Below are 72089 nucleotides of genomic sequence, written 5' to 3' on the forward strand. Positions count from 1 at the left end.
TATTGACTAGCCTGCTCAATGAACCCATAAATCCTCCCATCCTACCTTTGCAAACCATTCCTACATCAGCTCCCCCTCCACTGTTCCATAACTATACTGCATGTACGAATTATAACCCTCCTGTCGGATGGCAGGATCAGAGCTGGGGTTGTTGACAAACTGTGTACGATTCGTACAGTTGTATTGGAAGATGTACCAACGAATCTATAGGGAGTTGTGATGATTACGATGATATTGCGGGTACAAACACAATTGCTGAGAAAACTGGAAATGGGAGTTTCATTGTGGCAGGAGGTGACGGGATGGTGAATATAAATGCCAGTGCTGGGGAATTAACCATACCAACAGCAAACGCCTTTTGTTGTGTGAATGTTGCCAATACTGTTGAAAACCTAATGGCCCCCCAACCAAGTTCCAAAACTAGCAATTCTGGTGGGATCGTGCGCAGTTCTGTATGTTCTTATCCTGGAATGTTGCTGGGTTGGGCAGTAAGTTAGCCTCACCATCCTGGGTAGAATTCATCAATGGGTTCGACGTATGTTGTTTTCAAGAAACCTGGGCTTGTGAACCCGTTTTTCTTTGTGGCTATTTAAACTTTTCTATACCAGCCACCAAAGGCGGAAGAGGTCAACCAATGGGAGGTCTTACTGTCTGGATAAGGCAGAACCTGTGCATCTCTATTAAAACGCAGGATTTGGGAATTGGCGACCTGCAACTCCTAAGAATCTCATCAGAAAAGGGGGTTTCAATGGACTTGTATAATGTTTATGCAAGAGGGAGTAATTCAACCAACTCCTCCACTTTAGAGGCGTTGTCTGCTGTCTTAGAAATCAAGTTGCAAGATAACAGGGTAATAGTAGCCGGGGATCTTAATAGGACCTTTGAACCCCTTGACTGTACAAATGACCCCCTAGGGAAGGAAGAGGATAATCTTTGGGGAGTATCGCCTTTAACTCTAAATTCTATCACAAGGTGGACAAAGGATATCCTGTTAATAAATGCTATTTGTATGGAGCATGGTTTAAGGGCCCTGAACGGGAGAACCCCAGGGGACAAAGAGGGTGGCTGTACTTTTGATAATGGCAACAGTAGGAGCAGGATCGATTACGTAATATGTAGTCTCCAACTGTGGCAGGGGGTTATTGATATGGCAATTAATCCTAGAATTGAAAGTGATCACAATCCCCTCTGTGTGACCCATAGGTGATGGAATGCTGGACCTGAAAACTTGCATTCAAGGAATGTCCAGACCCCAGTTATGACTAATGATGGACGTAGGCTAAAATGGCCAAGGGTACTGGCAAACAATGAAATAATGACCTATATTAACCTAGCGGTGGATAATGCAATTTCTGCCATGGAGGAGGTAGATCCAATAACTCCAGGGGCTAGGGACATCACAGACATCCACAATAAGCTATTTTCCCTCCTAAAACCATGTTTTCTGACCAAGACCAATAAAGGGAGGAAAAATTTGGATGTTGGTAGATGGTATAATTGCCAGTGTAGATCCGCACGATTGCATTTAGGCCAAGCCATTAGAAATAGGGATAATGTTGCAATTAGAGCGGCAAGGAAAGCGTACAAATTAGCCATTTCTCGGGCAAAGAGGAAATGGGACAAAGATCATTGGGCTGAGTTAAAAGGGGCTTCTAATAGCAAGGATTCCAGGCTTTTCTGGAAAATTATCAAGTGGGGTAGAGGAGGTAGCCCCGCAAGACCCGATAACAACGTAGCCGAAGAAGCATGGGTTGAGTACTTCAGACCACAATATTCTGAAGTTATGCAACCCGGGGTAGGGGAGGGCATACTGCCAGTCTTTGCAACTGACAATTTGTTCACCCACAAAGAAGTTGAGAATGCTATTAGTTCGGTAAAATGTGGAAGAGCACCAGGGTTAGACGGGATTCCCCCGGATATTTTTAAACATGACACGAAGAGGTGGGTGAAATATATTTTTTTGTTAGGAAATGCCCTAGCTAAGCCTGAGTTATGGAAAGGAGCAATTATTATTCCTATTCATAAAAAGGGAGACCGTTCACTCCCCGCCAACTACAGGCCCATAAGTTTGATAGCAACCGTGCAAAAAGTAATGGGGAGAATGGTTACGAATCAACTTATGAACTGGGTGGAAGACAACAATGCTCGCTCACCATTTCAGGCAGGATTCAGGCGAGCGACCAGCACTATAGACCAGGTCTTCCGCTTTACTATATTGTGGTGGAAGACGGTCTTGCTTGGTAGGGGCTGCCTGTACGTCGCATTTGTCGACCTACGGGCTGCGTTTGACTTGGTCCCCAGGTTTAAGTTATGGCTGGTCTTGCAAAAATTGGGGATTCCTCCTGAACTTCTTACCCTGATCATGCGCTTGCATGAATCTAACTTTGCAAGAGTACAGTGGGGTGGGAATGGTGAGTCAACTATGGACTTCCCGGTGGAAAGGGGGGTCCGACAAGGCTGTGCCATGGCACCCTTACTGTTCTCATTATTTATTAATGGGATTGTTGAGCAAATGTTGAAAGCAAGCGTAGATTCCCCATCGTTAGCGGACGCCAGGGTCCCCATCCTGATGTTCGCTGATGACACCCTGATCATGTCAAAAAACCCCGCGGGGTTACAACGTGCATTAAATATATTTGATGCTTTCTGCAAAGAGCATGGCCTGGAAGTAAACATGGGGAAAACGAAACTAATGGCCTTTTCCCCTCGCCGTAAAATCTATCCTAAGGTATCCCTGAATAATAGCAAGCTAGAGATTGTTAAAGAGTTTGTATATTTAGGGGTACAGATAGCAGAGGGCTCTGGTTGGTCACGTCACTTGGAAAAAGCGGCCCTAAAACATCAACAATTATCAGGAGCATTGCCGGGGGAACATCGCAAATCCAAGACGAAACCGATCAAACCTGCTCTTATGGTATTTGACGCAAAGGTTTTAGGCGCGACCTTATACGGTACAGAGTTATGTGCTTGGGATAATCTCTCGACTTTACAGATATCTGAGAACAAGTTTCTCAGAGGGATTACAGGACTCCCACAGAGCACCCCCTTATTGCCACTGTTTCTCGAGTTGGGTAGACGTCCCATTGGTGATAGAGCGCGGTTGCGCCCTGTCCTCTACTGGAGATGTCTATGGACAACTCCAGAGATTAAACAATATGCTGAGGGTTTCCTTTCAATAATCAGGGAAGATAACTTCCACAAGATAAAGTGGTTAAAAAACTTAAGGTCTATGCTATTTAATCTTGGGTTCTCCAACCTGTGGACCAATCCTCTTCGGGAGGTCTTCCCTAGCAAGGAAGCTCTCAAATTACAATATTGGGACTGGGTGGATAGTAATTTGCTGAGAGGTGTTAGGTCTGACTCTATGGCGGGTCGCTTCCTGGAGACTTAAATCTATCCTATTCTGGAAAATTATTGGGATACTATTACGGTCCCATTGGATAGGAAGTTGGTCTTTCAGGTTAGATCTGGTTCTATTCCCCTAAAAAAACTAACCGCAGGGTGGCAAAGGTCGACCAACACGCTATGCCCGGCATGCGAAACAGCTGAGGAAAGTCTAGGCCATTTTCTATTTGCCTGTAAAGCCTATTCTTCACCTAGGAGGGTATGGCTTACACCTGTATGTAAGAACCTCGGGACACGCGATAGTGCTGTGGCACTGAGAATTTTGTGCACTTCAACTCATGAGTCGATAGTTATTGGGGTGGCCAAATATCTGGGGTGGGCCTGGGCAATCAGGCGGCAATTTCTGGGAGGGTCCAGTTAAACACGTTTTTAGATTGTTTTATAATATTCAAATTTATTGTGATATATATGTAAATCTTTTATAAAGGTATTGTATGAGCTTGCACAAATGTTTATATGAACTTGTATTTGTCAATTGATATGTTTTTATTGTCATGTTCAATTTTACTCTGTGCTTTTATGAGAATTTATCACGAATAAAGCTTGTACAACAGCGTCGGCGTCCAGACGTGCCGTCCACCGTGCGCCATCCCTCCAACCAGTCTCTTGCTGTCTCCGGAGAGTCAAAAAACCAAACCTTCTTGTCGGCCACCACTCGTAGCCGGGCCGGGAACAGCATGAAGTACGGCAATTCCTGTTCGCGGAGCGTCTTCTTCACCTCCAGGAAAGTTCTCCTCCTACGCGTGACCTCCGCTGTATAATCCGGGAAAAAGGAGATGCGTGAGTTTTGAATCTGAATAGGTGGTGCCACCCTGGCTGCTTGGAGAATCGTGTCCCGATCTCTGAAGTTAAAAAGTCTCGCCAGGATGGGACGCGGGGCAGCCCCCGGTTTAGGTGTCCCACCGGGTACCCTATGGGCTCGCTCTACAGTAAAAAAGTTGGAGAGCCCCTTAGGGGCCAGCTGGTTCTTGATGAGATCCTCCACGTACAGGTCCATGGCCCCTTTCGTCTCGGATTCCGGGACCCCCAAAATGCGGACGTTGTTTCGCCTGGAGCGCCCCTCATGATCATCCAGCTTGTCTTTCAGGAGTTTATTGTCAGCCTGCAACTTTTCCATTGCCACCTGTAGATCCGAGACGTCTTCCACGAGTGATTTGGCTACCACCTCCACTTGCTTCACTCTCTCGCCCATCTTTTGGAGGTCGGCTCGTATGAGGGTCACCTCGGTAGCAGTCGAGCCCACCGTCGCCTGAACCTGCTCTAGGGCGCGTAGGACATCATCCAAAGTAGCCTTTTTAGCCCCGTCACTGTCCGCACCTTTGCCCAGGGACTTGCGCTGCTCAGGCTGGGAAAGTACCTGGTTATCGTAGGCGAATTTGCCGAGTTTCGCCTGAGCGGCGGTTTGTCGGGGTCCTTTCCCCGCCATTTTAGCTCGACGGCGGGGCACTCTCGGTGATAGGGGAAGCAGGCCGTCCACGGCCAGCGCCGCCGAGGTGTCTGGACGGAGAGCTCAGCTAGGCACAGTTCGGTGACTGCTGCTTGCATTTTAGTCCCTTCGGCGGCGGGTCTGCCTCAGCTCTGGCAGGCCAGTGCAAGATGGCGGCTATCACGCAGTGATTTCAAACTTCAGTCGCGGCCGATTGCCGCTGCAAGGCACTGCCCTGCCTTGTCGCCAGAAAGTTAGAGTTGGAAGTTGAGTGTTCAAAAGGGACCCGCCGGTCCGGAGGTTCGTTGGTTTCGAACTATGTCTTCGGCGGGTACTTACTGTCGGCCGCGCCGAAGAGGGTCCACTTCCGCCCGGATGGAGCTCGGCTAGACCACAGCGGCTGCACTCGTGCCACCAGGCCGCACTTCGGTGGAGGACAAAGTAGGTCTTTCCTCCTCTTCCCGGGGCTTGAAAGCTCCCAAATTTCTCCTGCGACCGTCGTTCGGTCACCGCACCCAGGACACCCCTTCTGGGACGAGTATTGAGCGGATAGGCATGCGGATTGTTGGGGGAAGCCGCCTTGCTACGGGAGTCTCACTAGGTTGCTGCCGCCATCATCGGCTGCTAGCCACGCCCCCGTCTAAACCCAGATCTTTTGACTGGGTGTGAGTGTTTGATTGATTTAGATGCTCCGTCCATCAAACCCCCTTTTGTACCGCTTTTGGCCGCCATAAGTGTGGCAGGGTCTGCTCAGACGTGAGTCCCTTGCTCACTTTGCCACTGGATTCAAGCAAGCCGGGCTGAAGACGGCTGGAATGCCAGAAACCCCAGAGGGGTGGTTGCACCTGATTGGATGATTCCCTCATGTTTTCTGTTTCTGAATTGTCGATTTGGTAAATACCCATTTTGTTATTTACCGAATCGGTATTTACTGATTCGGTAACATCCGATTCGGAATATACAGATTTGGATGTTACCGATTCGGTATTTACCGATTGGTGTTGGGGATTTGTTATTTATTTATCGAATTATTACGATTTGGTTCATATTATCACATTTTTACCCTAATTAGTGCTTCAAGTTCCACCTAATTTTTCACACTTTCTTGATCAAGGCCAGTAACCTCACTGCAGTGTGGCTTCCACTTACCACCCACTATTCAATTTCCCCGGGACTTATGGAGAACATCAAACAATACAAATGGGTTTTGGTTAATACATAAATCAATATATATACAAAAACACGACTAACTACCTATCTTAACAAAACCTAACCATCATTCTGCTACCAAGAAATACTGATGGTGCGCAAGTTACCAGCTTGGATTATTTCTAAACACTATAATCACCTGGGCCCATAACACATTCTTACAATAGGCTGATAACTCCTCTGCTGAAATTTTAGATCTTGTCTACTTTGTAATATATTTTACCTGTACACCTTCCTTACCAATCCTTTTAATACCTTAGTGCTTAATTTCCCCTTGCCAATAGACCAGGTTGTTAGCATAATAGGCATAAATGACATTTACCTTTATTTCTTTGAATGACCACCGACTCTCGGGGTTTCTAAAAACATTATGTATGCAATATTTTGTGAATCAAATACCAATACATGTCAATCACCAACTTCTCAAGGAGAAAATAAATGATCAAAGCAAAAATCTTTAAAGACTTAGTAAAATCTCTAGACATTAGTACCTGGGATGGGTTGAAAAAGGGAAACAGTACAAGGGCATAACACACACATATTTACCTAGAATGGTGTGAGGACCAACCCTTGGCCAAGGGCTGGAAAAGAAAGGGCTCCCGACTAATCAGGAGTCAGTAGTTCAGGACAGGTGCAGGACCGGACAAGTAACCTCTTCTAAGTCCAACGCCAGCATTACATCCCTCTCTGGTGCTACTCTTTTCCCCTTTAAATGGATTGATTCTTCTTCATCAACAAAAGGATCCAGATGTAGGGTTTTTAGTCAGGTACAGAAAGGGCGCAAAGCTAATAGTTAGCACTCGGTATGGATCCGTTCAAGTGAGATGTACCAAAGGTCTTTTACAGGGTGGCTACTCCTTTCTGACGGCTGCTGACGACTGCTGCCCTGACTGTCGCCCTGCCTTGGACCCTTTGATGACATTTGGTAAAGCGAGACGATAGACGGATCTTCGCTGGTCTGGGACGATTCTTAGTTAAGTATTTGGTGGGTCACTCCCACAAACTTTATTTTGCTCTGTTTTTGGTTTTTATTCAGTTATTGCAATACCTGAAGCCAATGGGTGAGTACGTTTGTGCTGTTTTATTAATTCATACCCCTTGTTGTTTGTGAATAGTCTAGAGAAGTAACGATGCCTGGACTAAGTAAGTTTAAAAGAATTTGTTGTTTAGATTGTACTAGGGATTCCCAGTTAGAGGATTCATGTCCGATTCCTCCAGTTGGAACTCCCACTTATGAGCTCTATTCGAAATATGGTATTGGTCCCATTATCGTTAATAAGACATGGGTCCGTTACACGGAAAATAGTGGAGTTTTAAAATGGCCCCTAAATGGTAGTTTCTGCCCCGCCATATTAGATAATTTGGAAGTAAATCTGTTTAGATGGAAAGCCCGACCGGCAATGTTTGACTCTTTTCGCCTTTGGCGTAAAGAAGCCAAACAGAAAGAAATTAAGCAAGCAAAAAAGATAAAAAAGCACAAGACATGTCAATTATACAGGCTGCGCAGCAGTTTAAAAATAATGAAGTAGATGGTGCGATTGAGATATTGGAAAGACAACATCGCATGGCGATAGATAGATGCTATCTGATGTTGCCTACTTCTCCTTCAGATAAAAGTAAGGAATTGGAAGAAGATTCCTTAATGTCTTGTTTATTGAATTCACCTCCGCCCTATGCCCAAACTCCTAATATACCTCCATTACCCCCTCCTGTTGTTCAACAAGTGGTTGCTCCATTTCCGGTTGTTCAGCAACTGGCTCAACCTACTAATGCTCCTTTGTCTGCCTCTGCTCCGCCTTCACATTCAGTAATTCAGCCCCCACCTTCTCTACAATCCCCTGCTCCTCCCGTTCTTCAGTCGGCTACGTTTCAGTCTCTGTTGCCTTCTACATCTGTAATGCCTCCTATTCTCTTAAGGGATTCTCCTACCTCACAGAGGAGAATAGCAGATGCTGTCTCGAACTTTTTTTCTCCTCTTCTTGGATCTTTGAATCTGTCTCCAGCTTTCTCTAGACGACAATCTCGTTGTCAACTTCCTCTTATGGACGAGAAAGTAGTTTTGGGATCTCTTGCTCGTAAATGGATTGAGAAAGGATTAGAATATAGTACAGAGGACATTATGAGTTCTTTTTATTAGTGGGTGGAGCCCACTCAAAGATATGTTTTTAACGTTATGTGTCAAACTCTCATTAAAGGATGGGAAGATATGGAGCTAGATTCAGTTCCTTCGGAGCTACTGAAGTTACAAGCTGATTTTGATAAGGGTTTTATTGTAGGACCGCAAGTTGTAGACGCGGTGAATAAACTCGTTGCGTTTCAGACCATGGTTCTGTCCCTGACTTTCTCTGAGACTGATTCTGTTAATAGAAAGGGTATTAAGAATTATCTGATGAGTGAAGTTCCTCTCCTCATGGAGAGAAGAGGTAGTTGGTCCACCACAGATACCTGCCCATTTCCAGCGCATATGGGTCCACGAACGTTGGAAAAGGTCTGAAGTATTGGCGCTTAAACAGACTCTTCGGGACCCCCGTAAAAATCCTGCTGGGTATTATAAAGAATTGTCTCAAACAGTTGAGGCTTGTATTATGAATTTGGCTGATATTGATATGTTATTTGGGAATGTTGTTCCGCAAGCATTATGGGCACGAATTCGTAGAGAAAATCATGATGCTGAATTAGGTGGTGATTGGGCTGCTATTAGAGCCGCTGATGCAGGTCAAGTGGGTGGTGCGAAGCCCGATGATCTGATTACTGCCTTACCTGGCAGAATAATTGAGTTGATGAAGACAATGATGCCTGCGGTGCGAGTAAATTGGGATAAGCCGGCCGCTTGCAAGCAGAAGAAAGACAAAAGTGTTTCGGATTTCTTCACTCGCTTTGAAGAGACGTTTATTGACCATAGTGGTCAGGAATTGAGTGTAGAGGGTGGTCAGCGATTGTTTGCGGATAAGTTTGTATATAACTTACTCCCTGAATTATCGAATAAATTGAAGAGTTCTGAAAGTGCATGGGCTGTTTCTTCCCCTGCCAAAATATTGGCTACTGCACAGTATTATGAGAATGGAGATAATAGGAGAAAGATAAACAAGAGAAGAATAATAAAGATCTGAAAATGAAGGTTTTTTTGCAGCAGGCTTATCCTCCACGTCCTGCACAGCCTCAGTTTTCTCAAACTCCACAGTTTCAGAAGGTGTTCCAGAAGTCTGAGTCTTTTGTACTGCGATCTTTGGTAGGTCCTAATCAATGTGCGTATTGTAAGGAAGAAGGACATTATAAGAATAGTTGTCCGGTTTTATTGCAGCATAATAATGGGATGTCTGCTCCATGAGGTCGTGGTAATTTTCAGTCAGGATCTAGAGGTAGAGGACGAGGTGTGTCCCGTCAGGACCAGCGTTCTTTCCCTCCATCTGCTACGAATTTCTTTGACCAGCAAAAAGTCCAGTCCGCTCAGTATTATCATGATGACTATTGTGTTGAAGATAGGATTGAAGATTTCTATACTGAATAGGACAGCCAAGGAAGAAGTAAGGGAGTTGTGTTTGTTCCAGTAGATCAAAGAGGACCGTATGTTTCTGTCAATGCTATGGGTGTTTCAGAGCCGTTTCTTTTGGATACTGGTGCAATGAGAAGTTCTATTATTCATTCTAAACTCCGTGGGGCACCTTTGTCTGGCTTAATAAATACTTCTATAGGATTTTCTGGCGTCCCAGTTCGTAATCCAGTTTCTTGTCCCTTACCTGTTTCGATTGGTCCCTATGAATCGGATGCTTCCCTTATTCTGACAACAGGTTGTGGTGAGAATTTGTTGGGTCTAGATTTGTTGAAAAGGCTACATGCAACATTGTATTGTTCTCCTTCTGGTGTGCATCTTACGTTAGGGAAGAAATTGACATCTCGTATGTATTTATCCCGAGATCAGTTTCCACCTGAGTTGCTCTCTCTTCCTGAAAGTCTTTGGGCTACGGATCCCAATGATGTGGGTCGTCTTGCGATCCCACCGTATGTTTTCACAGTTAAAGAAAACGTTCGAATGCCACGCATTCCCCAGTACCGTATTTCTAGCGATGTTGAGAGAGTGCTTCTGGCTATTGTTGATGACTTTATTCAGAAGGGCGTGGTCGAAGAAACGATAGGCAATGTTTGTAATAGTCCTGTTCTCCCAATTCTTAAGATAAATGGTTCTTCACAGCCCCTTGTTTATCGATTTGTTATTGACCTTAGAGAAGTCAAAAAAATTGTTGTACCACAGTTTCCTGTTGTTCCAGACATTACAGCCCTATTGACGATGATTCCTGCTTCGGCAGCTTGGTTTTCAGTGATAGACCTCAAAAATGCTTTCTTTAGTATTCCTATTGCTGAAGAAAGTAGGGATATTTTTGGTTTCTCACTAGGTGGCCGAAGTTTCCGAATCAAAAGAGCACGTCAAGGTTATTGTGAAGGTCCCTCCATCTATAGCAAGGCTCTTAAGTCACAACTTGATGCTTTTTCCTTGCCTCCAGGTGCTACGCTCATTCAGTATGTGGGTGATTTGTTGGTGGCTGCTTATACGGTAGACGTGTGTAAGAGTGTGACTGTTGCATTAATCATTTGTCTGCTTTAAATCATAAGGTGTCGCCCTCTAAGTTGCAATATGCCCGCCAAGAGGTTACCTATTTAGGTCATCTCTTGTCGAAGGAGGGACGGCGATTGACGCCAGAACGTATTCAGACTATTTCTCAGATGTCTGTACCTACTACGCAGATAGAAGTGCGTGCCTTTTCGAGTATCACTTCCTACTGTAGACAATGGATTCCTAACTTTTCACTTTTGGCCAAACCATTGTTGGCTCTTACATTGAAAAATACACCCCATCCGCTCCCTTCGACGGATGAATGTCAGAAAAGTTTTGTTGACCTACGTACTGCTCTGTGTTCTGCTCCGGTGCTGGGTACCCCAGATTATAGTAAGTCCTTTACACTGTACGTTTACGAGAGAGAGGGTTGTGCATTTTCAGTCTTGACACAGCAATTTGGAGATAAGCAGAGGCCATGCGCCTATTTATCCGCTACATTAGACCCAGTAGCTAAAAGTTTGCCCAGTTGTCTCAGAGCTACAGCAGCTGCGGCGATTTCTATTAGACAATATGCTGGATTAGTGTTAGATAACACACTCATTGCTATGGTTCCACATGCAGTGGATACCCTGTTGAATTGAACAAAAACACAGCATCTCACGAGTGCTCGTTTGTCTGGATACGAGCTGACACTTTTAGCGAGTCATGTGCATATCAAAAGATGTAATACATTAAATCCAGCCACACTGTTGCCACTCCCAGATGAGAAGGACGTTCAGGAAAAACATGATTGTTTTCTTCGTACGGAAGAAGAAACGAAGGGCAGGATTGATTTGAAGGATACTCCGCTCAAAGACCCGGATGGAATCCTATCTATCTTGTTTCAAGCTTCCAAATGGGGAAACTACTTCTGCTTATGCTGTCACTACATTATGCACAATCGTTGAAACGGCACGTGTCGGACATAATTCAGCCCAAGCAGCTGAATTAATAGCCTTGACTAGAGCGTGTGTGTTGTCAAAGGGAAAGAGAGTGAATGTGTACACAGATAGCCAATATGCTTTTGGCGTTGCACATAGTTTTGGTAGATTATGGAGGGAGGGAGTATTCTTTACCTCTCCTGGGACAAAGATTCAACATGGCCAATTGGTGACTGATCTTCTTGAGTCACTTACTTTACCTACACAGATAGCGATCATAAAGTGCAGTGTACAAAAGAAAGTTATAGATGATGTTGGTCGTGGAAATGCGTTTGCAGATGAGGTAGCAAAAACTACAGCTAGAGAGGCTACTAGCCGAATGTATGTGGCAGGTCCCGCAAATTGGGTTAGGGAAATTGGAATGTGTGAAGACACGATTGAGAGTGTGAAAACAATTCAGGGAGAGGCTACTGAGAAGGAATTGAGTCCGTGGAAAGAAAGTACGGGAATGTTAGATTCGATGGGTTGTTGGACGGAGTTGTCGGAACATCAGCGATGGTTATTACCGGACGCTTACGTGTTGCCGGTTGTGACTATGGCTCATGGTCCAGCTCACATTAGTGGGAAAGGCATATGTAAGCTTTTGGCTCCTGTGTGGCAGAATGAAGGAATTCCGAAATGTGCTGAGAATGTGGTTAAGCATTGCATTGTTTGTTTAATGCATAACCCAGGAAAGGCTACCCCAACTCCGGCAGGTCATTTTGCTCCCCCGTCATATCCTTTTGAGGTATTTCAGATCGATTACATTCACATAGATCAATGCAACAACCTCAAGTATGTTCTGGTGGTGGTATGTGCCTTTTCCCATTGGATAGAGGCCTACCCCTTGAAAGATAACACTGCTTTGTCTACTGCTAAGGTACTACTTAAAGAGTTCTTTCCTAGATTTGGTTTGCCACGAATTGTCTGGAGTGACAATGGAAGTGAATTTGTGGGTCAAATTATGCAGAAAGTGTGTTCTGGTCTTGGTATCAGACAAAAGTTCCATGCGACAAACCATCCACAGTCAGCGGGTTTGGTTGAGTGCTACAATGTTACACTCAAGCTTAAACTAGCTAAGATTCAAGCTAGCACAGGTCTTGCCTGGCCTGATGCCTTGCCCCTAGCTCTTTTGTCGACCAGAACTACTGTACACTCTCGTATGGGACTTAGCCCATATGAAGTGGTATTCGGACGCCCAGCTAATGCTTGGGGTGTCCCTCGTTCCAGGAAGTACTCGGACATACCATATCCTTTGTTAATTGAATACTTACATGACTAACTGCTAAACTGAGTGTTATTCCCCAACAGGTACAGAGTGCTTTACCAGAGGCTTCCACAGACCCAGGTCACACCATCTTGCCCAGCGACTGGGTCTGCGTCAAGAATTTTCAGCGGACTAAGAACTTGGAGCCTCGCTGGTAAAACGCCTAGACAAGTTCTGCTTGTCACTAGCACAGCTGTGAAAGTGGTCGGCAAGAAAAATTGGGTTCATGGCATGCACTGTAAGAAAGTGCCTCTGCCATTACCCTTTGATCAGTGGATCCACAGTGGCATAAGAGAATCTAAATCTGCAGCGATTCCTTGTTTTGTTCCTTTCAGTGACGCTCAAATTTATGGAACCCAGTCTGAGAAAGCTGACGATGACATTCTTCAAGCTGCTGTGCCTGCGCATCTTCGAAAAGACACTACAAATCCAGCAAACATGTTTAAGGACCAGACTGTGCCGAGCAAAACATGCTACAATCTGAGGTCGAAAGTTGGCCAGAAGAATTGAACACTTTTTGATATTTTCTTTTTTCCCTTTTTCCAAAGACATTTCTTTTTGCTGATGTTATATTTATTATTAGATGTGCCATCCGTCTCCGTCGCAGGGTCACTGTAGGAGACTCAGACTGTAACCTAGTTTTTGTTCTTTTAGTAAGTGGCTAGTGCCTCAGGATATACAGAAGTGAGTAGCTGAGTGATTGAGGAAGATTGCCGTGAGCAAATTTTTTTTTAGACAAAGATGGATGGTACAATAATTGTAGGTAGGGAAAATAGGAAGCACGAAATGAGATCGAAGTATTGTAAATTATTGCGTAGTCGTTTTGCCGTAACCTTGTGTGTTTTTATGTTTTTGTGTATTTTATTAGCTTGCACAGATTGGATCGTACATGTTCTGCAGCAGAAATATTTTGTTAATTCTACGACTTCTTTGCCTACTCATCTTTCGGTCCTTTCACATAAAATGCATACCCTACCTCCACATGAGCAGATAAGGAGAGCCGAATATATGAATAATACGTTTGTCCAGCTGTTACACCAGCATCAGTTGGCTTTTAATATGACTGATTGTTGGGTGTGCGGACTCATGCCATATAATACACATAAGGGAATGCCATATCTAGTTCTTCCTTTTTCAAATGAGGGTTCAGCTTGGGCCTACCTGGCTATGTTTTCAGCCGCATACCACAACAGACTTAGAAGTTCCGTTAGAACTTTTGGGAATGGATTGGATTTTAGCCACAGCTCTTTGATTAAGGGTATAGTGGTGATGGCTAAGATCGTAGAGAAGAACAAGATTCCATTAGATGAGAAGAGAGCTTATGAGGGATGGAATGTTACCCATTATGTTTCTAGACTTGGCGACTAAACTAGACAGGGTGGGTCTTCTCCAGTATGGACCGTACCCCATCAAGGTAATTTCTGTCTCCAAGTTAATGGCAAAAAGACTGACAGCAAACAGAGTTGTCTCTATACTTACATTTTCTCGTCTCCTGACTTTCCTCCGTTGGTTCCGTCTCAAGGAACATATTTCGTCTGTAATGATAGAGCTTATACGTAGCTCTCTTCTAACTTTTCTGGAACTTGTTATATAGCTTTTCTCCTTCCCCCTACATATACAGCTCAGTCAGACCATCATAGAATTAGATACAGCCGAGGTATATTTGATGCCAAAGACATGGCAGAACAAGAGGGAGGAGACTTTCTTAAAGGATTCTTTCCCTTTTGGGGTCCAATGGCCAACAGCAGACACATCAGGCAATTGGTTCGCGTGGTTGAGACCACCGTCAATGTTACTGCAGGTGCGCTAAGTAATATTACGGCAGAGCTTCAGGCTGACCGTCTGATGACGTTACAGAATCGAATTGCACTAGGCGTGATCTTAGCAGACCGAAGAGGTGCCTGTAGATTGATCGGATCTAGTTGCTGCATTTATATTCCAGATGATGCTCCGACAATATACCAGGTCATTTCCAGATTGCATACCGTCTCCGAGTCGATTCATCAGGACGAAGGAGATTGGTCTCTTATGGGATGGTTTTGTGGAATATTGTCAACTTGGGGATGGAAGATCCTAACGTTCCTTGGAGCAATTTTGGCCATCATATTCTTTTGTTGTTTGTGTATTCAATGTGGTCCTGCAGTTTGTGGCCTACTGGCTACTCTATGTGTTCCACAGTCCGTAACTCCAAAGACAGAGAATATTAGGATGATGGTGCAGCAACAGCTTGAGGATTTTATGAACATTGACGTTGATTCCGACTCAGATTATCATGAGTTGGTTTGTCTTTGCCTGAGTAATGGCAAAAAGAGGGTCTTAGGTTCTGTAAATTGTGAATTTGTTCGTGTTCAGCCTCCATTTTGTAGACGCCGCCATTTTGTGTTGCCCTCACTCAGGCAGCACAGAGAGCGTGATGTTTTTTGTCGTTTCTGCATTTACGTGTTAGGGGGCTTCTTCGCTCTCGTTTACTAACGAGTGTCAGGGTCTGGCCGAGTACACTAATTCCTGTCTGAGCTGAATAATCCCCGTCCAGACCATTTGTTGGTTCACACAATTATTTCCTGTAGGTTATCTTATCTGCTGTCCTTCGCTACACGTCTCATGCTTTCTCCTGTTTCACGACTGTCCTTCTAGAGCATACAACTGTGTTTTCTATTCTCGTAAACTGGATTGTGTGGATTCTTTTTTTCAACAAATGATCCAGCACACACATCAATGTATTAGGAATCTGTACAATAATAGTCATTGAACAAAAGTCAAAAAAGCTAAAAGAGTTCAGTAGCAGAGTCTTCAGATGTTTTTTGAAGTTTAATCTTTATTTATTTCTTCAATCCTGTAGCCAACGCGTTTCGTCCTCCACGGACTTCTTCAGGGCTACAAACAATATATATACATATACACACAATTAAAATATGTACAATGAATACAATACAAAACATTATTTTCCACATTTCAATTACTAACAGCATGTTAAAAGGAACTACAACCTAATTCTAATGGTGGTTACTAAAAAAATTGTGCTAAACCCTGTTGAGTTCCAATTTCTTACATCTCTTCTATTTACACAATCTTTATACATATTTACAGATTTACAAAGGACATACATAAAAAGCATTGTTGTGCACTCAAACTCTGCTACTTGCTTAATTGTATAACCTAGATAGTCAAGACAGAGGTGGGCCTATCAACCTCATAATTCGTGAGACTTAAGGTGGGTGGATGTTATATTTTATACATGCTAAAAGGTTGGCAACTATACGGTTGTTAAAGAATACACGTGGAAACAATTTTTGATTGTAAAGCCTAATGGGTTAGCTTACCAATTGGGGTGAACTCTTCTTAATATTGATTAAATAACTGTAATTCCATCCGGAAAAAACTGCAGTGTATATTTAGATTTGTTCTAAAATAAGAGATTTAGAGCCATATTAGTCTTTCACATATTGTGTGACTAGTGATGTCATTGTCATCACCTCAAATTTTCACGCATGAGCTTTCCTCTAGCATAAATGTCATGTTATGAACCCACTTGTTTATGGGCACCTAAGAGTGTTTATTTATGGAAATAGCGGACACCAAATTGTGATCCCGCATTTTTTCTAAGTGAAATAACATTCTGGTATATTGCTGGGAAAGAGAATGCCCAATGGCCAGAATCTACGGTTTTACTCTATTACCAAAATTATGGTGCCTCCTTCGAGAGCTAAGATTATCGCCCATTAGAATAACCAGCCCTGCAAGTTGAGAACATCTGTGTTCTTAATGAACTGATGATACAATCGATGTGTGGGGAACAGGGGCGGCCATATTGTAAGATTGCAGTCCCCATTATCATGAGTTGGTTTGTCTTTGCCTGAGTAATGGCAAAAGGAGGGTCTTAGGTTCTGTAAATTGTGAATTTGTTCGTGTTCAGCCTCCATTTTGTAGCCACCGCCATTTTGTGTTGCCCTCACTCAGGCAGCACGGCGAGCGTGATGTTTTTTGTCGTTTCTGCATTTACGTGTCAGGGGGCTTCTTCGCTCTCGTTTACTAACGAGTGTCAGGGTCTAGCCGAGTACACTTTGCTATAGGTTATCTTATCTGTTGTCCTTCGCTACACGTCTCATGCTTTCGCCTGTTTCACGACTGTCCTTCTAGAGCATACGACTGTGTTTTCTATTCTCGTAAACTGGATTGTGTGGATTCGTTTGTAATTTATTTAAGGGGTCGAGTGACCAACATAACCACAGGAACTTGGGTTACCTAAGACTTAAAGCATTGTCTATAACATTTGCCTATGCCTCATGCTCTTGTGTGTTTGTATTTTGCATTGTATTGTACCGTATATAAGCCTCTGCGCCACGGAGTTAAGTTGAACCTAGTTATATCAACGACTTCTAAGACCACTGTACTAGCTGCAGCTAATAAATACGATCTTCTACGCCAGACGAAGAGTCTGTGTCTCTGTATTTGACAAGGCAGGTGAATTCCGGGGATTTCAGGTGTACCCTGCGCCGCCGAGCCTTAAGGCTAAGGTTCTCCACTACAAGACAAATCACCTATGCACACTCTCGTATATACAATCATTTTGTCAAAGTGGACATAGAAAGCAAAGGACACAAAGCCTATCTAACAAATAATTTCAAATAACACAAAATGATAACAAATCTTGTTCTTGGAGTAGGTTGATTCAACAGTAGTGTCTTTAATGTTCGGAAGAAACCAGCCAACACGTGTTTCGTCGCACAGGGGACCGTTTCCCGCGACTCCTCAGGGATAGAAATACAAAGAGTGTTGTTGCAGATGTCGCTCTGTCGGTGATAATTCCGACCCAACAGGGCCCAGGACTTGAAGGTGGGCAATGGTGGTCGTTCTCAATCTTCCAGGATCCAAAGATGCTGGAGAAAGGGTATCGGACGGGTATAAAGGACACTCCAGATGGAGGGATAGATAGTCCAGGATGTATAGCAAGAGTTCGCTGTTGTTCAAACAGCTGATTTAGAAAGATAACGATGAGGATAAGGAACAAATTTCTAGTTTAAGAAAATCTGAAAATAGCAGAAGGGGGCATCTGGCTACCTGATCACGGTACGAGGAACCATGTCCAGATGCACCTGAACACTGCAATGTCATCCAGGTAGGCGGCACTGAACTCATCCAGTCCAATCAACACCTGGTTTACCAACCTCTGAAAGGTGGCAGGAGCATTCTTCATCCCAAAGAGCATAACACAGAACTGGAAATGCCCATCTGGTGTGGAGAATGCTGACCTCTCCTTTGCCCCATCAGTCATGGCGATCTGCCAGTACCCAGACGTCAAGTCAAACGTGCTGAGGTACCATGCAGCCCCTAACCGATCAATGAGCTCATCAGCTCTGGGTGTGCGTCGGTCTTCGTGACCGAATTGAGCCCTCGGTGGTCCACACAGAACCAGAGTTCTGGTGTGGCACCCGGCGCTGTAGCCTTCGGGACCAAGACCACTGGGCTGGCCCAAGGACTGCTGGAGGACTCAATCACCCCAAGTGCAAGCCCCTCTTTGATGCAAGCCCCTACCCTGTCAGTTACCCTGTAAGACTTGTGCTTCACAGGTAAGCTGTCTCCTGTATCCACATCATGGATGCACCAATCTGTGATACTAGGAACCAGGGAGAACAGATCAGAAAACTGTCCCAGCAACTGGCGGCAGTCATTCTGTTGTTCAGGGGTTAGGGTGGAAGTGAGGTTAACTCCATCCACTGACCCATCCTGATCTGAGGCTGACAGGAGGTCAGGAAGAGGCTCAGTCTCCTCTTCCATTCCAGCATCTGTCGCCAAGAGCATGCCCACTTCAGACTCTAAGTGGGGCTTAAGGCGGTTGATGTGCAGGACCCTCAGGGGGTTCCTGGGAGACTGCAAGTCCACCAAGTAGGTAACTGCACTTTTGCGCTCCACAACCTCAAATGATCCAGTCCACTGATCTTGGAGCGCTCAGGGCTCCACTGGGGCAATGACCCACACTTTCTGGCCAAGTTGAAGTAACAGCAGAGTGGCATTCTGGTTGTATCACCGCTTCGTCTCCTCCTGGCTGTCTTCCAGATTCACCTCAGCGAGTTGCCTGAAACACCCAGACTGTTTCCTGAAGGCCAGCATGTAGCTATATACATCCTGGGGAGGTTTCCTGGGAGATTATTCCCAGCCTTCCTTGATCATACTCAGAGGTCCACTGCCCGGGTGTCCATAGAGAAGCTCAAACGGACTGTACCCTAGAGATTTCTGTGGCACTTCCCAGTATGCAAACAACAGGCATGGTAAGAAGATGTAACACTTACGCCTCATGGGTTCCTCAAAACCCATAATCATGCCCTTCAGGGTTCGGTTGAATCTTTCAACCAACCCATTGCCTTGGGGGTGGTAAGGAGTGGTGAACTTGTAGGTTACCCCACACTCCTGACTTCATATACTTAGGAAGGAAGTAGGTGCCCCAGTCAGACACAACCTCTTGAGGGAATCCTACGCGTGAGAAAATTCCCATCAGTGCTCGTCCCACCACGGAGGCCGTCACTGTCCTCAGAGGTATGGCTTCCGGGTACCGGGTGGCATGGTCCACCAAGACCAGGATGAACCTGCTGCCCATGGCTGTCTTGGGGCCCAGTGGCCCCACAATGTTAATCCCCACCCGCTCAAAGGGGGTACTGACCACAGGGAATGGCCGGAGAGGATCCTTCTGCTTCCTCCCACTCTTTCCACTTGCCTGGCAAGTCTGACAGTTCCTGCAATGAGTTGCTGAACTCTTGCGCATTTGGGGCCAATGAAAGTGGGTGACAAGCCTCTCAAAGGTCTTGTCCTGCCCCAAATGTCCTGCCAATGGCACATCATGAGCCAGCTCCAGTAGGAAGGCTCGGAAGCGCTGGGGTACCACCAGCACACGGGCTGACCAAGGCTCAGCAACCTTAGGCCCGCTATACAGGAGACCATTCTCCCAATAGATCCAATGTGACCCAAACTGATCACCTGCTGCCTGGCTTGCAGCCTGCTGCCGCAAGCCCTCAAGAGAAGGGCATTCTCTCTGTTCCCTGCAGCATTCCTCCCTGGAGGGGCCTCCTTCTTGCTGCCAATGGGTCAGCTCAGGCAGGTCCCCCAGTTCAGCTACTTGTACCCCAGTAGGATCCAGGGCATCCCCCTTGGGGTCTACCTCCTCTTGGGCCATGGGAACTTCAGGGGCCGGTTTCCCGCCCCCCCTGCCACTTCTTTCTAAGGCAGGTTCATTGGCCTGCCTCTCAGGCTCCAGGTCCTCTTGAGCACCCCTACTGGCTGCCATTGACCGGGTGGTCATGCACGCCCAGTCAGGTAGACCCACCATCCTCAGGTGAGTACTCTTCTCCCTCTCCTCCAAAGATGAGCTCTCCAAATCGTTCCCCAACAAACAGTCAACAGGCATGGCGGGCCTCACAGCTGCCTGAAGAGTACCAGAGACCCCCCCCCCCACTTAAAGGGAACCTGAGCCATTGGACAATGAATCTCTGTGTTGTCGGGGTTAACAACTCGGCAGAATGCATGTGGGACAACCTGCTCTTGAGACACCAGGTGACACCTGACAGCTGTCACACTGGCTCCTGTGTCTCTATGAACCTCTACCTTTTGGCCATTGATGGTCACCCACAGCCCATATTGCTTAGTATTGTTGGGCAGTTGGATTTCTGGGACCACCTCACAGTCTCCTAAAGAGACAAGGGACATCTCTGCGGGCCCCCACCCACCTTGGACTTCTACTTCCTCCCCAAAGGCTACACTAGCCATCTGCCAGGGCGGAGCACCAGTGGGTGCTAGTTTACCAAACAGGCGGAACCTGGTATCATTCGCCTTATGAACCAGGTCCCCACATCTGTAACATTTCAAGGGTCCCTGTGGAACAGGATTACCTGTCGGAACCACTGTCTTTTTCTCAGAGGGAGGCTGGGAACCTTTCCCTTGGTAATTACTTTGGGGCCCTCTGTAGAACTTTTTAAGTGAGCCCGCAGTGGAAAATGGAGGAGTTATAACAGGAGAAGCCGGTAATATAGATTCCAGTAACTGTCCAGCAACCGAGAAAGGTAGTGAGTCTGAGTATACTGGCTCAGATGGTAAGTTCTATTCTATGTCAGACTTAACAACGGCATCTGATAAAGAAAACAATGAAGACAGCCTTAGCAACCCAGGTGAATGGGGGTCTACGCCTGGTGAAGAAGACCGGGAGGACCAGGAGGAGCTTGAATATTCATTGTCCCATGGAACAGTAAGGAGAGTTGCAGAGACAGAAGAGATGGAAGAAAACTCAGGGCATGGTCAATGTTCACTAGTGGCTCAGTTTAACTTGGAAGAGGAGGATTTTGAGGAGGACTCAATAACTTTAGGAATGATTTATAAAAGTATAATGGCACATGGGAATAAGATCAGAGCTGAGGGCCTGCGCACACAAGGAGCGGTGAGAAAGCTCCAGAATACAGTTAGACGTCTTGTGAAAACTTGTGCGGAGGTTACTACACGGGTTGTAGAAGTTGAAGAACGAGTTTCCTCAGCAGAAGACACCTTGGCTAAACAACAGACAGTTATTGAGAGCTTGCAAAAATCCAAGTCAGATGTGCACTGGAAGCTCACAGACTTAGAGAACGGGGCAAGGCGCAATAATTTGCGCATTTTAGGTATTGCGGAAGGAAATGAAGGCTCAGACCCACGCAAATGTATCATCCAGCTATTCAAGGAAGCCTTTACTGAACCTAATGCTTGGAACTGGGATATCGAAGTCATTAGGGCGCATAGGTTCCCATTTGTGATACGGCAACGTGGCAATGATCAGAATGCATATCCCAGGGCAATTTTAATTTGCCTCAATAACTACCTATTGAGAGAGGTATTATATGATTTGGCACGGCCTGAGGGAAAACCGAAAGGCGCTGGATGTGAGTTCTTTGTGTGCCCTGACTTTTGCCCTACAACAGTGCATGAGCGATGGCAACTGCGGAAACTAATTGCATCTTTTCAAGCAAAGGGGGCTCCATGCTTCCTGCTCAATCCGGCTAAACTGAAGACGATTTGTAGAGGCCAAGCCCGATATTTCACTTCTGGCTCAGAGGCACAGGCGTACTTAAAAGAAATGGATAAAGAATCAAAAATCCCAAATTAGAGGACTATATTGAATAGTTAATGGAAATGGCTTTAAATCAGAAGTGTTTGCATTAATATTTGAAATGGATTGTTGGTTTTTACACGCACCGGGAACGTAAGGTAGTGATATAGTTATATTGTAGGGGCTCTCTCTCTCTCCCATATGACTTATCTTTCTGTTTTCCAAAATGTTTTTTTCTTTTATTTACTATTTTTCTGTTTATTGGTGTGCTTCTTTTTATTTAAGGGAGAGTAGTTGATGATATATGCAAAGATATGCAAAGATATGAGTATTTACCCAATATAGGATCTCTGATGGTTTTACATGAAAAGAAGGCGGGGAACAGAGCCAGAGGGTGGGGGGCTGGGGAGTCAAACTGTGGGGCATGGGTGAAGGCACGTCCACGTTGTAGAGGACATGGTCCTTAAGCCTCGTTGTGGGTGGTGGAGGGGTGGGGGGATGGTGAAGGGTGGTTGGGCACGAGAATGGGGGGTTGTGGGAGGAAATTGGGCAGGAAAAAGAAAATAATACATGAATCTAGGTTGGGAAAGAGTCTTTTTGATAGGGCAGTCAGCGATGTTTCTCTGATTAACTTGTAGAAAAATGGAAGAAAATCAGACATGGCTAGATGGCAGGTAGGGGGGTTAGGGTAGGCATGTTAAATGTGAGGGGGTTGAACTCACTGGAGAAACGACGACGGGTTGCACAGGAACTACGAGCTCTCCAATGTGATATAGTATGTCTGCAAGAGACTCATATAGTATGGTCAAAGAGACAAATGTTAGAAGAACTGGGATTTAATTACCTGTACCAAATACTCGGGTGCCGCGAGAGGAGTGGCAATTCTTGGCAGGATATTATCTGATGGGCTAGGTCGGTAGGCAATTGCAGAATGTGTTGTGGGCCATACTAAATTTACAATTTGTGTAGTATATGGGGCAAACTTAGATGAAGCAACCACTCTTGAGTTTTGAATGTTGAATTAGCAACTTGGCCCACACCACTGATCCTATGGATTTTAATATAAACTTAGCACCTAATATCCTAAACAATGAACAGTTGAGGTATACTGGCAGGAAACCACGTGTGTTTAAAGCATTATAGGCATTAACGGGCGATCATGGGTTAGTGGATGCGTGGGCCTTTTTAAGGGGGGGCACCTGGATATACTTTTTTTTCTTTTCCCAATCAGACGCTAGTTCATTTAGATTATTTTTTTTACTTCTCAATCACTGTTAAATTAGGCAACGATTCAGGTATATCCGAGAATCACCTCGGACCATGGGCCAGTAGTTCTGTCTATAGCAAGTATTGCATCAATTATGCGGCCAAGGGGCTTCTCTTTCGATCGTAAACTACTATTGGAACAGCAATTTATTGACCATATGAAACAATGGATAATATATTTCTTTTAATACTAACCAAGGGAGTCGTAGTATGGGATGTGTGTGGGACTGCTTTAAGGCCGTTTTTCGTGGAGAGGCGCTGAGTTTCGGTTTATATAACCAAAAAAAGCAGGCAGCCAAAACAAAAGAATTATATCAGGAGCTGATAACAGCCGAGGAAGCTCTTATGCAGTGTATTCAGGCTGGGATAGACCCAGCGGACCAGGTTATGGCAGTGGCACGGCTTAAGGCAAGGTTAAACTTGAGTTGGTCTAAAGAGGCAGCAAAAAAGTTTTTTATTAAGAAGCAAATTCATTATGAGTACGGCGAGGTAAGTGGCAGATATCTCGCCCAAAAAGTTAGATCCAGGGAGACAGCCCAGCGTATAGACGAAGTGCTAGATGTGAATGGTGATTCTGTTAAGGATGATCAGGGAAACTTGGAGGTGTTTAGACAGTTTTATGAGACTTTTTACCAAAATGATCTATATGATGATGTAGGGGCTGCTACTTTGATCACTCAATATTGTATGCGGGATCTTCCGGCGGATGAGATGGAACTGTTAGAGGCTCCCATTTCACTAGAGGAACTGGAAAAAGCAGTAAATGGGCTAGCGATGGGGAAGGCGGCGGGGCCAGATAAGCTGCCGTTGGAAATATATATAACCTTTTTCCCTGCTCTAAAGACAGATCTCTTGGCAACAATGCTAGCGGCACAGAAAGGCGTAGCCCCTAAAACATGGAATGAGGCATGTATAGTAGTGTTCCACAAAAAGGGCAAGCCGGCGAATATGCCTGGATCATATCGGCCCATCTCGCTTTTAAATGCAGATGGGAAAATATATTCAAAGATCTTAGCCAATAGACTCCCTAGTCATTTCAGGACTAGTATTGACAATACAGCATGGGTTTATCCCTCAACGCGGTACAACAAATCACGTTAATCGTGTGATTACTTTTTGTGATTATGTGAAAGTTACTCGGGAACCATTCTGTTTAATTTTATTAGATGCCGAGAAGGCTTTTGACCGCGTTACATGGTGCTTCCTATGGGACGTTATGAGGTGTCGCAGCTTTGGACCACAGTTCATTAAATCATTGCAGACACTTTATCATCGACCTGTTGCTCGTATTAATGCTATGGGACTCGAGTCGGCTGAGGTAACTAGGCAAGGTTGCCCTTGTTCTCCTCTTTTATTTTCTTTATATATCGAACTTTTTTTAAGGATGCTAGAATCCAGTTCGCGTCTACCTCCTTTACTTATACAGTCCTACTAATTTAAGGTACTAGCATACACAGACGATGTGGCAGTAGTCACGTTGAATCTAGCTATAGTGATGCAGGCAATTGAACAATTGGCTGTTGTATTTGGTAGGTCATCTGGCTACAAGGTGAAATCCGCCAAGACTCAGTTATTAAGTGCAAATATTCCGAATTATGCTGATCCAAGGCTATGCCAAGCGGTTGTATATTTGGGGGTTAAACTTCGAGCATGTACAACCACTCTGGTCAAAGCAAATTGGGATCAGCTTTTGGTCGGAGTAAAGAAACAATTAGATTGTGCCGAATGCTTGCACCTCTCCCTATTGGGGCGATGTAATCTATTAAAAATGATGACTCTCCCACAAATGTTATATCTCTTTCGTTGCATACCCTTGGAGGTCCCTAAGGCTAGCTTGGCACAACTGCAAGCAACCTGTATGCGCTTCATGTGGCCAGGGCGTAAAGCACGACGGGCTAGGCGCTTTATGATATTGACAAAAATCTAGGAGGCTGGTCGGTACCGGATTTTGTACTATACTATTATGCATGTATGCTACAAGGGATGGGCACTTTGTTGACAGGGGCAGCTCAGGCGCAGCTCACGGAATGCCCCTCGATATATCAAATGCTATCGGGGGTAAAGGCAAAAAATTACTTATTCCTGTATCTGGAATGGAGCTATTACAAGCGTGCGCGTTTCAAGACCCTGGAAGCAGCGTACAAGGTCTGGCGAGTAGTCAGGGACATGTTTGGCTTCGAGAAAATGTCATGGTACACGCCATTGGTATCGTTAATATTTTTACCAGTTGAGCTATGGGAATGAGTTGTGTATATTTGGAGGGGGAGAGGAATAATGGTGGTGGGAGATCTTTATTCTGATGGTTCTCTCAAATCTTTTGAACAACTACGGGCAGAATACCAGCTTCCCAGAGAGAATTTTTCTAAATATTTGCAGATTAGGGAGTATTTGGAGAACAGTGGTATCACTTTCCAACCAAATCCCCTGTTTGAGGGTAATACAAGAGGGGCAAAGATTGGCATGCTATATAACCACATGTTAAGTACTAAAGCTAATGACATTGAACAGCAGAATCTTAAATGGGGGGCTAAATTAGACAAGCAGGATATTCAAATTGAAACTTCTTTGGGAATGGCAAAAGATTTATTCTTGTCTGCAAAGCTCTCTGCGCAACATTTTAAATCACTTTTTAATTTATATTATACACTGGATAAGGTGTCAAAATGGCCTTGGGATGCGATTGGAACATGTTTTCGCTGCGTTTTTATTTCCGCAGATGATGTACATATCTTTTTTGCATGCCCATCTTTGGCACCCCTCTTGTCGAAGATAGAAAAATGTCTATCGGAAATTGTAGGTAACCTAATTCAGTTGTCTGCAACACAGATCCTCCTAGGGGTAGGAATGGGTCTGCTGGATATGGGAATATCGAAGCAGCATGCTAAATTAATATTTGTAGTGACATCTGTTTACAGACTATGTATTGCATCATTCTGGTTACAACAGGAACCACACTCTTTCGAGGTATGGCGGTCTAGGTTCTTTGCAGTACATAACATGGAACATAGTCTTTATGCTCTCAAGGGTACACGGAAAAAGAAGCTTGGTGAACAAATATGGGGCTCAGTCACACAATATCTCGAGTCTTAAATAGGGTTCCTTCTCTCCTTCTGTGCCATCTGGTAGCATTAAGTCAAATGTCTCAATTCTTATTGTTCCATAATTTAATGCAGTGTTTTTTTTTACTGCTCGTAATGTACTTTTTCAAGTTCGCTTGGTGTCAAATGTTTTGTTTCGATTTTTGTAGTATCTTGACATGCTTTGATTTGTTCTGTGATAATCTATATTGTATTAGAATGACTCATTCCAACCGACTCATGTATTTTGCAAAAATAAATAAAATTAAAAAAATGAACCAGGTCCCCACATCTGTAACATTTCAGGGGTCCCTGTGGAACAGGATTACCTGTCGGAACCACTGTCTTTTTCTCAGGGGGAGGCTGGGAACCCCTCCCTTGGTTCCGATGGTAATTACTGTGGGGCCCTCTGCAGATCTCCAGTTGTTTACCCTTGTCCCCCCCCACTCTTCTGCTGGGGACCCTGCCCACCTTTAGCTGAGTCTCCAATGTGACCCTTGTGGACCCTGGGACTGACCCAGCGATCCGTCTCCTCAGCAAGCTTAGTCAGATTGCTATAAATCGGGTGCTGCTGCAGCTCTGGAAAACAATTATCAGACAAGTGCTCCCATACAATCAAATCCAAGAGACCTTTAAAATCATTAGCTTTGCTGCCCTTTACCCAACCATCCAATGCTCTTCAAAAGAAAGTGACATACTCTACCCAGGTACTACTTTCTATCTTCTTGCACTTCCTGAACCTCTGCCTATAGAGCTCAGGTGTCAAACCATACCTAGTCATGAGTGCCTCTTTCATGTGGCTATAGGAATTATGGACTTCAGAAGCCAAGTCCAACAGTGTGTCCCGCCCTTCACTAAGGAACCTTCCCACAACCCCGCTCCCCAATCTCTCTAAGGGACCCGGTGGGAAGACATGGCTACCTCATAGGCTCTGAACCACTGCCCAATATCATGATTCTTAAAAAACTCCTTACCACATCTTTGGGGATGTACACTCTACCTTCCCCATGTGCTGGTGGTGTGCTGCTTCCAGAGGGAGTGTTTTCTAGGCTCCTGGCTTTCAGATCCAACTCCCTCAAAACTTGGTCATGCTCCAATTGCAATCTCTTTTCTTCCAGAGCCAATTACTTGCTCTCTAGTTCCACTTCTAGAGCCATTTTCTTACTTTCTAGCTTCAGTTGCCCATTCGATTTGAGCTAGGCCATCTCCAATCCATGCATCCTGTTTTCTTTTCTGTCTGACAACTCTTCAGGGGACAGACCTCGGGATGAAATACTGCTACCCACTGGGGAGGGTGCACCCCTCCTCTCAAGACCCAGTGGCTCCCCAAGCTGCTGCTCTGCATCCTCATAATCTCCCAAATCACCAAGGGCATTCCTTGCTTCCATCCAGGCCCTCAGCGCCTTGTGGTATTTCCAGCTACTGACATTTTAATTTTTTTGCAGAAGCTCTTGAGATGGTTGTTGGTGTAGCTTTCTGGTTTCTCTTCCTCCCAATCACAGTCAACAGATGCAATGGACGCTGCCTTTTCTTTTCTGACTGAACCAGGCATGATTTTTTTTTAAATTGAGATTTTGGCACAAACAAGTATCAGAAGTACGTGGCTGCGTTATGGTCTGCACTCACTAAGCAGTGTTCACTAATCACTGTACATCAGTCACAAATGCAAATTTGGAATCCTTTCTGCTTGACTTCCAATGTTAGAATTGGGGGTCTCTGGTTGGCACAGGTAGGTACTTGTGACAAGTAGGGACCCTCTCCTCTAGTCAGGGCAAGGGAATTACCCTCTTAAAATAACCCCTGCTCACCGTCTAGGCTGCGTGGCGAGAGCAGTCAAGGCTAGTTCAGAGGCGATGTAAGTTAAGCATTTGTGACCACATACAGTAACCCAGTGACAACACTACAAATGGACACCACACCAGGTTTTATATAAAAAATAAGTATACTTTATATAGAATTATCACAAGACCAATAAACGAAAAAAATAATCCACAGTACTTTTACATTTTAAGAGTTTTGGTTAAAAAGGTGTAAGTCAAAGTTCTGTGCGAGTCGGTATGGCGTGCTGAAAGAACACAGAGTCTAACAAATCCAGCAGACTGCAGCAGTCCGGGCCCACTCAAATGTCGATAGACTCAAACACAGTACCTTTTCCTTGAGGCGGCCGGCATGGATGTCCGTGCTGGTTCCGTTGTTCGTCGCAGTGTAGAAAAAGAAATCTAACGTCGGTCAGTCCGGACAGCGGTGCAAGTTGGGCGGTGCGTCGGCGTAGTTAGCGAGGCGGTGCCCGACTCCAGTGCAGTCACAGGACTCGAAGTCAGCAGTAGTGACCGCATCGGTCAGACCATTTGGATTCGGTGTAGCGAGACGTTGAACGTTGCAGTTTCCTTCCAGTCGTGGTGCATGCTACGGCTCGTTGACGGCATCAAGACGGAGTCGGTGAGTGCAGAGCTTGCCTTGTTCGAGGAGGGCGTTGCTCAGTGCGGTGCCAACTGGACACCAGGCCGGTCGTGAGAGTCGGCCACAGCTCCCTGCCTTTGTAGCCACTGGAACAATAGCAATTCACAGAGGCTGGTGAAGTCCACTGGTCCTGGGACTTCGGTCAAGGGGCAAGCTCTCTTCCAAGCCCTTGGAGATCTTTTTAGCACAAGTTGAAAAGAAAAGGTAAAATCCACAAAGTCCTTTCTCCTCTCTAGGCAGCCTGGCAACCACTGCAGGCCACTCCCCCAAGCAGCACTTCAGCTTGGGAATAGTCTCTCCTCAGTTTCTTCAGGTTCCTTCTCCTCAGCAGAGGGTTCTTTCTGCCAGTTCCAGGAGTGATCAAATTTCATGTGCTCAGGGTCCTATTACTTATACCCCAAAATCCTTTGTTCTCTGAGGGGAGAGGGGCCTGTGCCCAGTTCAAGCCAGTTCTGAAGCACTCTGTTTACCAGACTTCTCCTTTCCTTTCACAGCACAGGGCAGGGACATCAGACGCCCCACAGGAGGTGGAGCCAGCGTTGTGGAAGGCAAGTACAGGCCAGGAGCACTTTGTTGACAGTATTTCTTCTCTTCTTTCATTGTGCAGGGCAGAGACATCAGACACACCACAGGGGGTGGAGCCAGCATTGTAGAGGAAAAGCCTAGCCCTATTCAGGTTCAGGTGCAACTCATCCATCCAATCTTTGATGCAGATCTCCCTATTCACCACCGGGCAGTCCCAGCCTGTCTCCTGGAATTCCCCAGTCCTGTCACATGCAAACCCAGACATGAAATACACAACCTAGCATAGGCGGGCTCAAATGGTTAGGAAAGAAAATACCTACTTTCTAAAAGTGGTATTTGCAAACACAGAATATTAAAATAAAAGTTACTAAAAGATGTATTTTATTACTCTGAGTCCAGGCATACTAAACTCGAATTTCTACCATGTTCCCTGAGCCTGCTAGGATTATAAACAAGTAACATCCAGCAGCCCATTCTATCCTATGGGGAACATGTAGCCTTGCTATAATGAAAAACGAAAATGTCTGTAAATCACTATTAGGACATGCCACACACATCAGGGCTTGTCCTACCTTATTCTTACAATGCACCCTGCCCTTGGGTCTACCATAGGGGTGACTAATATGAAGACAAGGGAAGGTTTAGGGACTGGCAAGTGGGTGCACTTGCCTAGTCAGCATGACAGTACCAGACTGCACGCAGGTTCTGTAATGGCAGACCTTAGACACATTTTACAAGGCCGCTTCTGTGGGTGGCATACTCAGTGCTGCAAGCCCACTAGCGGCATTTGAATTTACAGGCCCTGGGCACACTCAGTGCACTGTACTAGGGTCTGACAAGTAAACCAAATATCCAATCAGGGAACCACTAATCAATACATCAATTTACAGTAGGGAGCACTCACACTGAGGCACTAGACAGCAGTGGCACAGTGCCCAAAGCATCTAACAGCAGAACAACACATGAGGCAACAGCAAAAATGGAAGGGTAACCTACGCCAATGGTGCTAGATCTAACACGCGTCTTCTGCTTCATACTGTATTTGGCGAGCCTTCAATGTCATTTTCAGGCTGGCAGCCATGATTTCATGTCCGTGCACCTCTTTCCCAAGATGGAGAATTCAGACACCATCAGGTCCAAATATGAAGCATTAATAAAGTAAAAGAAGAACATGAATGCACTGATACCACTTATTCCTACTCTAATCCCATTATTTTATTTCACCAATTGCATTAGCAGATTAGCAAGACATACAAAGTTTAGTTTAAGCATAGCCATATGCATTAGCATGTGAGGCTCAAAGCGGCCATCTTAGAAACTACTGCACAGCTGCAAAGAATTCCCACCAAATGCAAAGGACATCATACTACGTAGATGCAGTAGAGGCTTGCGCAGCAGAGTTCCCTTATTTTCGGTAGTCATATGAAGACACTTGGGTTACTGGTTAGTAAAGCACATATGTAAGCTTCCCCTAGGTAAGGAAAATGTTGTGTGGTGCAATTATTAGTAATCACAAACATGTTGGTTACGTTAATACATGTTATTTTGAGAGGGCTAAATCGAAGCAAGTTTTTTTACATATGAAACCTTGCTCCATCACCATAACAACCATTGTTCAAATTTTGATTTTTTGGGAAGTAACAAAATATGTATGCATCATGTATGCTCTAGGATACTTGCCTAACACATTGAGGAATGTCCTCCATAGTCCACAACTGTTTGAACATTTATTGAGTAGGTAAGCTTTCAATTATGATAAATGTATGTGCACAATTGCTAATGTATAACAATTTGGACATGGATGCAACCGATCACTCCAAAGAACGAGTGAAAGATGTGCAATTTCATATAAACCCTGCTTGACAGGAATTTATTCTGCCATTGACTGTGGAAATTGAAAATACTGTGGTGTTATTTTAATGATAGCATCCAGTACAGGCGTCAAGAAAGGAGAGAACGCATCTTGAGAAATGCCAGTGACCCTGCTAGAAGTGCACTGAAATGAATCAGAAGCCAACATATGTGTACTGTAAGTAATATCACATGGGGTGGAAAGGCATAAGACCAAGAGGTTAAAGGTTGGAGACTTTGAGCAACCTTTGCCGGCAAATCCAAAATGTTCTCCTTCTCTAAGCAGTATATTTGATTAACCTCCTCCTTCCTCTCATCAATGATGCTGATCCTTTGATGAGATATTCTCTCCTTCCTCCTCCTCTGTTGCTGGTCTTGACACAGAAGTTGACTAACTCAAACAAATACAACCTCCATTGCTACAAATGCTAGGGAATATTTTTGGGGTCCAATGCTGTTCAATAATGCATATTTACATGACTATTGGCTCTTGCTAGGGCCCTGAGTAACATTCTGACCCATTTCTGGCCACCGTGGTGCACCACGCTGAATGGCGATGCGTCATGCAGCGCCTGCTTTGTAAATAACACTGCATTAGCCTTGTGTTACAAATTGAGTGGGAACATCCACCTTGTATACATTAAAATCTGCGTCAGGCGGGAGGAAGCAACACAGGACTAATACAACAATGCAAAATAACCACTGTGTCGCTTGGTAAACAAGACTCAAGCTCTTGCACTGAGTAATGGACCCTTGCGCGACACAAGGAGCACGGAAGGGCTTATTAAATCTGGGCCAGGGCTCTAACTGCCCCACTCAGTCATTTGGAAGGAGCCACAGATTACCTCCCTCTTTCAAAAATCTGTGGTAGCACCCTTCATTGTGGGGTCTTCAGGCCTTGCAAGACAGTCCTGTTCGTGGGCTGGACACTCTTGTTTCTTGTGATAACCTGTTTCCCCTTAACCCCTTCCATGCGCCGCGATTCCCCTGGTGTGCTGTAAACAACACGAACAGTGGCGGGCCGTGACAAACCCCAGCCGTTATCAGCACACGAGCACCGTAGTGCATGACGGCTGGGGTTCGTCATCAGCATGGAAGGGGTTAAGGTGGAAAATGGCCAAGCGCCCTGTGTCCCTTAGAAACACTGCTGCAGATTTACAAGACACCACTTTTTGCGTCATTTTTGCCATGGCGCCAGGGGTTTGTAGAACTGCCCTATAGCCTGCGGAGCATTAAAATTTAAATAGAGGTATTAGTTATCGATTAAAATAAATACGGAATAATTATAAGTGCTTTTTACAGTTTGTGTTTTCATATGTCAAGCGAAAAAAGGACATTAGTAAATGCAATTCTTACTATGATATCCACAGGTCTTTGTATTTCAAAAAATGTGCCCTTTCCTTAGACAGCTTATAGCCTCTATTTGTCTGTCTGTATTTGCTGAAATGAAGATATTCCTGTAAAAAGGCATTATGTATGTGTATGTCTACATGCTTTACACTGACACGATCCTTAATGGCTGACCTAAAATAAAAAATTTTGAAAAAGTGGTATTCATTCCTGATCTGTTATTCAAGGGAAAGAGCGATGCCAATCATTCACTCTGAAAAATGTTGAGAGGTTATTCTCGTTCATCTTCTGTATCACATAAGCCTCACAAATCACTTTACATTTGAATAGCACACACGGATTGCTCTAGCGACACAGTCCCCGCGTAAACGCATAAAAAGTAAGCATGCCTCTGCCTGCTCTTTTAATGCTAACCACTTAAACTATCAACCCTGCATGATGCCAGAGCATCCACACACAGATTGAGTGGATTTGTTGGCTATTAAATAGATACACACATGCTCCTGCCTCAGACAACAGGGAAAAAGCAAGGTAATCCTCTCTTCAATTTACAATCACCCATATTTACGCCCAAATACATGCATATCTAAACTTTTTTACGTTAAGCAGCAAACTAAAAAGATGATTTATATTTGTTTGTACCAGAAGTGCTACATATGGCATTTACTTATGTTATATTATTCTCTCATGCTCAAACGTGGCCCTGAATAAAAACAGATTTTTTCAGAGTAAACAATTTAATTGTTTTGAAGCCGTCACCAGCAATTTAAAAATGGAAATGAAACGCAGTAGAAACATGAGTGCAGCAAGTTATTTTTAACAACCTGCTTGTATAATTACTAAAAGATGGTAAAATACAATAAAACGCATTTGAAATGCAATAATACATAGGAAAAAGGCACCGCGAAATGTGAACAAAATAGTCTATAAAGATCCTCAAAATTACAAAAAAACAGACAAAACAAACATGGTGGAATCACGTAGATCTATCATAATCAATTTCAGTCAATGAGGTTCATTACTGAAATTCAACAGTGTCTCCTAAAAATGTGTAATAACAGTCATTTTTCCAAAACAACAGAACACCATCGTAGATCTGTCATCCTTAAGGTGGTCTTGCCCCAAACGTTTAGCCTGATTACCTCCTCTTTTTGCTGTGATTTTTGTCCCTGAGCATTCTACCACTGCTGACCAGTGCTGTGTGTGCTTTTCCCCTAGCCATGGTAGCATTAGCATTGTTGTAAAGAACATTAGCATATTTAATTTAATTTCATTACAAGACCGGAGGCTACCATTATGAAAATACTTTTATTTGCTGCCCAAACATGCAGCCCTTTAAAGAATGTAACTACTTCACAATAAGTAGAACATTAGTAACATGACAAGTAGACTGTGCGGGCTCCCATTTCCCTCTTTTGTTCAAGCTGCTCTGACACAGCTAAGTATACTGTCCATTCATGGTTTAACTCCTCTGAATTATCTTGATTTATTCTCTTTTTTTTGTTACTATAATTCAACCTGTCGAATTGTATTGCTTATCTAAGAAATACTAGGCCTTGTGAAGGACCGGGTTTTTAGAACCCAGCGGCGTCAGGGAGAACGCCTGAAACCTTCGAGTTCCCCTGTCTTGGCAAACAGAGACACGGGATACTTCTTGATGACATCAAAGACCAAAGTTTATTGGCTGCAACCAGGAACAGAGATCTACGAAGCACACACGGGTGGTTCGACAGAGACTGCACAAATTCAATAAGCGGAGCATGGTCTTTTATGCCAAAAATCAAGCCTCAGGCAACATTTCGAATTAGCATGTAGTGCATACAAACTGACCAATGACAGAGTAACATTTCGAAAGTAGCAAATGACGACAATCTGAGACAATCCCATTTTCCATTGGAACTGGCTCAGCGAGGTTGGCCTCGGGCAAGGAGTCAGTTCGGCCAGGTCACCCAGAAGTCAGCTAAGGCATACGTGTCTCAAGGACTCGTTCGGCCGCAGTCATCGGGCCTATGTTAGGGCAACCACACAAAATGGCTGCCGTATACAAAATGGAACCCGGAGGTTCAAACTAAATCCTCGAATACAGAGTGTTCTCCTATATCGATTTATACGAAAACACTCAGACACGCTACACTTGCCATTTGCGGTCTGCTGACACCAAAATCGCCAATTTCCAACGATCTTTAGTGAACGGGTTCGGAACCATCGAACCCAGTTTGCGAATCACGGAACCATAGTGCCTCCTTTTGCCCTTACATAGGCAACAGACCCAAACCCATGTTAATCTGAATCCGGATCTATATTCATCAGATCATCGATATGTTGCTGTAGCATCATCCTATTACTTAGTACCTCTGTCTGGACAGGTCTCCTTGCACACGAAGTAGCACAGAGGCCACAAATAGCTGGAGCACACTGTACACAGAGACAGAACATAAAAAGGATTGCTAAGACCATCCCAATGACCGTCAAAATCTTCCAACACCAAGTGGTTATCAATCCCCATAACCATCCCATCAAAGACCAATCCCCTTTGTCCAAATGGACAGAATCAGAGATCTTATGTAGCTTGGAAATGGCCTGGAAGACTGATGGAGCGTTGTCTGGAATGAAAACGCAGCAGCTCGATTGAATCAGTTTGCAAACTCCACCTCGATCTGCTAGAATAACGTCAAGGGCAACTCTATTTTGGAGTGTCATAAGTCTATCCGACTGGAGCTCAGCAGTCAGGTTACCAAGGGCACCGGCAGTTTCGACTATGGTGGACTCAACCACTCTCGTCAACTGGCCGTTAGCCATAGGTCCCCAAAAAGGCAGAAAACCCTTAAAGAAATCTCCCAGTTCTTGTCCTGCAGTGTCTTCTTGACTAAAGACACCTCTAGCAACTCTCGTCTTATGGTAATCTGCCGCAGCTGTAAACGTGGGAGGTAAAAGAAAGGAAACAAAACATCTGCCCGAGAAGTCGGGGGGCAACCATGTATACGCTTTGTCATAGCAAACAAAGTAGGTACCCTTAGCAGCTAGGAACGCTGGGGAAGACTGAAACGCAAATACATAAGTCTCAGCGCAAACACTCTTCCCTAACTGAGCCTTCGGATTCTTACCATTGCCCTGCGGACAATAGTAGCCCTGATGAGGCACTATCCAAATCGGTGGAGAACTTTTCGCTCGCTGGTTAACACTCAGACTAACTCCATATCCAGTAACGTCCCAACCACTATATGGTTGCTTCTCATCTTTCGGAATAGTCTCAACTACATTAGTCCCATTGACCATGTTGACTATGCCTCTAGCTAAAGCACTATTCTTCGGATTGTCTTTCGGTGAACGTAGGGGGTATACACTATGGGCATAGATAAATACCGTTCTATAAGCCCAAATTGAACTATTAAGGCTAAAGGGCAAAACTAAATAAGGAATACCCTTATCGGTTGCATGAGGCATCAAACCACAAATCCAACAGTTTGTCATGTTCATCACTAACTGGTGTTGGTGCAAAAGTTGGATGAAAGAATTGTTATCAAATTCCAATCGTCTAACTATCTCATGCTCAGGCAAAGGATGAAAAGAATGAGAAGGAATAGTAGGTGAAGGAGTAGGTTGCACAGTGGGATTAAACGTCATTTTAAAAGAAAATGTTACATAACCAGCTATAAATATCATGAAGCTCAATAGTAAAAATAAACATGGTATCAAAAAACTTTTCTTCGATATTATTTTACATATTTGTTTTCTAAAAGTCAGTGTCTGTACAGGTCTCTCCAACTCAAAGAAATCCAACCTGAACTAAATGTGCTGCCTGCGGTGGTAGGTTGATTCTGCTCAGGAATGCCTCTGCTAACCCAGGAAGGCTGCATTGTGCCAACAGGACCCTCAACCTAGTGTCTCAGGCTTGCACTCCCAAGACTGGTAGCAACCGCGACCCTAGCAGCGAGAACGGGATGGCGGTTCAAGAAAAACAAAAATGAGTAGATCCTTGGTGGAAAGTTAACCTGCAAACAGAAGAAAATCATCAAACTTTATTAGTCTTCATTTATTTGTCCGTAACTCTCGGTCTCAAATTATAGCGATTTTTTCCAGCTAGTTCTTGATCAGCGAACAACAGGTGAAGCTCTGTAGTGTCCAATCGATCTGCAGGAGGTACTGATGCTTGCAAAATCCTGTCGCTCTCTTTCTCTGAGTTTGTTCCAATCAGTCGAGCATCGCTGAACGGTATGAACCATGGCACAACTTCTGTTTCAGAGTCTGCAAGTCCCTCCTGGACCCAGTTATCATATGGCAAGGGCAAAGGTGCCCTCTTGGTATGGGATCCATGGATCCAGTTGCGTTTGCCTCGTACTCGGACCGCAGATCTCGTTGACAGGAGCACTTGGTAGGGCCCCATCCAACGGGGCTGTTCGTTCTTGGTCCGTTGAAAGTTACGTACAAACACCCAAGACCTAGGTTCAATAGAGTGGCCTGGATCTTCTGCAGCTTGTGGAAGACTGTCATGCACCTGTTGGTGTAAAACACTCATTTTAGTTGTCAGTTCACGCAAATAGTCAAGCAATACAGGATACTCAAGGTCACTAAACCTCGTTGGTCTTGGTACGCCCCAAATGTTCGCCGGGCGCCCAAACACAACCTCATACGGATTCAAACCCATTCGCGAATGCACAGTCATTCTTGTGGACAAAAGTTCTAATGGCAAGGCATCTGGCCATTGTAAACCAGTGCTCTCTTGGATTTTGGCCAACTTTAACTTAAGAGTGCCATTATAGCATTCGACTAAACCAGCTGATTGGGGGTGATTTGCAGCGTGGAATTTCTGTCTAATCCTGAGACCCTCAGACACTCTCTTCATAACTTGACCCACAAATTCACTCCCATTATCACTCCAGATAATTCTCAGCATTCCAAATCTCGGGAAAAACTCTTTTATCAAGACCTTTGCTGTGGAGAAAGCAGTATTGTCCTTAAGGGGGTAAGCTTCTACCCATCTAGAAAAGGAGCAATCAACCACTAACACGTATTTTAAGTTGTTGCATCTCTCCATATCGATAAAATCTAGCTGCAAAGCCTCAAACGGATACGTAGGAGGAGCAAAATGACCAGCTGGTGTTGGAGTTCCCTTACCAGGATTATGCATCAAACACACCATACAGTTTTTGACCAAATTCTCTGCACATTTGAGAATCCCCACATTCTGCCAAACAGGGGCCAACCACTTGCAAATCCCTTTTACACTAATATGTGCCATTCCATGAGCCATTGTAACAACTGGAAGTACATACGCGTTAGGCAACAACCATCTCTGATGCTCTGACAAATCAGTCCAACAACCATTCGAATCCAATCTACCCTTGCTTTCTCTCCATTCATTACAACTCTTTCTCTGTGGCTTCACTGTGAATCGATTTCACACTCTCAATAGTATCTTCACACATACTCTTCTCTGGAACCCATCTCGCTGGACCCGCAACATAAATTCGACTCATCACGTTTCTAGCAGTTTCTTTCGCAACTTCATCCGCAAACGCATTATCCATAACCTTTTTATGGGCACTGCATTTCACAATCGCTACTTGCAATGGTAACGTAAGGGATTCAAGAAGTTCATTCACCAGTTGCCCATGCTGTATCTTCATCTCAAGTGATGTCAAAAATCCACGTTCACGCCTCAAACGTCCAAAGCTATGAGCCACACCAAACGCATACTGACTATCCGTGTACACATTCACTCGTTTTCCTTTCGCCAACACACATGCTCTCGTAATTGCGATCAATTCAGCTGCTTGTGCAGAGTTATGTGGGATACGTGCAGCTTCAAGAACTGTATGCAAAGTCGTCACAGCATATGCTGCAGTCGTATCACCGTTCGGCAATTTAAAACACGAACCATCAACCCACAAAGCATCATCACAGTCAGGAAGAGGAGTATCTCTGAGGGCTACTCTCCCTTTCGTCTCTTCTTCTGTTCTTAGAAAACAATCATGCTGCTCTTCACTATCATCATCTGTTTCAAGCGAAATCGGCTACAATGTAGCTGGGTTTAAGGTATTACACCTTTTTATGTGCACATGACTCGCTAACAGTGTAAGCTCATACCCTGACAACCGAGCACTAGTTAAGTGCTGTGTCTTGGTACGATTCAACAAGGTATCCACTGCATGTGGAACCATAACCACTAACATGTTATCCATTACCAAACCAGCAGACTGTCGAATTGACACAGCCGATGCTGCTGTGGCTCTCAAGCAACTCGGCAACGCTCTAGCTACAAGATCTAAAGTTGACGAAAAGTACGCACATGGGCGTTGCTTATCGCCAAACTGCTGAGTCAAAACTGACAATGCACATCCCTCTTTCTCGTGGACATACAATGTGAAAGGCTTACTGTAGTCGGGAGTACCCAACACAGGAGCCGAACACAACGCATTACGTAATTCAGAAAAGCTCTTTTGACATTCGTCAGTCCAAGGAATAGGATTTAGAGTATCCTTAACAGTAAGAGCTATCAAAGGCTTTACTAGCAACGAAAAATTAGGGATCCACTGTCTACAATATGACGTAATACCCAAAAACGCACGTACTTCTCTCTGTGTTGTAGGAACACTCATTTTCACAATAGCCTGAATTCTTTCTGGGGTCAATTTCCTTCCCTCCTTCGATAAGAGGTGACCTAGGTAGGTAACTTCTTGTCGAAAAAATTGCAGTTTAGAGAGAGAGACTTTGTGATGACAATCAGCTAAATGACGTAATAATGACAAAGTGGCATCCTTACAAATCTCCTCAGTATCGGCAGCGACCAACAAATCATCAACATACTGAATAAGGGCTGCACCTTCGGGTAAAACCAACAGATCAAGTTGTGTCTTTAAAGCTTGACTGTAAATCGATGGACTTTCGCAATAGCCTTGAGGAGCGCGCTTAAAGCGGAAACTTCGTCATCCTAAGGAGAATCCAAAAATATCCCTACTCTCCATGGCAATCGGAATGCTGAAGAAGGCGTTCTTCAAGTCGATCACCGAAAACCACGTGGCTGTAGCCGGAATCAAAGTCAATAGTACAGTAATGTCAGGCACAACAGGAAATTGTGGAACAACAATTTTGTTGACTTCACGAAGATCAATGGCAAATCTACATACAGGAGGCAGTGAAGGATCAGTTCTCTTTACGACCGGCAAAACAGGACTATTGCACACATTACCTCGTGTTTCTTCAATAACGCCCTTGTCAATCAGATTATAAATGATCGCTAGAAGTGCACGCTCACCATCACTTGAGATACGATATTGCGGAATGCGCGGTAACTTGGCATTCGCCTTCAGTGTCACAACATATGGGGGAATATCTAACAGGCCCATATCATTTGGACCCGTAGCCCACAATGATAAGACAATTCCGATGCAAGACAATCCTTAGATACATACATCGGAGAGATCACACTCTCACCCAAAGTAAGATGTACTCCTGACGGAGAACAATATAAAGTCGCATACAATCTCTTCAACAAATCCAATCCCAACAAATTCTCATTACAACCTGTAGTCAAAAGAAGGGGTGCTTCAAACTTACGAGGACCAACAGAAAGAAGCAATGGAGCAGAAATCGGATTCGTAACCGGGGCGCCAGAAAAACCTACAGAAACATTATTAAGGCCAGACAAAGGTGCGCCAGGGAGTTTAGAGTGCATAATCAAACTCTTCGTAGCACCAGTGTCTAGCAGAAAAGGCTCTGACACATCTGATGCAATCACTTCAACGTAAGGTCCACTCTGATCTACTGGAACTGAAACAACTCCCTCACTTTGTCCGTGGCTGTCCTAACAATTACTACCATTTACTTCGTCACCTTCAACATAATAATCATCTACATAATACTGTGCTGTCCTACCAGACAAATTCTGCTGCTGATGAAAACTATTCATCGAATTCTGTGGCAAAGGACGCATGTTCTGTCCGCGACCTCTACCTCTAGGCGCTTGCTGAGCACCTCTACCTCTCACACCAGGAGCACTATTCGCTCGTTGTGGCAAGACCGGACAACTATTCTTGTAATGGCCCTCTTCTTTACAATATGCACATTGATTAGGCCCATACGGAAAACGCTGTGGAGAAGACTCGTCTCTTTGCGAGTTTCTCGAATACTGTAGAGGCTGCTGACAATCACGCTGATTATTAACACGGGGTGGATAAGCTTGTTGTAGAAGAACTTTAGTCTTCAATTCCTTAGTCTTTTTATCCTCTTTCTCTAACTCATCCTTGCGTCTATTCTCGTGGTACTGAGCCGTAGCTAAAATCTGCGCTGACGTAGAAACAGGCCAAGCACTCTCAGAATCCTTCAATTTAGTGCATAACTTGGGAAGAAGATTGTGCACAAATTTGTCGACGAACAACCTCTGGCCACCCTCGGTAGCCATATCCTGCCCACTATGATCGACAAAAGTTTCTTCGAAACGCGTGAAAAAATCTGACACAGTCTCATCTTTCTTCTGCTTACACGCAGAAAACTTGTCCCAATTAACACGTACTTCAGGCATCAGAGTCTTCATAAAAGTAATAATTCTAACAGGGAGCTCTGTAATGATATTTTCAGGCTTGGCACCTCCAACTTGTCTATCATTCGCAGCAACAAGATTAACCCACGAATCACCCAATTCATTATCATGATCCGTATGTCGAATGACATTCCAGATGGGCTGTGGAACAACATTCCCAAACAACATATCTATGTCCACCAAATTCATGACGCACAAACTCACAGTTTGCGTAAACTCTTTATAATATCCTGCTGGATTTTTCCGCGTATCAGGCAAAGTCTGCTTAAGCGCTAGAACTTCAGCACGCTTCCAAGGAACATGTGCCCACACTCGCTGAAAGTGCGCAACAACAGGTGGTTGAGCAGTCACATCAGCAGGTCTCCAAACCAGAGGAACCTCTCGCATCGGATACTGACGCGCTTTTCTCCCATCTGACAAATCTAGCCGTTCAGAAGAAGCATTATTTCGGAATGACAATAACGTTGACACCGCTCTCTCGATGTCGAGAAAACTCCCAATTGTTCCCTTCGCAAACTCGGAACGCAATCGAAACAACTCTTCAGGAGGTTTACCCACTTCACTCATCCATTGGTCATGGAGAAACGCACACATGATCTCGAAAGCATACCGTTGCTTTGGCGCTTCCCACTGCCGAAAAATATCCATGATACCCTCAAGATCGTACTGAGACGCATACGTAACCCATCTACGTGCCATGTGATCCAAAATCACTCACTCATCAGTATCAGGCAACTGACTACGCGACTGTCTACGCTCACTCACAGGAGACATACCCAATTGTCCCAACCAAGGAGTCAGAAAACCAGAGAAGGCAGCGGTCATCCGTTGTCTAGGAGAAGGAGTGGTCGGAAGAATAAGGGAAGACGAAACAGTAGAAGAAGAATCCAAAGTCGGAACCGAAGAAGCATTAGGGACAGGCATAGAAGTAGCAGTCGTAGGAAAGGGCAAAGGTGGCGGCCCATGAGGAGGCTGCGCCGCAGGAACAGTAGCCAACAGAAGAGCTGGCTGTAGAGGAATCGCAGGAGGCAAAACAACCAGCAGTTGTTTAGCCACCACTGGTGGCGGTGGTGCCGTAGCATTCTGCACATAGGGTGGTGGCGAATTTAACAGATGCGACATTAAAGGATCTTTCACAAGATCTTTCTCGTCTTTCTGCTATTTAGGCTACAAGACTGGGTAGAATCTATCTACCGCTAACTTCCTCACTCTAAGCATCTGTTCACTTTCTTGTTCTTCTTCATTATCTCTATATGCAATGGCAGCTTGCACCATTGACATACCTCGTTCTCGCTTATTCTTTTTCACTAATGTCATTTCTTTCTGTTTGGCTTCTTTGCGCCATATGTGGAAAGAGTCAAACATCGCCGGCCGGGCTTTCTTCTTGAACAATTTCACCTCAAGGTTATCTAGAATTTCAGTTTCAAAACTACCGTATCGGGGCCACTGTAGGACACCGTCACTCTTCGTATATTTTACCCAGATCTATAACTAAAAGGGCCCACACCATGTTTCACATACGATTCGTATGTAGGAGTTCCGATCGGAGGAACCGGACACGAATCTTTTATTCGGGAGTCCCTCGATATACCACAACTAAACAAATGTCTAAAACTGCTAAAACCAGGCATCTTGCTCACTAGTCTAGCTTCAAACAACAAGGGAAATCTGGAAACGATAGTCTCGTGAATACACGAATCCCTTGGCTTTGGGGCCTGCAGGTACCAAATCAAAGCGATCCACTAAAGGATACCAAACAAACTAAGGACTAGGAGACGCTCCGCTTATACTTAACTGAAATGTTGATGGCGTCACCAGAAGACCCGTCAATCGTCTCGATCTACAAACATCTAAGGCTCCAAAACAGGGCGACAGTCAGGGCAGCAGTCCTTCGTAGCCATCCGAAAGCGGGAAACCTCGCAGCAAAGACCTTCGGACCACGACGACATACAGGGGTCGATGAAGTGGCTGGCCTTCCTTCAGAATTTTCACACCAAGCTTCTCACGAACCTCTGACTTGGACCGGTACCGCTGAAGTCGCCCCACGTTGGGCGCCAACTGAAGGACCGGGTTTTTAGAACCCAGCGGCGTCAGGGAGAATGCCTGAAACCTTCGAGTTCCCCTGTCTTGGCAAACTGAGACACAGGATACTTCTTGATGACGTCAAAGACCAAAGTTTATTGGCTGCAACCAGGAACAGAGATCTATGAAGCACACACGGGTGGTTCGACAGAGACTGCACAAATTCAATAAGCGAAGCATGGTCTTTTATGCCAAAAATCAAGCCTCAGGCAACATTTCGAATTAGCATGTGGTGCATACAAACTGACCAATGACAGAGTAACATTTCGAAAGTAGCAAATGACGACAATCTCAGACAATCCCATTTTCCGTTGTCCAGCCCACCAGAAGTGACCACACACATTCCCAAGTTTCCTGTTTGATCAGGCCGGACAAACCCATCATAAAGCCTTCAACCCAAATCAATGATTATGTCAGAAACAGATTGGAAAGGAGATAGAAAGGTGGGGGCAGTGTACCATAAACGCGGGCACGTCCTGCTCTTTGATCTTTATCAGACCAGCTGCTGAACAAGGAACTGGCTCAGCAAGGTCGGCCTCGGGCAAGAAGTCAGTTCGGCCAGGTCACCCAGAAGTCAGCTAAGGCATACGTGTCTCAAGGACTCGTTCGGCCACATTCATCGGGCCTATGTTAGAGCAACCACACAAAATGGCTGCTGTGTACAAAATGGAACCCGGAGGTTCAAACTAAATCCTCGAATACAGAGTGTTCTCCTATATCGATTCATACGAAAACACTCAGACACGCTACACTTGCCATTTGCGGTCTGCTGACACCAAAATCGTCCATTTCCGACGATCTTTATTGAACGGATTCGGAACCATTGAACCCTGTTCGCGAACCACGGAACAGCACTTGTCTTATGTACTATATTTAATTGATGCATAATTTATGCTAACCGGTTTCCTTTTCAGCACTCCTCTGTCCAACTTACTGTGGGGAATAAAAATTTATTAATTCTATTTCAAGCAATTGCCATACGATTGTTCCCTTATTCAGGTAAGTTTTAGTTTTCCTCCTTGCTAGTGACACTCCTAAAGTCAAGAATTACAGGCAACTGGGATTTGTTTAAGCCCAATCATCTCGCCCATTACTGATTTACAAAAAGAGTGACAGCTGACATTAAAAAAGAAAAGGAAAGGGAACGAACGGGAGCATTGGGCTTTCGAATTCCGCTTCTCCTGGCAACTTGTTAGGAGACACTATAACGTGCCTCATTATTGCGCATTACGAAATGCTCCTTCCGACTCAACGTCAAGTTCCCCTGGTTACGCTCGTCTCGAGAGCATAACAAAGCCTTGACCGAAAATTACATTTTTTGGTAAAAGATCTCCACCTGCTGGCTTCTTCCCATGCTAGGCTCAACTCCTCATTCTACCGGAAACTTTATAAAGCCAAGTCTGTTGGTAAACACCTTCAAGGCCTCTTATAACCAAGAGATAAATTGATTCAAGTGCCAATTCTATTTCAAGAAATTGTCTTACGATTGTTCCCTTATTCAGGTAAGATTTAGTTTTCCTCCTTGCTCGTGACACTCCTAAAGTCAAGAATTACAGGCAACTGGGATTTGTTTAAGCCCAATCATCTCGCCCATTTCTGATTTACAAAAAGAGTGACAGCTGACATTTAAAAAAAAATAAAAAATAAAAGGAAAGGGAAGGAACGGGAGCATTGGGCTTTCGAATTCCGCGTCTCATGGCAACTTGTTAGGAGACACTAGAACGTGCCTCATTCTTGCGCATTACGTAATGCTCCCTCCGACTCAACGTCTAGTTCTCCTGGTTTCGTTTGTCTCGAGAGCATAACAGAGCCTTGACCAAAAATTACACTTTTTGGTAAAAGATCGCCACCTGCTGGCTTCTTCCCATGCTAGGCTCAACTCCTCATTCTGCCGGAAACTTTATAAAGCCAAGTCTGTTAGTAAACACCTGCAAAGCCTCTTATAACCAAGAGATAAATTGATTCAAGTGCCTACCCGCACTATTGGACTAAGCCTGATAAAGGCATTTAATTGACTAAAGCCTGATAAAGGCATTTTATTGATACTTTACAAAGTGCCTACCTGCACAATTGTGATTAAAGCCTCAAATAAGCCTCATAAAGGTGCTTTATTAATATTTTACAATACCTTAAAATGGAACCTGATGAGAATGCTCCCCAATACTCCCTTAAAGAGCTCTAGGGTGACAATCTCCAGAGGTTTATTGGGGAAGAGCTCAAATCATCCGTTAGAGTATTATTTCCTTGTCAAAAAGAAGTAGAAGGGATGGCTACCTTTCATAAATTTAAAATACTTAATCAAGTTTCTAACGTACAGACACTTCAAGATGGAGGGTATCCATCTTTTGAGGGACATATTGCAAGCCAGAGACGGGCTGGTAAAATTGGATCTGAAAGATGCCTACTTTACCCTACCCATTGGAGAACCGGGCCTTATGGGCCGGGCGGTGCAGGGCACGCTTTAATCCCCGAGTTCACCTGCCTTGTACAAAACAGAGACATGAGATACTCCGTTGAGCGTGGAAGCCAGGTTTATTAGCTGCAGCTAAGCACAGTTGTCCTAGAAGTTACACTCAAGGTGGATTCTAAGGAGACTGCCACTTCAAACCGTGGTGCACAGTCTTTTATAGGAAACATATTTACAGCATCTCACTCCTTTCACATACAAAACGAACCAATGAGGAAAGTTGGAAAACAAGCTATCAGTGATGGCGTCCACAATCCCTTCTTGTAGGTGGCTGGACGCAATTGTGTGTCTCAAAGGATGGTTGTGTAATACAAGGAGAGAATAGCGAAGGCCAGTCGGATAAGATAGTATAAAGAAAGGAGAGGGCAAATAGTCGGCCGAGACAGGGATCAATTGAGCCAGACATAGATTAACAAACTCAGCCAGACCCTGACATCGGGTTTCGTAGACAAGGGCAATGGAGTTACTTTTTAACTGAAAGGACACGTAGCAGCTGGAAAACCAAAAGCACATCGTTCGCCGTGCTGCCTGAGTGAGGGCAACACAAAGTGGCGACGAACCACAAAATGGCGGCTAGATACGGGCCGAAATCTGAAATCGCAGAACCTCACCACGGACGAGGAGTGTCACAAGAACCTCAGTTTTACTTGGACGGGAACACTCTATCAATTCCAGTATCTTCCCTTCGGTCTATTATCAGTCCCTTGATGCTTCACCAAGGTCCTACGTCCAGTGGTCAGCTATCTCAGACAAAGAGGGGTTTGTCTAATAATTTACCTGGACGATATCCTCATCATGTCTCAAGACAAGTTAGAAATTATGAAACATTTAGAAATGAACATAGACCTTCTTCAAGACTTGGGTTTCATCATAAATTTGGAGAAATGTATTTTGGCCCCATCACAAAAAATAGAATTCCTTGGTTTCAAAGTAAACACTATTCTGTCCAACCTAATCCTTCCCCAGAAAATCGTTACCAAGATAAAGAAACATGTCTCCTTTATTCTTTCAAAATAACCTATCCATCTAAAAGACCTCGCCAGAGTTTTAGGTCTCCTTTCATCCTCTATTCAAGCTATTTCACCAGGTCCCCTTCATTACAGGGGTCTGCAAAAATAGCGTTCCTGTTCCAGGCTTGGAGGTTGTTCAGCCACCTATGGAGATCCTCTCGAGCAGCTTCCGAAAGGTTTAGAGCTTAAAAGCTTAAAAGCTCTAAACCTTTCGGAAGCTGCTCGAGAGGATCTCCATAGGTGGCTGAACAACCTCCAAGCCTCGAACAGGAAAGCTATTTTTGGAAACGTTCCAGATTTCACCTTAGAATCAGATGCGAGCAACCACGGTTGAGATGCTTGCCTAAACAACTTAGAGACTTGGGGGAGATGGTCCTTAGAAGAACTATCCCTTCACATAAATTCTCTGGAGTTGTTAGCAGCCTTGAATGCGCACATGATCTTCAAACAGCTTCTAAAGAACTTGAATACCTTAATTCCTTTGGGCAACTTCTCAACTGTCTCCTACATAAATCGCCTTGGGGGCACAAGATCGAAAAATCTTTCAGATATTGGCAAGTGAATTTGGTGTTTTTGTTGGAACCAAAAGATCTCCCTCAGAGTAGAATTCATCCCGGGAACACAAAATTTGAGGGCAGACTGGAATTCACGTTTCCGCCACAATTCCAGCGACGGGAAATTGAATCCTGAGGTCTTTTCCATGATCCAAGAGCTTTGGGGCCCATTCCAAATAGACTTGTTTGCCAGCAGATGAACTTACCAAGTCTGAAGATACTTCAGTTGGAGGCCAGACCCGAATGCGTCAGGAGTAGATGCCTTTCTCCAGTCTTGGGAAGGGATCAAATCTGATGCCTTCCCCTCCTTCTCAATGATTCAGAGATTATTGTGGAAGGTGAAACTCGAGTCATGCTCCATCATTCAGGTAACTGCCTTTTGAAAATCCCAGGTTTGGTTACCTGGGGTAATGGAATTAGCAGTGGACTTTCCATGGCTGCTCCCATCATCCTTAGGTCTACTCCAGGGTCCGAATGGAGAAGAACACCCTTTGGTCTTAGAAGGGAAGATGAACCTTCATGTCTGGAGGATGTCAGGGATTCAGGCAGATATTCTAATGTTTCGGGAGAAGCTAAAAGCCTATTGGAAGATGCATGGGCACCAGGATGCAGGAAAAGATACACCTGTGTTTGGAGAAAACGGTCTATTTGGTGCCTGGAAAGGGATTTGGATCCCGTTCAGTGTCCTCTACAACAGGTAGCTAATTATCTTGCTTATCTTTTTGAGTTGGGCCTTTCTTTTAGTCTATCATCTGCTAATACAGCAACCCCCTAATCAAAAGAGTTATGAAGGGTATTAGACTAAGGAGACCTTCCAAGGCTTGCTACGAATCCCTTTGGGATGTTGACCTTATCTTTAATCTCTTCCTTTCTTGGCCTGTCAACAATTTACTCTCACTCAAAAAAAATTCCATGAAATTGGCAACTCTACTGTGTCTGATCTCCTTTAGAGGGGTCTCCGACATTAGAGCCCTAGAACTTTCTAATAGACATTACTCCTCTGAAGGTGTTCACTTCAACATTTGGAAAAGAACTAAAACAATGTTGATCTATCTTCTACGATTTTTTCCATGAATGTGAAAAATTGTGTGTTGTGAATAGAATGAAGTGCTATGAAAATAAGATTTCAACATTTAGTCCCGTTGGTTGTGATCAACTGCTCTTATCATATGTTGGATCCTTTAGACCTGTTTCCTCAGCAACCTCAACCAGATGGATCCGTCTGATTATGCATGAAGCTGGAGTGGATCTTACTAGATTTGGAGCGCACTCTTCTAGGGGTGCAATGGCTAGCAAAGTATTTTGGGCCAGAGGATCTCTGCCCGAAATACTTAAAGCAGCAGATTGGTCTAATGCACTTACCTTCTCTAAATTTTACTTGAGACCAATAGAGCATTTTAACAGTGTAGCTCTACATGGTTTTAAACATGCATAATGGTAGCCTCCGGTCTTGTAATTAAATTATGATCCTCCAGTTAATATGCAGAGAGAATCTAGATTTCATTAAAGACATACGAAGGCTAACATTATCCCACCCTCCTCTCCCCGGGAGGTTTGGGTTTGGTAATGTCTGTTTAATATGCTGATATTGCACATTTTGCTATTATTTTTCAGCTTTAAGTCTGTCTTTATACCTTTCACTTTATAGTGTTCTTTAATCCTTCTCAGATAACAATGTTACAGATTAATTGGACTTACTGGAATGTCACGTTGTACACCTGTGTCATCGCAGCCCACGAGGAAGATGGGAGCCTGCCCAGTCTACCTGTCATGTTACTAATGTTCTACTTATTGTGATATAGTTACATTCTTTAAAGGGCTGCATGTTTGGGCAGTAAATACAAGTATTTGCATAATGTTAGCCTCCGTATGTCTTTAATGAAATCAAGATTCTCTCTGCGTAATAATTGGAGAATTGTTATTGTAAGACATGGACAAATAGCCTTTCGAACCTATGTCAGACCGTGTCATTGCAGGGTCTGTGTGAGAAGCTTACTGCCACATCGACTTGGCATTTAAAACTACTATTGAAGCCTTACACCTCCCTTTTATTACAGAAAAATCGCCCTAAGGTAGGCCTTAGGTGTCAGGGTGCTCTGTATGCAAAAGTTTTGACTTGTACTGTCATGTTTTGCAAGTCCTGGTAGTGACAAACACCCATATTCATTTTTCACTACTGTGAGGCCTACTCCTCTCATATTGTATTATCCCAAATTCCTTAATACCCTTTTTAGATGCAATTCCTGACTAGAATGGAGTGGCTGCATCATGTTTTTTTATCTTTGGAATGGTATTGATAAATGCTCCTTACTGGTTAAGTTGAATTTAAATTATTTTTTTATAAATGTCACTTTTAGTAAGTGGAATTTTCTGTTCCTACTGCTCTGTGTGCCTGTACTCTATCTCCAATACACATCTGGGGTGGGTTACAGCTACATTTTGCACATTTCGTCTAGAAAGCCACAAACACAGGAACGTTAGGTGTGACTGCATACTTATCTGCATTCTGATGGCTCTTTCTGAGCAGAAAGAGAGGGGGAAACTACAACTTAGACTTGAATAGGCAGTCACCTGTATCCCACACAAATGACTGATTATACCCTACTAGTAGTCTGGAGCCAGTGCTAGGGAAAAAAGGCCCGTGTGCACTTCAAAGACCGTTCTTTAAATTCATCTGCACTTCATAGGCACATTTGGGTATAAGTACTTAGACTCAGACCCATTCCAATTTAGACACTCCTGGACGTACAACTGAACTCTGTCAGAAGAATTGCTGTGCAGCATCAGGGACTGACACCCTGCTAGACTGCTGACCTGGAAGGCCTGTTTTTTGCTTGTGCTGTACTGCTGCCTGTTGCTCTCTGCCCTGCTGAGCAGAGCTGGATTCTATCTTGAAAGTGAAGGGATCTCCAAGGTCTTATTGGCTTGTCTCCTTTTGCTAGAAACACAGGGCAATCAAAGCCTCTTCCCCTTCTCCTATACCTGGTTCACTGAAAGTGGACTCATATACTTGCACCAATGATATTGGTGCATCTCCAATCTGAGTGCAGCAGAACCGATGCATTGACCCTGTTGGGGGAGTAGAACCTGGTGCATCACACTCAGAACGCTGCCCCACATTTGGAACCACTGCAGCCACTGCATGGAGAAGATCAACAAATTGTCCCTTCTGCTTGGTTTTACCCAGCACATCGTCCATGGAACTACTGAACTTGGAACTGGTGCTTCCATCCAGTGACCCGATGCATCACCACCCCTGTGTGGAGAAAATCAACACATTACCTCAACTACTGGCCTGACGTCGATGCATCGCTCACTGCAGCCGGCATCTTGTTGTTGCGACCAGGATCAAGGTACTCTCTTCACCAGGCCTGTGTGAGATTTGTCCCAGGCTTGTGCTTTATTGTGGTTGGCCTGAACTGTTGACTTTGCCCCGGTCAAGTGTGACCAGATAATCCACTAAACACTTATTGCCTCTAAATACTCTATTTATATTTTAAAACTCATATCTCAACTTTTACTTTATAGGGTTATTGTCGTTTTGGTCTTGATTTATTTATAAAATTATTTGTCTATTTATATATTTTTTGAAGTTTTTTTGTGTTGTTTTCTTTGTATTGCTCTGTGTGTTTTGCACGAATAGTTTACACATTACCTCTTCACATAAGCCGGACTGCACTGTCCCAAGCTACCATAGGGTGAGCACAGGTTATCTTTCATTGTGTATTTAGCTTACCCTGACTAGATGATGGTTACTACTTGGATAGCTCAATACCTCTGCAAACTAGAAACTCATTATCAACATTGGTGATCAGCGGTGAGGATTGGACTTTTGTTTGTGTATTCCATATAATAACTCATTATTCAGTACAACGTATTACGAAGACCAATTTGAGCCTTTTTCAGTTCTCACTGATTGGCCTTTTAAATATTTTGGAAATCATGTCTCTCTCAGGAGAAGCCACAAATACATCTAAAGTCACTGATTTCAAGCTGGCCAGGTTATAATCCTAAACTGTAGCCTCTGATTAAAGCACAGGAGGAGGGTGAACAGGAATTTCAAGGAGAAGGATGATTACTTGATTGTGGAGTCTGAGGTTGCTCTGGAACTACCTGTGGAGGGGGGCCAGCACCTTGCTGGAAGTCATGGTGACCCCTAGTGCTGGGAACATTGAGACCTCCAAGAATGTGTTCCCAGAGGAGCTGGCAGACATTAGGAAGAAAATAAACTAATATTGGAGTTTACCAAACTGGAGCAGCAGCCAAACCTTGCTTTGCTGGAAAAGGAAGAGGCCCTTGCCAGATTGGAGGTGGAACAAGCTCTAGAGGAGAAGAGACACGCATGAAGGAGAGGAAGACGTCCTCTGAGCTGAATCGCATAAAGCTGGACATAAGAGCTCTACAAGTGGGGTCAAACAACAATAATGGCAGCATTATACCTAGAGTGTCCACTGGTGAGTCCAGAGTAAATAAATCCAAGCATTTGGGTCCCCAGTTGTGGAGTGAGAGATGACATAGATAAGTGGTTTACAGCATGTGAAGTGGCTTCAACAGTGCACAAGGTCCCAGAGGAGTTCTGGGGAAGTAGAGTATGGAGGTATATGCCAACAGTGGGGAAGGAAACTCTCCTTACACTAGAGGTAGAGGATCAGTCATGCGACACTGCTTTGAAGGCCACTTTAGTCCACAAGTTTGGGTAGACCACAAAAAATTATAGGCAATGGATCAGGGCCAGCCAAAAACTCTCCACACAGACATGGGTGGATTTCTTGGATTGTACTAATGAGGCAGTGAAGGGCAGGGTAAGGGGCAGCAAGGTTGAAGATTCTTCAGAGCTGTCATACTTATTTTAAAAGGAGCACATCCTTGATATTTGTTTGACAGTGCTGTGCAAACACCTGGTTGATAGCAAGCTTAAAGACCCCAGGAAGCTTGCGGAGGATGTGGACATCAGGGTCAGCACCAGGGTGTCCAAGAAGGTATCTACGGAGGGCTCCAAGAAGGGTGGTCAGGGCTCCGATCAGAAGAAGGAAGGGAGAGAAAAAAGGACAGAGGGGCATATTATCAAGACAAGAGATACCATTATTGCCATTTTAGTGGCAGAAAACTGCCGCTAAAACGGCGATAATGGGCTTGATAATATGTCTATGGAATTCTAATTGAAGCCCATGTTATATGTCCCTCACATCTAACATGGGCTTCAATTGGAATTCCATAGAGCATATTATCAAGCCCATTATCGCCGTTTTAGTGGCAGTTTTCTGCCGCTACAACAGCTATAATTTTATCGCATGTCTTGATAATATGCCCCAGAGTTCCCTAAAGGCCCCCAAAACAACTTGCAGGGGATAGAGTCTGGTTCTTATTCCCACCAGAAGAAAATTGACCCTGACAAGAGTCAGAAGCCCAAGCACATCAAGTGCTAGGAGTGTTTTGGATATGGACATTACAAGCCATACTTGTAGAGGCAGAAGCACAAGCACATCAAGTGCTATGAGTGTTTTGAGTATGGACATTACAAGGGGGGTCCCAATGTCCAAAAAGAGCACCATCTCCCACTGGAGGAAAGATTTAAGGGGTGGCTAGTGTAGGGGATGAGTTTCTCCAGTTAAGTTAGAGAGTTTAATGGGGTTACTCTGGTGTTCCTAGGTGATAGTTATATCGTTCTGAAGATCCATATGCCCTCAAATACTACAAGGTATAGGTAAATGGGCCACCATAATTCGGCAAGGGGTTAAGACTAAGTGGTTTGGGAGCCAGTGTGACTATGGTAAGGTGTCAGCTGGATTCCTAAGAGCAGGTAATTTCTCATGCATTTTACTAGGTTGTGGTGGCTGCCAACAGAGAGGGTCACTATTCTTATGCCCTTGTTCCATTTAAGTGGGGGGCTTCAGGTCTTCTGAGAACTACAGTGAGCCCTGCCATACCTGTGGACTGTTTGCTGGGTAATGACCTTGAACACACTACCTGGAAGGAAGTAAAGCTCAAGGCTCAGGTGGAGATGTTCTGGTTATCTGACTGGATATGTGCTACCACAAGTTCCATGGCTGCCTAGGAAGGGAGTCAAAAAGGGGTGGAGCCAGGAATAATGGCCCAGCCAGCTCCTTGTAAGAAGAGAAGCAATGGTCAAGGGAAACCTGCCCCGGAATATACCTCCAGTGAGATGAATGGGGCATCTGCGGTGGCTGCACTTGAGTTCACTGAGGAGGACATTGCTTCCCCTGGTGACCTGCCTGAGCTTTCTGGATGGCATGTGGAAAGAGGACCCACCAACGCTTGTGGGAATGAAGCAAAGGGATAAAGCCTAAGCAGTAGGTGATGTATCTAGTAGTCATCCCATTTACTGGGAGGACAACCTCCTATACAGTGATCCTAAAGCCCCTCTGCATGGGAAAACAAGGGCCCTACTGGTCCCCAATGCTACAGGCAATACTACTAGAGCTGGCTCACAAACCTCTACTGGCAGGACACCTGAACCAAACCAAGAACTTTGCAAAGCTTGCCCACCACGTTTATTGGCCCAGGAGCAGGACTACCTCAGATGCTTTATGTAGGACTTGTGCAACCTGGCAGGTCAGTGGATAGACAGCGCAGAGGCTTAAAGCCCCCCTTAATTGCTTGCTTGTCATTGGCACACCCTTTGACTGGGTGTTCAAAAACATTATTGGGCTAATGGATCCCCAGACTGCTTCAGACAAGAGTTTTATTGCAATTCTGGTGGAACATGCCACTAGGTACCCAGAGGCAATCACTCTAAGGACCATGACTGCACCTGCAGAGGAAAAAGACATGATGGGGATTTTTCCACTGAGTTGGTTTCCCCAAGGAAGTGGTGTCTGACAGGGGCAACAAATTCATGCCTGCTTATATACAGTCAATGTGGAAGGAGCGTGAGGTAATCTACAAGTTCTTAACTCCTTACCTTCCACAAACAAATGGGCTTGCTGAGACATTCAAGAACATCCTGACGAGCAGGATTAATGACCTACCAGAGCGGGACACTGTCTTGCCATGCCTATTGTTTACCTATTGGGATGTTCCACAGAAGATGGTAGGCTACAGCCCCTTAGAGCTTTTGTATGGGCACCCTGAAAGAGGACCTCCGAGCAGGTGAAAGAGGGGTAGGAGCAAGCTCCCAGGAATATTCCCCAGAATGTAGTGAGCTACATGTTTGTGAGACATTGGCTTGGTATACGCTGTCCACTATTCTACTGGGCACCTTGCACCAGTCCAAGCAACCCTTATTGATGGTAGGTTTAAAGACAACCTATATAGAAAGCTATCCTAGTGTTAGCTGTGGAGAGCAGCCTTCAGGCTAAGTCTTGGAGGAATGTAAAGCAGCTTGTTTTACCACTCTATAATCTCATGAATGACCAAATGAAAGGAGAACCACACCAGGTATATATACAAAATATATGTATTTATGCTAAACACACCCCTCTAGTCTCTCTATGAGGCTAGAGGCAAAAGTACATTCAGTAAACTTAATTAGCACACTGTAAATTAGCACAATATACATTTAGCCCTAGGGGCGTACCAAACCATATATTTAGAAAGTGGTATAAGAACCATGACTGACATAGATACAAGGCCTAGAGCCTTAAGAACCACTGGGGCCACCAGGAGCCACCCATGGTAGTGGCACAGGGGACCCACTGGGGACACGTGCAGTGTCTAAACACAGCCGCAAATCACCATTATCTTGTATGGGGAAAGTCGCGGTTGGAAATGTAAAGATTAAGGACACTTAGAAGATTACTTGGAGCAAAACCCTTTAGAACTAGGAGGTTCTAGACTCAACACCCACGGGAGCACCAGAGTACTTGAGTTACCTCACCCAGGGAAGCCGGATGCTTAGGTGTGTTTTGATGTAGGGTTTTGTCGTTGATTTCAATGGCGAGTTGCTGCAAAAGTGCTGCTGGTGACAAAGTGGAAAGTGTCCGAGTGGATCCAAGGGTGGATCGGAGCTGTGAAGAACCTGAAACCAGAGGGGACAGAGTCTGGGTCACTAGCTAGTGACCTGGAAAGCGATGAGCGGATGTCCACCGATGTTGGGTGCTTTCTGGTAAAGAAGGTGAAGCTTGACTCTTCAGCCACGAGGACCAGGAGGTGTCAATTTCACAATTATTATGGATCTGCTCCTCATAATCAAATTGTACAATTCTACAAAGTCATGCACATCATGCACCTTGCTGCCCAGTAACCAGCCCTCCAGAGCCTTAATAGCACAATCAACAAAGTCAACCCAGTCTTGAGTCTGAGCCTTATGGGTGTCTCTGAACTTCAGCCTATACTATTCAGTGGTTAGGCCAAACCCATCAATCAGAGCACTCTTCAAGATATTGTAATTGTCAGCATCCTCTCCTCTGACAGTGAGGAGCTTGTCTCTACCTTTGTCTGCAAATGAGTGCCTCAAGATTGCTGTCCACTGCTTCTTGGGGACCTTCTGAACTTTGCAGGCCCTTTCCAGTGTAGCTATCCATTTGTGGATGTCATCCCCACTCTGGTAAGGAGGGACAATCTTGCTCAAGTTCCTATGGTCATAAGACCTATGCCTACCTCTAGGGATGTTGCTGCTACCATGGGACTCAAGTCCCATCTTTTTTCTTGCTCTTTCGAGCTCTAGGGTCTTCCTTTCTGAGGCTACTCTTTGTTTCCTTATCTCCAATTGGGATTCTTCAAACCTCTGCTGGTACTCTCTCCTTTCCTGGGGGATGTCCTTCCTATGAAAAGAGACAGAGGTCCAAAAAGATGTGTCAGAATGGTTAGATTTCACTGAAGGAGATCATGGAAAGAATCCTCTTGAACCTCCCTCGCCGATCCTCAGTAAAAGCCAGATTGAAGGACCTTCACTGGCTACCCATGAAAGCTAGAATAGAATTCAAGAGCATGTGAGTCGCGCACCGCTCCTACTGGGGAACAGGCCCCGCCATAAATCAACATTTGGTTGACGCATACCATCCTCCTCGAGCCCTCAGATCCGCGACCTCCTACCTAACCTCCGTACCACGTATAAAAAGAGCCAGATGCGGAGGCCGCTCGCTTTCCTACAACTTGGCCAGGATCTGGAACACTCTGCCACTCACAATCAGGTCAGAATCCAACCTGCTCACATTTCTAAAACTCCTAAAAACTTGGCTTTTTAATAAATCTCACACTTAACCCACCCTCTGCTCCCCCCACCCCCGCCCTACAGTTCAACCCTCCAGTCTGTCTACAGCGCTGGGACGCCTTTGGGTAGCCATCGTGCTTTACAAATTTTCATTCCATTCCATTCCTTCTAGGCACACCTCCAACTCTTCCTAGGGGGACAAAGACAGAGCCACCTTGGCCTTCTTCATCTGCAGTTGGAGATGGTTGATCTGGGTCTAGGTCATTGCCACCTGCCTGGTCAACATCAGAGTCTGAGACCTGAGGGTTTGTACCACTAGCCTCTACCCCTTCTATTGCTTCCAGCCCACTGCCTACCCTTTCAGGCTCTAAAGTCTTATTTTGGTCATCAAGCATTAACACTTCTCTGAGATGTTGGGTGGTGGCATTCTTGCCTGTCTTCGACTTCCTCATAGTACATATAGCCATTAATTCTAAAAAAGGGAATGTGTCATACGTCTTACCTCTAACCCTGCTTTGAGAAGTCTGAGCTCACCATGCTGTTGGTGACAGAAGGAGAAGAAGAGGAGGAGAGTGAACCTCTCTCTGACCTGTTAGACGTCAAGTAGTAAAATGGATCTGAGAAGCGAGTAATACTGTCCCCCGGTCTGACTCTGCAACAGCAGAGGAACTGCCACCCGGTTTCCATATCTTATTTATAATGTATAACGAAATTCAGTTTCAGGATCAATACAGCCAAACAGAGAGGACAACAAACAACAGTTTTATGAAAGGACCTGAGAATAGTGGTACGTTACAGAAAAGTAAAAAAACAGCTCTAGGTTCCAGCATCTAAGACAGAAAACACATTAGGCAGAAAGTGGGTTATTCATTTGGAAAAGTTGGAACATTACAAACTTAATAAACTTGCTCTGGTTAGGTCCCAATATAAATCTCAATGAAACACTTTAGAATCCCTGGTAGGTGAGGCACAAGGAGCAGACAACGCTCCAGAGAAACATTTGCTAAGGTCAAGCAGTAACTTAAACGATAAAATCAAGACCAATTAAGAAAGTGGGAGAAACATGTAATAATAAAAAAGACACCTCAACTATTGAAATTTGATAAAGAAAACTTGATTTTTTTCATTTTTAACTCAAAAAAGGGAATCCCATTATGGAAAATATTAATTTACTGTTGAATAGTGATCGAGTAGAGTCTGGGTAAGCCAAGAGAATCCCACTGGTCAAAGTTTTTACCTTACAACTTCTTTCTGGAGTGCAAAGTCTTCCAGCTGAATAACGTCTAATACTGTTGTCGGTAAAGGTACCTTAAGCCAGATACATCATCATCAAGCTCCCGTTGAAACCATTGACATCGTTTTCAAAAGCGCAGAGCAGGATAAATTTGGATTTTGCAACCACCAAAGTCATACTGCAACGGGGAATGCCAATATGCTGCTTGCTCAAGACATTGTTTTGTCTTTAAATGAAGACACATTTTTTGCTCTCAAATGCACCTGCAGGAAAGGAATGAAAGCTGGAAAGGCAGGATAACTATAAAGATGGACTGCAGTCGAAGTTGATGAATATATGTAGTTTATTTAGTTCATAAACCATAGACCCACCGGAACAGAAAGGCAAACATCCCAACTCTTCTAAATCCAACCGTTTTATCACACAGAAAGCCAAACACAATAATTCTAATGTTACATCACATAATTCTACAGATGACATAAACATATTCTAAAAGTGAGCTTACAATATGTACAAACTAACATAGACATAAAAGAAAGAATATAACCTACTACCTCATGTACCTTTTTTACAAAAAGCAATAAAATAAAATAAATCAAGCATCCAAAATATAATCATCCAATGTCTTAGGCATTCTAGGAATTCTTTTGTGAGATAAAGTATTAACTTGAAGAGAAGATTCAATTGACTCCTGCAGGTTAGAAGCAGGAACAAAGGAAGCCTCAGAACAACCCCAAGAACATTAGGACTTCCTGAAGAAACAACATTTTCAGAACAAACATCATGTGCAGATTCATTGGTAAACACATCAGCAGAACAAAACTCCTTTTCTTGAGCAACATCATTCCAAATGCAACCACCCTCCTCATCTTCAGCAAAGAAACGTTCTTGCCCAGGTTTAAGAAGAATAACTGAACCTTTGCTCCACCAACCCTTCTCAGAAAGATGAACAGCAGAATCAGTTACTCTTTCAACCCTAAAAGGATTGGAAAACTTAGAAGAACCCTTGCTAGATAAAGTGGGTTTCAAGACACGTACCCAATCACCCACCTTGATGATTTTATCTTTGGACTTAAGAGAGGCATCATGATAAATTTTACCTGCAAGAAGTGACTCTTGAATGTTCTGTTTAACTTCTTCAATAATACTTTTCATGTTGACATCATGCCCCTAACACTCTTAACAAAGTCAGGTCTTAAAACAGACTTTGCTTGTCTACCTCTCATCAGTAAATAGGGGGGAAAACCAGTAGAAGAATTTGGAGTAATATGGTAACTCCACAACTTCTCTTTCAAAAACTGCAAAACACTAAAATTACTTTCTAACGCAGCCTGAATGCCCTCCTTAATGAATCTATTGGCCCTCAAAACTTGACCATTGGCCCTGGGACAATATAAAGGAGTGGTTTCAGACTTAATGCCAAATCTTTCCAAAAAACAATTCATTTTCCTAGAAAAAAATTGCACCCCATTATCGGATAAAATTAGATTGGGGGCACCTTCTAAACTGAAAACAAAATCCAAAAAGTTAATAACAGCAGCAGTATTGGGATGTTCCACAAAAGTGTAATAGATCCACTTTGAAAAATTATCTACAACCACAATAGAAAATCTCTTTTCCCTACCTAAACATTCAAAGGGACCAGAAATATCAATATAAATGTTATCCCAAGGACCAACTGTCCCTTCTCTAGGACACAAAGGTTGGGTCGAAACCTTCCAATGCTTGTCAGCCCTTACACAAACAGAACAATTGTCAATCACTTTCTCAATACCCGCATCCATACCCGGACACCAATAATGGTTCTTGAGAATCCTTTTGGTACCAGAAATGCCTGGATGACCAGCATGAGCAAGCTTGATGAGTTTGTTTCTTAAACCTTCAGGAGGAATAAACAAATGTTGACAGAACAAAATATCTCCCTCAATGCTAAGCTCATCAGCAATCTGGGCAAAACTCCTCAACAATCCTCCAAATTCCTAATGGGAGGCCAACCTTCACAAAAACATTTCTTAACCTTGTTGAGCACCAAATCCTTGTCCATAGCCTCAATCCAATCTTTCTCAGAAATGCTCAATTCAAAAGAATTCACTGCATCGACCAGAGCTACAACACATTCATGCTCATCCAAAATTTCATTATTATCCTCTTCAAAAGGAGGAAGCCTAGACAAACAATCCACAGTGACATTTTTACCACCAGGAATATGTTGCATCTCAAAGTTGTATTCTTGTAGTCTAGCTATCAACCTAACAAGTCTAGATGACGCTTTACCACTCCTGACACCATCCATCATAAAACGAGTGGTTTATGATCAGTAACAAGAACAAAAGGCCTACCCCACAAGAAACTTTTGAACTTTTCAACAGCCCAAACACAGGCCAAGGCATCTTTCTCAATAGTACTATAATGCTTTTCAGCACCACATATGGCCCTGGAAATAAAAGATATAACTCTTTCTCTACCATCAACAATTTGAGTAAAAACGGCACCGAAGCCAATTGTACTTGCATCCACCGTGACAAAAGACCTACCCTGGGGACCAAAAGTCTTAAGACCAGGAGCCTTGGAAATAAGCTTTTTAACATTGGCAAAAGCTTCATAATGAACATTGCTCCAAATGAATTGAACACCCTTTCTAAGTAACTGTCTAAGAGGTTCTACTACTAACGCATATTCTTTCACAAATCTTGAATAGTACTCTCCTAGGCCCAAGAAAGAACGCAAAGAATCTTTATCCTTGGGTGTACTAATATTGTCCAACGTATTAACTAAATCTTCTTTAGGAAAGATGGCGTTAGCTGTGATTCTGTGTCCTAAATAATTTAGCTCTTCAACTAAAAATGTACACTTCTCCTTGCTGACAGTCATGCCTTTTGAACCAAGAATGCCAAGAACTTTATTGAGAATAACATTGTGTTGTTCACATGTTTCAGCAAAAATTAAAATATCATCCTGGAATGATTGTACACCTGTAATACCATGGAACAAATTCTCAATGATACCTTCTGAACATAAAGTATCGAGATAGACTTTCAATTTCTCAGGCATACCGAGCGGAACCATACGTACTTTATGTTGAAAAAGAATGGCATTTTTTTTCAACTTAATTTTATGCATATAGCCTTTTACTTGACCTACAAAATTTTTGAAGACATTTGAATGTCTTTTGAGAATCATTTCTTAACTATATTTATCCATGTAAACATTGTTAGCATCAAATTCTCTTAATTGCAGAGGACGTTCAGAACCAGGACACAAAATTACACCCAGCCTACCTAATCAAACCACCCAACTATATTCTTTCCATCGATAGCAACATAAATCTTAGTAAAGATTTTCCTAGATTCAAATTCCAATGAATCTTCAAAATAACCTAACATGGTAATATCAAAGTTACCAAATCTTTAGGATTAACATCTGATTTATGGAGCTTAACATTTTTCCAATTTTCCTTGAAAAACACATCAGACAAAATGGTAATTGGTGAGCCTGAATCAGCCATGGCTTGAAAAGAAATATCACCAACTAACACAGTGCCTAATGGTGCTTTAAAAGGCAGATTGCACAAACAGGTGAAACAGCAGATGAGTTGAAACTTTTAGAATTCTCAGCAGAAATGACTTTTGAAGATAATATAAACCTTTCAATCCCCTTGGCCAAATCAACAGCCTCACTTAATGTGGGATTGCGACAAGCTAAAAGTCTTTCCTGAACTTTTTTAGATTCACATTCAAAAATTAATTGATCCCTAATACAATAATCAACAGTTGCCCCATAGTCGCAATTGGCAGCTAAAACTCTTAAGGCAGCAACATATTCTTCAATAGTCTCGTCAGGAAATTGCTTCCTTTTATGAAATGCATGTCTCTCAATTAGAACATTAGGCTCATCTTGAAATTGTTTCTCAAGTCTGGCTACAGCTTCTTTATAAATATTCCAAACTTCACCACCACCACTAGGTAGCACAATAGGAATTACATTTTTGAAAATTTCAATAGCAGCAGAACCCAAAAAACTGAATAAAATGTCCTTTAATCTTTCAGGAGGAAATTTAGATCCGTCAATGGCCACAATATAATTTTCAAAACTTTCAAACCACTTTTTCCATTCCAACTTAGGCTTACCTGGAATTTGTAGAAAAACTGTGGGTTGATTACAAATTTGTGCATTAGCCATATCTAGATTCTGAATAAATAAAACAAATGAAGAAAAGTCAATGACAAAATAACAACCAGTTATTGAAAATTCCAAAATAACAAAAAAACTTTTCCAGAGAATGAATAGAATTTCAAATGTGCAAGCTTAAAGTGAGCACATCACTGAAAAGCAGAGGAAAGCACAGAACAAGTTAAATAAGCAGTTGAGCTCCAATGTATATCAAATGATGAGTGTGCACATCACAGAAACAGGAACTGTGCGTGAACTTTCAAATAATAATGCCTTCGAAAGAAAAGACTCAGAAATAATAACTGTGCGCACCACTGAAAATGCGCTCATAACAGAATGCCTTCGATGAAATAATAATAAATTAAAGTGTGCGCACCACTGAAAATGCGCTTATAACAGAATGCCTTTGATGAGAAATAATAAATAAAAGTGTGCGCATCACTGACGTTGCGCTGTATGTTAATAAAATGATTTCTTTAGGATAGGAAATCTCACCCGCTTTCCAGATAGATTATGTTATGTTATATGTTATGTTATAAACCATTTTGTAGCGCGCTCCGTTACTTGAGAGTATCCTGGCGCGGGTATGGGAGAGGCAGACAGCAAAACAAGAAGCAAGCATCTCAGATTACACTTTTGTACAGATGTGTTTTCAGGTGTTTTTTAAATGCATCAACTGTTGGCATGGAATGCAGGTGAAAAGGGAGAGCATTCCAGGCCTGAGCCACGATCACAGAGATCGATTGGCCACCGAGTCTCGCTCGCTTAAAGCGGGGAAGGGCCAGTTTGAACAGAGTGGAAGATCTGAGGGTGCGTGCGGAGGCATAGCTGGTAAATCTCTTTCTCAGATACAGGGGGCCTAAGTCGTGGGTAGCACGAAACGCAAGCACCAGAGATTTAAACAAGATGCGCTGAGCAACAGGAAGCCAATGGAGCGTGCGCATCTCAGCGTGGATGCTCTTCCATCTAGGGATGTTAAATAGAAGACGGACAGCCGCATTCTGGATGATTTGAAGGCGTTTCACCAGATATGCCGGAATGCCACTGAACAGTGCATTTGCATAGTCCAGCCTTGCCAGTATGAGTGCCCGAGCAACCGTCTCCTTGGCATCCCTAGGGAGCAAGGGGAAAAATTTGCGGAGCATTCTCAGAGTGGCAAAGCAAGTGCCAGTGAGCTTTTTAATATGATCCTCGAATCTGAGGTCTTCTGTGAACCAGATGCCAAGGTTTTTGGCAGGTCTCCCCATCTCTTTAGGGCTGGGAGTGTTGGGGGGCCACAGCATGTTCTTAAACGAGGGGGGGAAGGAACCATAAAAAAGCACTTCCGATTTGTCCTCATTGCATTTCAGCTGGGCCTGCGTAAGCCAGCGAAATACAGAGGACAAGCACAGATGAACTGCCGACGTGTCCAGGCTATCGTCTGGCCAGGTAAACAGCAGTTGGGTATCATCTGCGTACCCTATGATCTTAGCCCCATACTTATGACAAGTAGCGGCAGGTAAACGTAATGAAAGTACGCATGAAGTACGATTTAAAAATGGCCGCCCTTAGGTAGATGCGTAGTGATGTCACTGGAAAGTAGAGTAGATGGAAGAGATTTCCTTCAAAATGGCCGCACAAACGTAGCCATGCTGTGAAGTCACTGAAACGCAACGTTGAAGACAAAAGAAACGCACAACAGGAAGACGTGATGACATGAAGCAGACTCACGTGCTGGAATTCCACGGCTTAGTTAAATATAACGGATTCCTCCAGACTTCAAGGGAGCTCAAATAAGGTAAAATTGAAATTACAGTACCTTAAATTCCGTTTAGTTAGTAATCGAAGACTGAAAAAAATAAATTTGAAATCATAGAAGAGTCTTAGGCTTAATTTTTGGCTCGTAAAAAGGTGAAAACTCGGAAAATCTTCAATTCGCCGAATTATCCAGTGGGTCTTCTTCAAATTTCCCTTGTCGCCCTACTGAATTCATTTTCAGTGCTTAAAACAATTAATTGCTGAACAAACTGAGAGGCATATTTATCATTGTTTTTGTATCACCCTCGTAATGACGATGCAACATCAATGCCCAATTTATCAAGGCATGCAAGGTCATCTTGCGTGGAACTGAATTACTTTGATGAATCTAGAGTAACAGTGCAAATCACAAGCTTTATTACTCTGCCCCATGGAGGCATAGGTGAAGCCTGACTGTTCCCACCCATCCACCCATGGAAGGTGGCTTACTGCATTGTGCTGTACAAAACATTGATAAATGTGGCCCTTAGTTTTCTTGTCTACCTTAGATTCACCTTCCTGGGTAAGGCCACGTAAAACATGAAAGCAACTGCTGGAAAACTTCTTTCTGGTCACTCCAGCAGCCCACAGGCCTCTTACCAGGCTTATAAGCAACAGCTCTCTCTGCAGTCAGGATTCCTGAATGATCCTCAGAGGTCAGCTTAGTCCTTGTCGAGTCAGAAGTCCTTGTGATTTTTTTTTCCTAGGACAGGGAAAAAGAAGGCCAGCCACTCACCCACTAGAGAGCAATTCCAGTCCTGGGGTGCTATAGGGCACCACAAGTCATTGAGTCTTTTTTTTTGATATCCTTTTGCAGTACTTCATATGTAAAAATTTCATAAAGCTCTATAAAAAAAGGCTAACCATTTTTTCGAACAAAAGGGTCTCTGGCACTGTTTCATCCCACCTGATGTTATGATTATGTATTTTCCTTCTTTTATGACCTAGAACTGTTTTCTCTCCTTTTGGAACTGGAGGCAGAGTTTAGGAGGACCCCAGAAATGGATGTCAGCAGATCCTTCCATCCACTTTTAGTTTCTAAATTAAATTAGTTAGTGGGAAGGGTAAATATTGTTTGCTAACATTTTAGCTTTACCCCTACCTGATGATGAATCCTTATTAATTGGCCACCTGTTAGGATATCTTGAAAGAAGCCTTGAGAAAGTCCTGGAGGACGAACCACGCGTTGGCTGCCATATTTTGTCTATAATGGCATAAATAAGAATGACCTGATACATCAACTGCTGGGGATCACTTTTTGGAAAATCGTCAATGGAATTTTCAATAACTGGTTGTGTTTTCATTGCTGAATTACTAATTGGGGATAAAATTAACAGTGTTTTGGTGTGGTTTGGTGCATATGTTGTACAGTTTGGTCTAGACTGAAGTTGCAGGTCTAGTGGACTTATACCCAAGGTGGGTAATTCAGCACAATGGGAGCCCCCCTTGTTAATTGATGAACTGTAAAATGAGTGTTACAATATAAATAACTGACTTATAGATGTGCAGATCTTGAAGCATATCCACCGGATGTACGCATGTAAAGGGACTTTATAATTAGGAAATGACATTAAAATATACCTTTGAAATTCACTTACAAAACCAAAAGTTAGAGGGATTTTATAGTTAAGAAATATATTAAACTTTAGGCTCAGATTATACTAATGCAAAACCATTGAAATTTGGCAGTTATAGTTACCTGAGCTTACTATAACTTGCACCCACAATGCACTGCTTATGACCTCACATATTACATCATTGCCATCCTGCTTGCCCTGTGTGGTGTATAGTGCTGCTGCAACCCATAACTAACCAACAATTTACACTTAGTAAGAGGGAGATTTTGAAGACAGAAACCTGTGTTATTGATTTTGCAATTTGACTTGTATTGAAAAAAAGGAGAGTTTAGGTGGGAGATAGATAAAATAAATCCCTTTTGGCCTTCAAAACATTGGGAGTCTCCTGACTGAATCAGGCTGGCATGTATGGTTGTGCTGACCTCTGCCTCTTCCTTCTGCCCTCAATAGTCTGTTGTATTCCAACAGCCTCTTTTTCCTGTCCTGTATGGTAGGTTTGCTGCCCCTGCCCCCCTTTCCTCTGCCTTCCATGATCTGTTGCGCTGCCACTCTCCCCCGCCTGCCCAGTGTGGTCAACTTTTTGCTGCTCACTCTCCTCACGGCCCTCAATGATGTGAGTCCATGGGAATCTGCCTTCCCACAGCATTCTAATAAACAACTAGAGTGCTAACACTCTAGATTTATTACAAAAGTGTGGCACATCTGACGTCATCGTGATGTACTCAAAACTAATACCTAAAGCATTTCATTTAGAAATATTAGAAATTAGATGATCTAATTACCATATAAATAATAGTTAGTGCTCTAAAAACTAAAATGAGGACATATTTTCTGAGTTCTCCGCTAGCGACAAAGCATTTTTAAATTATTTGCTATCTTGATGTTTTTTTTATCCAGTTGATCAAATGTTGCACTTAGGGGAGAGAATGTGGCATTATGGCCAGAGCTGCAGACTTTGCAACTGGGGAACCAGGTTTGAGTTTCAGCATCAGCTCAATATCCTGGTGCTTCTTTACAAGCCCCTTGAGCCACCCGTACACCACTTCTCCCATGATAAAAATGACCCAAAGGTGGCACAAGGGGCTTGTAAATAAGCTCCACTTTGATTACAGGCAAATCACTTAATATCCCTATACCTAAAGCCTAAAAGGAATGTGTCCATGTGAAATGTAACTGATGCTCATGTAAGGCACTCTAATACCTGTGAGGCATGTCTACGCTATATACAACTGCAAAAAAACAAAACAAAATAAGTATTATGCACACTTCTATCATTGGGTTATACTTGGACTACATGTTAGTGATATTTGTGCTACATTTGGGGTCTTTTCCCTCTGGTTGTTAGCTTGGCAGCCTTATTTGTTATGAAGCTCCTTAATTTTCTTATTTATAGCAGTATCCTCAGTAGAAAATTCTTTCAGTTTTCCACTTCAATTCCATCTATATGGCAGTCAGATGTGCCACACATATAGCATAATTTCAGAAGATTAGCACTCTAATCACTCATCAAAACTCTGTAGTAAACTGCTGAACATCAGGGAGGTAATTGGCACTCTGTGTGGCCCCCTCCTTACTTTCCTGTAGCCCGGAGAGGAGGGAGTCCCCCCTCCATTATATGATTTGAGCCCCTGGGAGGTCCAGGGGCAGTAGGGGGGTCATGCACCCCTGTAGTTTTCTGGTAATTGCACCAGGGAGGTGATGGTTCCTGGGGCTCTGGACGGCCATGTGACCACCCCACATTTATTTTTATTTTGAAGAAAGACCAGGAGGTAGAAGTTCCAGGGGCTGTGGGAGGTGCCTGCAGCCCCCCAATATTGAAAGTTAATGCACCGGGAGGTGATGGTTCCTGGGGCGATGGGAGGGCTGCACCCCGCATTTATTTTTAATAAATATTTAATTTCATTAATGTAATGTCTCCCTCTTCAATCATGATTCTGACACATGATATAGATTTTGTAACTGTATGAGGGCGGTTAGCACCTGGATGAACAACAACAGTTTAATACTAAATGCCGGAAAATCAGAGGTTGTTTTGATTAGAAACAACATCTCTTTCTGGACACCACCCTCGTGGCCTGGCAAACTAGGCTCCCAACCTATGCCAGGAAAGAAAGCCAAAAACCTAAGAGTCCTCATGGACAATAAGCTCATTTGGGGATCACATGAATGCAGTTACATCATCCACGTTTTATACCCATAAAATAATCAAGAAAATCATTTGTTTTCTCCCTTTTGAGGCACAAAAAATGGTGGTGCCCTTCACAGTGATTTAAAAGCTAGGTGCTTGGAAGAAGTCCGCGCATGTGATCCAAGATGGCTGCTGCGCCTTGAGCTCTGTCTTTTTACCTGCTTCACGACAAAGTTTGACGACAATTAGGGCTGCATCACGTCTTCTCTCTCTTCCTGGATGCCTCTTTATGCCCCAGGAACCATTGGGCTGATTCCCGGAGGTCTGGTGCCTCAATGTGCAGAGCAGTAGGCTTTTTCATTTTCTCCACAGGAAGGGCTTCTGCTTCCCTTGGATTTCTCAGTGGATTCTACAAAGAGGAGGCAGGCTTTACTTGCTGGGCACCTCCTCTCTTCCAAAGCCTCTCCTCTCTTAAAGGGATATTTGTTCCTGCCTAATGCAGGCCCCCACTTTCATTTCTACATAAGTTTAAAGGGATTTTGTAATTTTGTATTCCCTATTAAGCTTTACTGTGGCTCTGCTTTGTGACTTCAGTAGGTGTTTTTCTGCCATATAAATCTTTTTCTGTCTCAGAAAACCACATTTGCTATTTGTGGTATTATTAATTGTTCCTCTCACTACTGGTTGCTCCCTAATTACCAGTATGGAGCCTAAAATGGGTCAAAATGCATGCAAAGAAGCTGTCTCATCTCCTCCTGCTAAAGCCAAAGCCATTGACTCCCAAGACGACTTGTTGGCAAAAATATTGGAGGAAATTTAAGCTATCCATACGAATATGGACGCCATTACCTCAGATATTAACAATTTACATGGAGATATGGCTTCCTTATCGATGAGAATTGCTGACAATGAAATTAGGATTCGTGATAATACTGCAGCCATTTCAGCTATGGCTTCAATTCCTACTCAGGTTGCTTCTCTTTACTGTTCCTTACTTGACTTGGAACACAGAAATAGACAGTATAATTTACCCATTTTTAATGTTCCTGAAGGAGTTGAAGGTCAAACTTGTCGTCTCCTCTTGGAAAATCTTCTCCCTAAATGACTAAATATTAACTTCCCAGAGCACTTTGAGATTGATTAAGGCCACAGAATACATTCAATTTGTACACCACATAAAGCCAAGCCACGACAAATCATTTTTAAAGTCCTGCGACATTACCATCTCAATGTTATTCGTAACGCTGCCTGAGAGATTCCTTCTCTGCTAATGGAAGGAAGTAAAGTCTTCATTCATCAGGACTTTGCAAAGGAGACTGCTCAAATACGACGCCAATTCTTAGGTGTACGTCCCCGTTTGCGAGAAGTTGGCTACAAATATGGTCTTTTTTACCCTGCAGCCATGTGCATCTGGAAAAATGACATTTCTAAGTCTTTCTCAGCTCCTGCCGACTTAATTAGATTTCTGGTTCAATATCACCCTGTTCTCATGGACTCTCAACCATCAGGTTCTGCGGGCTGACTATAATGCAGGTTGTCCTTCTTTTTCCTTGCAGGTGCACATTATTGGTGATGTTCTTGCTTCGCACCTCTGTCTCCAATGTTCCATTGGTATTACGTCTTGCTGACTGACCTCATTGCATGTTGTTCATCTTGTTTTGTCTTTTTTATATGGGCTACTATCTTTCTTTCTATTTTCTGTCATGTTATTTTTCTTCCCTTTAGTAAAGTATATCTAGGCCACAAAGGTTAATTGTTGCTTCATTAAATCTGAAGGGTATTAGACATCCAGTGAAGAGACGTACAATTTTAGAATATTTACACAAATCTAACATTGATATTTGTTTTGTTCAAGAAACTCATGTTAATGACAAAATATTGCATACTATGTGTAGAGGCTGGGTAGTGTCTATAGTTTCATCTCCTGCTGCAAAACGTAAAAATGGAGTAGCTATATTGTTTTTCACACAAAACTCGTGCACAAATTCTGTCACATCACCATGACGGAGATGGGAGATTTGTTGCTGCTCAAGTTTTTATTGATATACTTACCTTAAATTTGATTAATATTTCTGCCCCTACCTCTGATGACCCTGCCTTTTGGTCCTATGTCTCTGATGAAGCACTCAAAATTGGCAATGCATCTCTTATAATGGGTGGTGATTATAATCTTATTAGAGATCCTTTGTTGGACGGGTCTTCTGTTTTTAAATTCAGGCCTAACAATGCTTTTTGCTTTGAAATCATTTCATTCCGTTGCCTAATTGGTTGATTTTTGAAGACTGGAACACTCTACGGACAAAGATTTTACTTTCTCAAATTCAAATTTTTATTCAAATTTTATTTATTATGATAACGGAACTCAAAAGAGATCCACATAAAAATTCATAAAGTCATACAACAAATTTCCATAAAAATACAAGGGAAATATACATAGTATTAAGTAATCAATATAATGTTAAAAAGCATTTGAAGAAATAAAATAATTTAAAACAAAACATTTCATCAGGGGGATTAAGCATTGCTTCAATGAGGTCATAAGCAGTACGAATGCCCAGTTGGAGGCACATAGGTCTTCGCCATTTACGTCTAAATGCCATAAGAGCCGGACAAACGAAAACAACATGGTACATATCCTGGGTATTAAGGTTGCAATGATTACAGATATCTGAACTACCATACCATTTGGACAGAAGGTAATTTAACGGGAGCAAATTATACCTTAACAGCAGCATAAATCGCCTAATTCCATGAGGAAGATTCCAGCATATGTATGGTTGGGGAGTTTTTATTTTACAAAATTTACCAATAGGGAACATTCCACTCACCGCTTTACTGGTCCCACTATCAACTCTAAAGCTCAGCTCCCAAGAGGCTGATTTTAAAGATAACTTCAGTTGGGTTTCAGATAATGTGAAAAGACTTTGTTCGTCTAGCTGTAGTAGCGCAACAGCCTGTCGGAAATTCCTCACAATGGAGGAATGAGCGTTAAAGGAACCCAACAGCTCATTTTTTATTAGATATCTCAATGTGCCAGGCATTCCTCTTGCAATGTTATAGACCCAACGCACCACACTCGCAGATGCCTGAGCCCGAGAGCTACGCAATCCAAATTCTCGTCTTAAAGAGGAGGTAGAATTTGCGGTACTGACAGAGGCTAAATTGCGTAATATTTTTCCTTCAGTAGAATCTAAAAAATTCCAGCATGCCATGTCCACTATTTCTAATCCGTAGATTAGGGATGCAGGGATTTTTGCTCGGAAAACCTCGAGCAATATGGAAAAATGCCTTCTGCCAGTCGCTTTGTAGAGGGAAATAAGACTCTTCCCTTGAACGAGGGCTTTTCTGCTGTTATTCTCCGTGTGGGCTTTTTCACTAAGATTGTTCATGACAATCTTACCAAGGAAGGGATAAGATTTCACTACTTCCAATCTTTCACCCCCAATGGACCAGTAGTAATTTTCATATTTGGAATTTCTCTTTCTCTGAAAGCTCATTATTTTACTCTTTGAGATATTGATTTTTAGAAAGTGAGCCATAGCGTAGGAGGACAGGGCTTGTAAGCGGTTATTCAAACCTTTTGGGGTGAGGTCCAAGATTAAAATATCATCTGCGTACATTAAGCACGCTATTGGAGCTCTCCCCAAAAGTGGAGCAATACCATTACTGGTTGATAAGATAGCTTTGGGGAGGTCGGCGATATATAGGGAGAATAACAGGGGAGCCAATAGACAGCCCTGTTTCAGACCATTATCTGTGGGTATAACCCTAGACAGTCCTCGCTCGCCACCCATTAAAACTCTGCACCAAGTATCTGTATGTAGTGCGATAACTAATTTTAATAGACTAGATGGTATCTCTAATTTGGTTAACTTACTCCACAGCAGGGGCCTATCCACTTTATCAAAAGCCGTAGAGAAGTCAATGAAAGCCCCAAATACACCCCCTCTACGAACTATAACATATTTTTCCACCAGGATTTGAAGAGCAGTAAGATTATCCAAAGTACCATGCTGTTTCCTAAATCCAGTCTGTTCCAACGGGAGTATTGCAGATTTCGTTACCCAGTCATTTAAACTATTCAATAAACATTTGGAAAAAACTTTGCCTATGGCATCTAAGAGGGCTATTTGTCTATAATTTTGAGGTAAGTCTCTAGCCCCCTTTTTGTGGAGCGGGATTAGTAAACTCCCCTTCCAAGAATGTGGAACCGTGCCATTAATAAAGCAAAGTTTAAAGACTGGGTATAAAATTTTTCCCCATAACGTGCTATAGGATTTTAGCACGGAAATTGGGATTTCATCTGGGCCTAGTGCGCCAGATGAGCGTAAAGCTTTGATTGCTGCAACTATTTCTAATTCAGAAGGAGGGTCATATGGGATTGAATCCTCCTGCAGTTTATCAGAACAGAACTTCTCATCATTGCTATTATATAGTTGTTGTATAAAATCAACCCATGTCTGCTCATTAATGGATATAGGAGAGGGTCTAGATCGCACCCCTTTCTATTCTAATGCTCACTCGTCTTTTTCTAGATTTGACTATTTATTATCCTCACGTAATTTGTGTCACATGATTAGTGAATCAGGTATTCACCCTATCACGATTTCTGACCATGCTTTGAATTCTATCTCTTTTTCTATTTCTGACCCTCTAATATCTAAGAAAAGATGAAATAGTTCTTAACCCCACCAATGCTAAAAAAATGGCTTCAGCTATTTCTGAATATTTTTTTGATAATAAGTCCTGTGACACCTCTAAAATTATACATGGGGATGCCTTTAAGCAATATATCTGTGGAGTTGCAATGTTTATTATGGCACACGTAAATACATCTTTTTATTCCCATCTCAATGAATTGGAGATACAGATTGCAGCAGTGGAACAACTTTTTATTACATCTAGAGACCCACAAAATAAATCCCAACTTCAGAAATATTGTTACGAATATAATTGTATTCTAAGTAAAAGAGCAGGTTTACTTATCTCAAAAGAAAAGTCACATTTTTATTTTATTTTGATAAATCGGGCA

Source organism: Lissotriton vulgaris, chromosome 3_2 (assembly GCF_964263255.1).
Source record: "Lissotriton vulgaris chromosome 3_2, aLisVul1.2, whole genome shotgun sequence".
Lineage (NCBI taxonomy): Eukaryota > Metazoa > Chordata > Amphibia > Caudata > Salamandridae > Lissotriton > Lissotriton vulgaris.